The sequence below is a fragment of the Archocentrus centrarchus genome, chromosome 23 (genome assembly GCF_007364275.1).
Source record: "Archocentrus centrarchus isolate MPI-CPG fArcCen1 chromosome 23, fArcCen1, whole genome shotgun sequence".
NCBI classification, from domain to species: Eukaryota; Metazoa; Chordata; class Actinopteri; order Cichliformes; family Cichlidae; genus Archocentrus; species Archocentrus centrarchus.
Genome location: NC_044368.1, coordinates 16,849,163 through 16,921,251, shown reverse-complemented (window position 1 = coordinate 16,921,251; position 72,089 = coordinate 16,849,163).

Here is a 72,089-nt window from a genome sequence, read left to right as displayed (position 1 = left end):
CATATGTATACTGTTAAGGATGAAATGCTCTCAACTATCCTAAATAGCCTTGCTCATTTATGAATGAAGCAAATTTACAGGGAGAATCCATTAGACTTGGTTGAATGGCAACTGAAAAGTCCAGTTAGATATTTCCTCTTAAATGTAATTAGCTCTTGAAATATTATTTGTGTGCTTTGTTCTGTTCCACCGTACCTCCATTCCTTACCACAATTCAATTAATGTTCAATGAAATTACTGACTGAATATATCAAAGTCATGCAAATGGGGGAAAGCATCTCAATGATATAAATATAAAAAGCCATTGCTGCACTAAATATAATTTCTGTATTTTTGATGTCTGTTGATTTCATGTTTTAATGATAGAGAGATGTGAGCATGATATAAAAATCAATTATCCAACAAGAGCAGTAGGTTTTGATCTGGCACGGCTAACCCCCTACGTTTTTCTGCTGTCCTTGGTGCAAACATGTGTGACAAAGCCTTTTCCCCTTCTCCTGTTCTCTCTCTCTTTTTCTCATGTCCATCTCTGGAAGTCTCTCTCCGTGTGTCCCTTGTCAGTCCTTAGGAGCTGTCATGCCTGGGTTGGGGGGAGTTCATGTTGGAAGGTGTGAAAATCCCGAGAGGCTCTGCGTATCGCAGAGTGCAGCACTTCAGCATGTGACTGGGTGACAGTTTCTTAATACATTTATTTATCAGCATGAGTGTCTACATGTGACCCCTGGCATACATGTGCATTATAAACATGTGTTCCAGGGTTCCAACCATTAGCAGATGGCCTGTATCATCCTAGACTGCCTTTCTGCATGTGATGCCGAATGCATGGGTTACACAGAGTGCCAGTTACCAAATATCACTAATGAGTTTGCTTATCAGTTCCCTTTATAGAGAGTGAAACTGTTTCTTTTTTGCTGAAGTTAGGGTGAAGATTGTCCTCTTACCCGAAGCTCCCCTGCCTGCACTTCTAACTGATCTGAACGAAGCATGATAAATGTTGAAATTATCACAATTTTACTGAGTAAGTATTCTGTCTGAAACTCATTACACAGTTTAATAACAGATGGCAATTAGCAATTAATATCAACCTGTCTGTAGGGAGCCTCTTCGAGCCTAAAAGCTGCACTCTGCTCGTTGTAGTCTGTCAGTGCTCCAAAGTTACAGGTTTGTGATAGTGCTGCACAACATATGATTGGCAGGTTTTCCGTTTTCCACTGAGAGCCTGCAGGTTCTCAGTGGAAAACCAGAAGCCTACAAGTTGCACTTTGCTTTTTGTAGTCTGGCAGTGCTCCAAAGTTACGTATTTGGGACAATGCCACACAACATATGATTGGCAAGTTTCCAGTTTTCCACTGAAAACTTGTAAACTTGCCTAAAAAAAAAACCCGTACAGTAGATGTGCAAGTTTTCAGTGGAACATTTCCTTCAACATGAATACTTCCCACACTTAATTCAGGGGTGAAGCCAAAAAACAATGAAATTGACACGAAGTCCTAGAAAATAGGGATACATTTTCCTTTAAGTGAAAAATAGAAACCTTTGCTGCTAAAACCTATAAATTTGTACAAAATGTATTATAGCTTAATCACACTAGAGTAAAAAAAAAGGACAGCAATCTCCTTGCAATTAGGAAAGGTTAGAAGTTACCCAATTTTTTTTTGCTGTCAGAGACCAATGTGGAAGTTGTTGCAACAAATAACTGGTTGCCCAGAGGTTGAGCTTGCAACACCTTCAACCTGCAGCCATCCTGCACCAACTATGTCACTATTTGTGGAGAAATTGTTATTTCTGTTTTAAATATTTGAGGGTCTGGCTGGACTCTTAATGTAAGTAGTTAATGTGGCACCAGATCTGTGATTTTTACTGATTTCTGAAAGTTAATTATGGAATTATCCCAAAGGGATTGTGTGTAATTGCCATCTTGACCTCAGTTTTACTGCCATTTTATTGTCTTGATGCACCAAAGTTGCTTTGAGGACAGCAGCTGATTGCGAGGGGTCACAGACCTGGTCCCCATCTTCAAAGCAACCATTTCATAGGAAGTTCTTTGCACGCAGTCTCATTATTTCTGTTCTTGCTGCAGTCTCTAACCAGTGTTTTGCCTAGCATGACTATAGCATTGGCAAGTGAATGTCTTTTATACATCTAGCAGACATGAAGTAACATAAGCAAGTATTTGGTCCTATTTCTGTCCAGCTGATGAAGCTAAGACCAATGTTCATTTCTTTTAGCCTCGCTTTGGGTCTCCACTAAATGACATTGCTCTTAAGAAGCTAACAGCTCCACTAAGTAGATTCTAGCTTTGTGTGTGTTCTGTTTCACAGTGACCAAAGTGAATTTAAAAGAGGTTTTAAAACAGATTGACAAAAAAAAAAGGATGTTGATTAGAGTGGTGCTACTGGACCACCACATTTAACTGCAGGCTGTGAAATTTAAAACTGTGACATCCATTCATTCTCTTCCGCTTATCCTGTCCAGGGTCGTGGGGGTGGGGGGGTGGAGCCTATCCCAGCTGTCATAGAGGGAGAGGCAGGGTACACCCTGTACAGGTCATGAAAGATGCTAAAAATATTAGCATAGCTGCGGATGAGTTTCTGTGGGCAGATCTTTAGGACTAACTTACACAGTTATTTCATGCATTGATAAAATGACAATATTTATTAACGCAGCTTTAATTTAACCAAACCAATGCTAAATAAGCTTTAATATTTATTTTGTGGTCACAGAGGTGCTAATTAAAGAAAAGGCAGCAGCTGTGACCTCAGTACTGCAGCCATCCTGAAGTCTCTATCTATAGAGACCGCCTACTGTGCATATTAAGTTACTAAACACAAACTGCCTCTCAGTTGTGAACGAACAGGAAACAATGCCATAAATGTAAAACTGTGCTATGGGGAAGATGCTGTACTGCTGTGGCATGCCCGTGCTATCTCATGAACCTCAGGGAAATGCTGTTGGTGTGGCAAAGCACAAAATGTACCAGGAGAGAGACAGAGAGGTGTGACTGAGGTGAAAAGGAAGGGAACCAGAAAAAAATACATGAGTTACAGAGCCTGAGAAGTGACGAGATGCAAAATAGCAATAGAGATCTGAAGCAGATCCAAATTACACTCAGTCCTTCCTCAAGGACAGTCCAGCAGGGCACATGTCTGCTGGTGGACATACTTGGAACCTATCACCTTTTGCTCAGACAACAAGTTTTATGCCACACTGTCTTATGCTATTATGTCAGCTCTTGTCTTTGCCTTCCCAAGAATCGTCCACTGTTGACAAATGCCAACAACAAGCTCTGTTGAATGTCAATATGACACAATCCACTCTGATATGGCAACAAACATGGCAGGGAGTATGTGTAGGTTGCATTAACTGATGCAGACAAAAGAGTCACATGTAAGCTGCAGAGTGGACCCATAATAGTTATTGCTGACAACATTACGCAGAGATGAAAAGAAGGAAAAATATTCCAGTGTAGTAGATTTGCTTTATACTCACTTAGAAAAAGTCCTCAGCTAATCAGCAACACATCACAGCAGTTATTACTGATCAATCCTAAGACTGAACAACTGCCTTCAGTGTCACGGTCAGACAGCTGAGAGGTTAAAGATCATGCAGGATTGGAAGCATGCCAAAACAAACTGTGGACAAGCTGCAAACATGCACAGTGGGGAAGCGAGCACTTACTTCACTTCCATCAGCAGCTGTTCTTAATGCTAACAGGTTATTGAAGGCCTAAATGGAGGAGCAAATGAAGTCGACTAACTGAGGGCTTTTATCTTTTTCACTTCATGAAAGTTAACATCAGTTAACAACAGTTACTCTTGTTGAGAAAACTAGACTAAAAACTATAGGTGTGGTAGCAGCTCTGTGAAACTGTACACCATTTCCATTTGTTTTTCGTGTCAACAGTACTAATAAGCTCACAATGACTTGTTGGCTGGTGTAGGGTTTACGATGTTTACCGTAGATCAGGCCTCAGTCACACAGGCCTAGAGATCTTTGCATGTTAGAGAGGCCCCTTCACTAGCATTAGTACCTTTTTTCCTTGGCTTTCGACCCCAGCGAGACCTCGTTTTAAACTGTATGTTTTTGAACTCGAAAGAGTTCCTTTATTTTTATTTATTTATTTGTATGTTTTAATGTACATGGCTTTTAATGTACTTGGTTCCATTCATTTTCCATTACAATTGAGTACTGCCTCAGCAAGGCGGCCAAAAAATCCAGCGACGTCATTTGTGTGCGACACAAACACAAGGGGTTGCATCCTTCTATGTTCCTCTGGATTGGTTGTTCGACTGACATCCATACACTGTTTACAGTATGCTAAATCATTTATTGCTGTACAGGCCTGAATGACTATTGTCCAGTAGCTCTCACCCCAATAGTCATGAAGTGCTTTGAAAGACTGGTTTTGGCCCACATCAAGGACACGATCGATGTCACTGTGGACCCACACCAGTATGCATACCGGAAGAACAGGTCCACGGAGGACGCCATCTCCTCTGTGGTTCACACTACCTCACCCATCCTGGAGTGTAAGGACTCCTATGTCCACATGCTCTTTGTGGACTTCACATCAGCCTTCAACACCATCATTCCACAGAACCTGGTGCACAAACTGTTCACACTTGGACTGAGCTCCACCCTCTGCAACTGGGATCTGGACTTCCTGATAAACAGGTCTCAATCAGTGAGGATCCACGACATCTCCTCCTCCCCCATCATCCTCAGCACTGCCTCCCCCCAGGGCTGTGTGCTGAGCCCTCTCCTGTTCACCATGCTCACATATGACTGCTCAGCAAAACACCCTGGCTGTCATATTGTGAAGTTTGCAGATGACACAGCAGTGGTTGGATGCATCACTAACAATGATGAGTCTGGCTACAGGCAGGGGGTGGAACACCTGGAGGGTGGGTGCAGAGAGAACAATCTCTGCATCAGTGTGACAAAAACAAATGAGATGATTGTGGACTTCAGAAGAGTCAGACACCCCCTCTTCCTCCTGAACATTGGAGGATCTGTGGTGGAAGTGGTCCCCAGGTACAGGTATTTGGGCATTCACTTAAGTAACGACCTCACCTGGGGCAACAACACTTCCAGTCTGGTCAGTAAGGTATGCCAGTGCCTCTACTTCATCAGGAGACTGAGGTGCGCTGGACTCAGAAGATCAGTCCTCTCCTCATTCACAGATGTGTGGTGGAGAGCGTCCTGGGCTCCTGCATCACTGTGTGGCACAGAAGCTGCTCTGCAACAGAGAAGAAAGCTCTGCAGAGGGTAGTAAAGGCTGCACAGAGGACTGCTAGAGTCAGCTTCTCCACCATCAAAGACATTTACACCTCCAGATGCAGGAAAAGGGCCACCTGCATCCTGAAGGACCACACACACCCAGCACACACACTTTTTGGTCCTCTCCCCTCAGGCAGGAGGCTGAGGAGCATCAAGAGCAGGACCAACACTCCACATCCTAAACTGTTAATTCCATATTTATTTTTAGTACTCATTAGTATTTAATAGTACATATTGTGTGTATGTTTATGTATATATATATATATATATATATATATATATATATATATATATATATATATACTCAATGTGTTGGTAGAATTCTTCCTTTGTTGTGACAATTCTTAATTTGATCTTTCTTTAATACTAGCTTTGATATTAGAATTCTTAGAAGCTTAGAATTCTCAGTGTGTTGGTAGAATTCTTCCTTTGTTGTAACAATTCTTAGAAGCTTAGAATTCTCAGTGTGTTGGTAGAATTCTTCCCTTGTTGTAACAATTCTTAGAAGCTTAGAATTCTCAGTGTGTTGGTAGAATTCTTCCCTTGTTGTAACAATTCTTAGAATTCTTAGAAGCTTAGAATTCTCAGTGTGTTGGTAGAATTCTTCCCTTGTTGTAACAATTCTTAGAATTCTTAGAAGCTTAGAATTCTCAGTGTGTTGGTAGAATTCTTCCCTTGTTGTAACAATTCTTAGAAGCTTAGAATTCTCAGTGTGTTGGTAGAATTCTTCCCTTGTTGTAACAATTCTTAGAATTCTTAGAAGCTTAGAATTCTCAGTGTGTTGGTAGAATTCTTCCCTTGTTGTAACAATTCTTAGAATTCTTAGAAGCTTAGAATTCTCAGTGTGTTGGTAGAATTCTTCCCTTGTTGTGACAATTCCTAGAAGCTTAGAATTCTCAGTGTGTTGGTAGAATTCTTCCTTTGTTGTAACAATTCTTAGAAGCTTAGAATTCTCAGTGTGTTGGTAGAATTCTTCCCTTGTTGTAACAATTCTTAGAAGCTTAGAATTCTCAGTGTGTTGGTAGAATTCTTCCCTTGTTGTAACAATTCTTAGAATTCTTAGAAGCTTAGAATTCTCAGTGTGTTGGTAGAATTCTTCCCTTGTTGTAACAATTCTTAGAATTCTTAGAAGCTTAGAATTCTCAGTGTGTTGGTAGAATTCTTCCCTTGTTGTAACAATTCTTAGAAGCTTAGAATTCTCAGTGTGTTGGTAGAATTCTTCCTTTGTTGTAACAATTCTTAGAATTCTTAGAAGCACACACACACACACACACACACACACACACACACACACACACACACACACACACATATATATATATATATATATATATATATATATATATATATATATATATATATATATATATATATATATATATATATATATATATGGGCAACAGTGGGACCTGGGGACAGAATTTCATTCCACTGCATGGAAATGTGATGCGAATGACAATAAGAATCCTTGAATCTGACCTAAGGTCACAGGGATTTGGTGCTCATTTGCTTGTATTGCTAAGGTTATTTATGGGAATTGGAAAAACTATTGACACCAAGAACAACTTGGCTATTCTGACTTTGCCACATAGCACGAGGTATGGCAAGTGGCTAGTGCTGCATTAAATCAATCTATACCTCACTATAGACACAGGGCTGCTACTGCTTTGCAGTAGCATGTTGCAGCTGGTCTGGATTCTGAACAGTTCTTTTGCTTCTGTCTGACTTTCTTTCATATGGTTTATGGAAATTAGGACAACTGATGTTCTTGTTTACCTTCAGCAGTTACTGTTGCAGATCTACACAAACTACACAAAGTCATCTTGCTCCGGGAACCATGCCTTCAGTCCTCTGCATGAACTTAGTGCCAGCATGAAGGGGACATCGTAAAGCAGTATGGGAGTACATAAGTGCTGCTTACTGGCTAATCTTGCTCTCCAATAGTTTCTCTCATTGACTGCCTGTCCTACACTATGATTGGTGAGAGGTCAGCACCAGAGGCTGCGTAAGAGGTAGTGCTAAATCTTCTTACTTTCATGTTGGACTAAGGGTAGAGTGGACACTACAATGACTCATTATCCCAAGCAAAGGTAAGGCCAAAAGTTGGCAGGCTAGCATGCCATCTTCAGTCGACAAAACAGAGACATGTTTGACATAATGTCATAGCTATGGTCATATTATGTTGGTAATTTTAGTACTCTCTGAATGTTATAAACTAATAATCCCACATATTTGGACCAGAGAGGCCTTGATTGATGGTCTGGTTTCTGTCTAGCTGCACATTCAGTGATCAGTTTAAACCCAAATATTAAACAGAGTGCTATCCACTGACTCCCCACAGTTTCTTTTTGCCTTGACTGGATCATTTCCACAGCTATTTCATGGGTGAAGCTTAACTTCATGCTCGACTGCCTGACATCAAAATTTGCTAAGAACATTCTATCTGGTCGCAAAACAGATAGTACCTATATTAGCAACATTTCTGTTGAGCTAGTGATGAATGTGACACATTGGATTCCCTGATTTGACTGTAATATATTTCTGTTGTATTTTTCTCTTAAACAGAAGATTTCTAAAGCTACATAAATATGAACCTTGTTGTGTACACCAATACAAAAGAACTGAGCCCATTTTTTGATACCCTTTTATTTTGGGATTGTTATGTGGTCCGAGACCACCCTTAAGGGTCTAGTGTTAGAATCTTCCACTCTGTAAAATCACATTTATCCAAAGGTAAAAACTATGAGGACTCGTGTTCTCCACCATCCATGTCCAGACTTCGGAGGATAATCCTATGTTATTACTACCCCCATGAAAAATTATTACCCAATTGCCTTTATATATATCTCTTCAGCTTTTTCTGTAATGCGTAGCCTTTTTCAAATAAAGTCCTCCACTCCTGATAGAACCTTGGCAGACTGTAGCTGCTCCCAGGTGTAAATGTGAGATAACTGTGGGTGTTCAGGGTGCACTCAGTTAATCTTCTTTGGATAAATAAGGATGAAGTAAAGATACTAAAGCCATACTAGTTGGCTCAAGGAGTGTCCTCACTCCCAGGGATATCCCTGTGTAGTATTGGACTAGACTAGGTAAACACACAGCAGCTATGCTATGACTCACATACTGTAACTATGGTTTCTTTACCAACATTGACACACCACTGTATACTTTGCAGAGCTAATGCAAATTATCAGTGATTCATAAACTGAATGGATCAAACTAGTGATATGTCCAAATGTCAATGGGATATTTCGCTGCCATTTAAAGGGATAAAATGCCTTTTATGCTTGAATTTAAAACGCAGCTGAAAGAAGATAAAGACTCACACACTTCAAGGCTTTGAAGGAATTTGAAATGCCAGGCCGTCCTTAAAAGGAGCCCGCACCGACAACAGTAGATTTTCACAGCCACAGCTCAACTCCTTCTGCTTCCATTATTCATGCCCCTCTCAGCCACTTCAATCCGGCACAGACCGCTCACCTTACATGCTACGCATTCATTCACAGTAGAGCTTACTCGAGCACATGTGTCAGGCACACAGAGGATGTCCTGCCCTTGGGTGAACGTGCTAACCTGAATTCTTTTTCAATGCGATGTGACAGTTTCACCAAATATATAAAAGTAAAAAATGTGACAAAGACAAAAAAAATATATTAAAGATTTATGAGAAAGCTGGGAAGCAGGGTGACTATTTAGATTTATAAGCTGTTTTATCAGTCCCTGAGGTGTAGCCCATGACTGAATGAGTGAAAGCAACCTTCAGTGTTTCCAGGCTTATGTCAAGTAGTGCCAAATTTGCTTAACATTAAAGTAACATCAGTTTTTGAACCTTTTTTTTTCCCTTTCTCTAAAGTGTAATACAGACATCCACATGGAGATACGCAGCATGTACTCTGCATGGACACTGGTCTTTCAAACTATCCCCAGGTAACTCTCACAAACTGCTCCTATGAGGTGTCTTTTATGTGTACAAAAACTCCCACACATCCATAACTCATTAATGTCCCCGCTCCTTTTGTTGTAAAATTCACATGTAAAAGTTCCCTCTTTTCTTGTGCCAAGAATGTTGATCTCTGATTGAGTACACAAAAATATACAACCGCCCTTATATAAGCTGTTACCTTGGAGCAGTAGGTGAAACCTGCTTTGTGGTTTCGGGGCGGCAGTTATTTTTTCTTTTTTTTACAGTGAGAACGGCAACTGGTGCGTTTTCCCTCGGCTTCAGGCAGGCCCATACCTGTATGTGTGTGTGAGTAATATACATGCATGCGTTACGCATGCATTTGACCCGGCTGAGTAAGTCTATATCTATTGTGCAACCCATCGAGCTTAAATTAATTCCTTGTCCATTTAGGCTTGGTTTTGTAAGTTTACACACTGCTGGGGCGTCTGATTATCCTGTGCCTGCCAAAATGAATTGACTAGCCAAACTACAGGCTGTTTGAATGTCATGGCTATATTTATCCAGTGCGAGACACACAGTGTGTCTCTGTCTGTCCCCTTTGAGAATGGGGTTTGGAATGCCACCACATAAAACCAAAACTAGGCCAAGCACAGATGGACCGACTACTTCACAGGCGTGTGGACATGTCCAAGGCTCTGATTGTGTAGCATAAAGGACCCCCTGTACGCCACAGCTTGAGTTCACAATGTAAACAGTGCTATCTTTGGCCGGCATAAAAGGCAGGCATTGATTTGAGCTGAACTGAATCGAATCAGATCAAACCAAACAGGACAACACTTTTCAAGAGCAAAAACTGGACTTACTCATGCTGATGTGAACATTTGAAGTACCATTTAGTAAATCAGATCAAATTTAATTTATACTGGATTGGGAGGCAGTATTTATGTTTTTTCTTTTTTCACCAGTGTCCCTTGAATTAAATTTGGTGCTTTCATATAGTATTTCGGTCAGGATCAGTATAGTTAAAGGAAGATCTGCAGCACAGAACAGAGCAGCAACAGTGACAACAAATCTGAAATTAAGTGAGGTGCATCATGAAAGGAGAAGCTGGCCGCTTTCATATGAACAGTTAAAACAGCTTAAGGCTCAGTTACATATACCTAGAGACAGCTCAGTGACCCCTGACAACCACCAGTTAGTAAGGAAATATGGGTTTTCCCTGGCGAGTGGTTGCTTGAGGTTGCTGGTTGCTGGTTTAAAGAGGGTGTTGCACCAAAGACCTCCTTGTGATTGCTTTGGTAGGTAGCAGCTAGCTTTGGTCACCCGTAGTTTGACACTGACTTGTCTGCAGATATTCGCTGGCTACTCACTGAGCCGCAGTGAAACTTGAGACAGTGCAATGCACACCGGAAACTGAGAATGTTTGTCTTCAAAGTAAAAGTTGCCTTACTGCTGCAACCAAAACATTTTAAAAGGTGTAACTTTTACTTTGAAGGAGATTGGTTTCTGGCTTGTGCCCGTTGCACTTTTCACATATTGATTACCACTCAGAGAGTAGTGCTTGCTGACAAATCAGTATCTTCCAGGCAAACTACGGGCAACCGTGGCAATCTGCTAGTGATCAAAGCAATCACAAGGAGGTTTTTGGTGCAGCACGGCAGCTGAGCCTTCGGCCTATGTTGGCTGGCGCTCGGATCATCTGATTTATCATTGTTAGTGGCACATTCCTCCATTCCTTGTAGTCCAGTGTTAATTTTTACATTTTTATCCCATCTAAATCAGTCTGACTGTTTATGCTTTACTCTTGCATAGCTTTTATAAGTTACCTCTGACACAAAGCAATCATTTTCCACTTTTGCTTTTTCAAACAGTAAAATGAGTACAGGAAATGCACTGTATTTGCCAGTGCAGTTAGAAGTGCGTGGAGTCATTTCTCAAATTTGCTACTGATTGGTATACATAACAGGATGCCAATCATTTTTTAGCATTTTTTATTAGTGCAGGAAGAAGGGTGGCCATGGATCACTGCTGCAGTTAATACTGATTGACTTGGTTTCAGTTTTTCATTCTGTTGAAATTCTGAAGAATAGCTGCTTAGGGAGTGTTTGGAGTAACGTCATTAATTAACCAGGAATTAAATTTGACATTTAAAGTAAAATAGATGAGAACAAATCACAACAATAGAAATGTAAGGGAAACAACTATTTGAATCCCCCCCACCTCCAGCATCTGCCAGCATCTGACCTGTCAGATCTCGTTCCTGCTGAGTAGCTCCATCATCCTTTCATCCTTCTGACCCATTTATCTGCAGGACTCTACCCAGGTAAATCTGCACTGATATCATTATTTTCCCATTAAAGTTCCCCCTAGAGTATCCAGGGCAGACAAATCTAGGCCGAGCAACCCTCCTACTTCACTGAATGGGGGGGGGGGGGGGGGGGGGGGGGGGGGGGCAGATTGGGAGGGGGAATGAAAAATCAGAATGAGAGAATTACGAAGCATTACAACGCTAAACAATTTAAATGGGGAGTTTAAGTGTAATGGTTGAATGGTTTTAGGTTATTTGTTTGGATAAGATGACTAAAATTGCTATTTGGAAGGGATTTCTTTGTAGCTGGATGTATATTACACTACAGAGGATGCATGTTCTGTAGCTCTAGATGGCTATTTAGTACCAATGCAAAGCATTTATGCTGCAATTGGATTTATTAGCATGGATGTAAAAGGGGGTAGCCATCTGTCATGTTGCATTTCCTCTGCAATTACAAGCTTGTCTGTAATGCTATTTGGCCAGTGTTTTCTTTATGAAAAGCAACCATGCCACTTGGACATTATTTTTAACTGTAACTGTAAAACATAAGCTGGCAGCGTTTCAGGCTCCTTCAGTATGTGCAGTATGAGTGAATCTGCGGGTTTGTGTTTCTGTGTCTCTGTCACCGCATCTGTCTTTCATATAGCGACTTTCAGTCCTTGCTTTGCAGCCCTCACGCTGCAGGGCACCTGCCTGATGCTGTGTGACATTTACATGTGGTTGGCTATTAGTGTTTAAACCAAATATTACCACAACCAAGATCAACAGTAGACACTGACCAGGCCCAGGCGCCGGCAGCTACCACTCCCCTTCCTTTCTCCCTGTCTTGCTTTTTTGCTCTGCCTATTCTGTCTCTCCCTGTCTTGTGTGTATGTGTAGGTGTGTGTGTGCGTGCGCATCTATGTGTGCATGAAAGCCATGAAGCCAAGCAGCCAATTATGGCTAGAGCAAAGCGGAGCAGGAGTGTCAACATGTAGTAAAGCACATACAGCCCACTGTCTGGAAATACTGAGAGAAAGAGACAGTGAAAGATGAAAAAATTGGGAAAGAGGCTATAAAAAGAGACAGACCAAGACTGACAAATGGAAGAGGACCTATAAAAAAAAGACCAAAATAGACGTTTAGACTGTTGCAAAAGGGACATGATGAAGACAAAGTGCAAAAAGAACCACCATTGAACAGCACGAGACAAAACAGAAGGAGAAACATTTCTGTGCTTCCCTCGCCTCGAGGATTTCTTCGAAAGGACATGGTGACACAGTCATTTCACTCTGTACCCAACACTGACACATATTTACAAAGGAAGCATTGAAAATTTTTTGGAAAGTCACATTTTGCTTTTTTGTTCCAGTCAGAATGAACCAACCCAAGCGACTGGAAAAGATGACCTTTTATTGTCATATTTTTTGCTTATTGGCTATGACAGCATTTTATTGTTTGTTATTAAGATTTCAAGCTGACTTGTAGTAAGCAACACAAGCCTCTAGAAGGTTTCCAAAACACGTGACACTTACAAACAGCTGAGGAACTGAGGCAAACAGTATTTTCCTTAATTATATCACGGCAGTGAATGAACACTGCATGTTACATAGCTGGCATTAAGCACAATTGCCATTTTAGTTTGGTGTATTGTCAAGCTTTAAACCAATGGCACTCTCCAGGATTAAAAAAATTATTCAACACTCAAGTGCCAAAAACTGCAATTCCTCCAGTGGCCACTTGAGGATTGTGCACAAAGTGATTAAATACTGTACCCTCTCTATAGGACCACAGCCTTACAATTACAGTCAAAGATCAGGAGACATAATGGTCCAGAGAACTGGACAAGCTTCTTGGTAAGTGACTGAAGTTTCCTGATACACTGTTTAATAAGTTCACCTGGACAAAACACCAGGGCGTGACATAAGCTTCATTGCTCTTCTTGTCGGGAAAGCTGTGAACCTAGTGTCCTGTAATGGCTCCTTCAGGTTAGAAGTGCTCACTGCTAGGTTGAGCGAATAGGCCAAAATTTGCATTGTGCTGGCCCCTGCCTGTCTGAACTCGTGAAACTGTGTGCATGAATGTGTACTCTCCAGACAGTGTGCTTGAGTAGTGCCGCGTTTTGCCTGATGCACCAGTAAATTGTTCCTGCACAGCACAAGCCGTAGGAAATATTGGGTTCCAGAGCACGTCGGTGCTGTTGACATGTCAAGGTGCCCTTCAGTGTGTGCAAATTGCACACAGAGAATAATTCAACATGATGAAACTTTCAAAAAACACTGTTCAGGATCTCTTTTACTACTAGTGGTGGTAAACACAATTCATTTTATGGTCTCGGGTTAATCTGAGTCAGTCAGTAATGTGATCCGATTCACTTGAGTCCCCCCCCCACTACTAATACTACTAATACTACTAATACTAATAGTAATAATAATAATAATGACAATAACATGTGCATAAAATCAGCCACATAATAAAAAACAATGTATGTAAGTATGCATTTATTGGAATATTTAACTTATTTACTGACTGAAGTTAAATTGCTGACTAATAGTGACCTGGTTCAGCTGAATCCCTTGAGTCAGCACTGTTTCCAGCGTGTCCGTTATTTACCTGGTTCAGCTGAATCACCTGAGTGAGCGGTGTTTCCAGTAAGTCCGCTACTCCTCTATCCGCTCTCACTCATTCGCCTTTTGTGTTTAGCAGCAGCAGCAGCTAGTCAGAGGAGTCATATGCTCCAGGTTAATGGAGACCTCGGACTACTGATTTATGAATCAGCAGAAAGATTTGACTCATTAATCTGGCTGATTCTGAAACCAGCCAGCACTAATTACTACTACTACATCCAACTACTGCAAAGAGCACAGGGGCAGGGGGCCTGATATGAAGTAAAATGGTGCATGTCGAATTTTTTTTTTTTTAATGTTACATTTTGCAAAACACATAACATGCATTAGTTTTTCAAATGTTAATTTCCAAGAAATATATGAATTAGGGAGAAAAAAAAAACCTGCAAGGAGCTTTTTAGTGTTAGCAGTGTTAGCTGACGACTCCCAGCTCTAGCTAAACCTCTCAAATATATGTGTGTGTGTCTGGTTTAAAAGCTCAAGATGGTGATGGCCAAAATGCCAAACTCAGAAGTTGGGATTTCTGACTTTCCACTTCAAATATAAAGCAACATTGCATCATGCATCGTAAGGTTTTGCCAATTAGCATAGTGTGGACCAACTGACCAACAGACTGACAACAGCTAAGCAGCTAGTTTGACTAAAGTCCTTAATATATATTCATTATTTCATTAGAAAGTTCAATGATGTAATTAATACAGGTGTGGCAGCAGCAGCTAAATTATAAGGTTGGCGGTACAATCCCTGGTTGCTGCTGTCCAAGATGGTGAAGCCTTAATACCAATCAATCAGTCAATAATTAAAACTTTTTTTTATAGCACCTTTCATGTGGGTAAGTGCAGTTGAAAGGGGTTCACAGATAACGGACAAATAAGAAGAACACGAAGCAATAAAACAATACAAATAATATGAAACAATACATTTAAAAGTAGAATAAGGGTACATTCAATTGCATTTTAGTTATATAACATCCAAATCACAACAGTCACCTCAAGGCACTTTATCCTGTAAGTTAAAGACACAGAGAAACCCCAACAATCAAACAACCCCCTATGAGCAAGCACTTGGTGACAGTGGGAAGCAGAGCCAGGATCAGGGAGGAGCAGTCATCTGCCCTGACCGGTTGAGGGTGAGGGGAGGAAGACGGGACAAAAGACACACTGTGGGAGAGAGCCAGAGATTATTAAGGTACATCAAATAAAGTTGAGCATAATAAGCACATAGATGAAATAATAACAATATCATCTTATTATAATGATTGTAGTATGTGTATATATATATATATGTTAGTATGTACCCTATCTCCTCATTAACGGGTCGGCCAGTCTCAACAAAACTTTGCATGAATATTGTCACACACAATATTCATGCAAAGTTTTTATCCCTGAGATGTTTATCGTCCACCTGTGAATGCAATGTCACATTCTCCGTTTGTTTCACACGTCACGTTCAACACAACTTAACCGTCACCAAAATTTTCTCCTCAGTGAAATTTTGTTCAACTCGCCGCTGAATACGGAATAAAGAATTTGAAAAAGTGCCGCTAAAACAAAGAGAGTAAATACAGTAAGTTATGTCTGTAAGGCAGACTCAGCCGAAAGCCAGGCTGAAGAGATAAGTTTTAGGTTTGTGTTTTTAGAAATAAGTGTAATAAGCTCTTGATAACCAACCACCAGATTCCTGCTCGGCCACTATTTGAGTGTGAACGCATGGGTAAATGAGAAGCATACTATAAGCCACTAAAATGTTCACTTTAATCTACACAAATCCAGTGACCCAAACCTTCAGCCTGACCCCTGGAACATCAACATCTGTCTTGTATGTATTGGGGGAAACAGTGCAGTGGAGAGAAATCACCTGGAATCTTGTTAGGTTCAGTAGCTTTAGCCTGTGTGTGGATCAGAGTGTGTGCCCCAGATCCCAGGGGAGGTACTGTGGCTCGGATTAGTTAACCCTGTCTCACCCAGGTTGCTGCGCGGCCTTATCCCCGCAGGATAAGCCTTTAATGAGTTCACCGCCGCCTTCTCTCTTTTCTCTCCCTCTCTCCAGGCATTTTCATTTCAGCCCAGGCTTTTGCTTACTGGTCATATTTTTGTTCTTTTTTTCATCTTTTTTCCCCCCTTCATCATTTCTTTGTTTCTCTTGCTCTCCTGTATCTCACAGCTTCACCCCAAGCTGCCATTTGCTTTTTTTTTTTCTCAGTCTCTCTGTTCTTCCTCCTCCACCCAACCCCCAGCTCTCAGCATATGTTCCTCTGGGTCAGGATTAGGGACTTTCTTGTTCATCAGTTAAAAGAGAGAAGGAGTGATAGAGTGCAGCCAAGGAGAAGAGGGAAAATTCTTGCATACTCTCGCGTATTGGGGGATACCTCCATAACCCGCCTCTTGTAGGCCGGGGTTCCATTTTTCATAACGACCTTGTCCTTTGGTATTCATGCTGTTGTACCTCTGATTTATTTATGTGCAGTTCACGCCTCGTTTGTAGCCTGTGTAGCAGGGAAATTTGTATTGGGAGCAATTTGTTTAAGTTGGTGTAGAACAAAAAGCATTGCTCACACCTCCATAAAAGGCAGCAGAAAGGTCTCAGGGGAGAGATGTAAACTGTTGTTACTGTATCTGACCAACAGCCACTAGGTCTGGCAGTGGCCTGCTTGTGAGGGAGGGAGCCAGAGTGTCTGTTTAGGGGAAAGAAATGACCTGTTGCTCCCTTTGGTAAGAAAGAACAGTTACTAAATACATGGCAGGTATTCCTAAAAGATACTCTGAGACCATAATAAAACAGCTACAGGAGACTGCCTTCATTTTTCTCCTAAATATTTCAGTCTATTTCTCCTCCTTCCTTCCTTCACCCACACCACCCCACTCCTCGTGGGGGTCCCCAGTTGGATTAGGCAAATTCTCAGAAGACTGCAAAAGGACCCCCGCTGCCTCACGTGAAGTAAACTTAGAGACGAACCGAGGGGGGGGGGGGGGGGGGGGGGGGGGGGGGGGGGAGACCTTGTGATCCAATTTTCAGCTTTTTCTTTTCACCTGTGTTTTGTTCTATGCTTGTTTAAATGGGTTCCCTGGAGACAATGTAGCACGGGTTTGTAATTGGATCTCTGAGCATGTTTGCGCGTGTGTGTGTGTGCGTGTGTGTGAGATTGTGGGGAGTTCTGCGTAGTGCCTTATTCTACTCTGATGAATGAAAATTTGAGAGAGCTGAGCCATCTTCTACTGAAAGTTGATCTTGAAAAAAAAAAATCTTTAGGTGTTATCTTCTAAATGAGCCACAGCAAACTTAATATGAACCTTTCCAGGGTCATCTCAGGGATAACCTTACTTTGACCCTGGCTTGTTTTAAGTCCCAAAAGTTATGAGCACAGGGAATATAAGCAGATAAAATAGGATTGAAGCACTCTAAGCTCCTCTATTGCAGAGACCCCCACTGTTCAGGCTTAAAGGCCGATTATGGCATATGATATTGAATCCTCTTTGGGCTGTAGCCATTGTGTGAGTGTGTGTCACTTTTTTGTGTGTGTTAAATTCCCTGGCTATATGTTTTTATATGCGCCTGCATTGGGACAATTCATTTGTCTGATGATCCACCGGCCGCTGTTCGACCTTGTGTCGAGGGGCTTTTTACGCCCCCCTCGGGGTGGGGTCAGGAGTTCAGCGCTGTGCTAAGTAATGACCTTCAATCAACATCAATCACTTACCCATGGGATGCATGGCTGCTTCCATCTAGCCCAGGTAGGGGAGAGCTGATTATGCCCTCCTGATTATGCCATTCAGCCTTTTTGGTAACAGCGGCTCTGAGTAATAAGCAAACCTTTACTGTGGGAATTGTTATTAGCATCAGCATTTCAAGGTCAGTGGAACAACACATGACCATAAATGTGTAGTCAATTTGATAACTGCAGTTTGCTCTAATGAATGTTCTTGTTCCCGCTGTTGTCGCTCTGTTTATTTACTTTCCCCTGAACCACAACTGATTTCAACGTAAAACCATTTTTCGTTTCAGTGCAAACAGGCAGGATGCCACTGTTTAGGAGTAAACACATAGTACAGGTCAGCTGGAGGAAATGCTGTCATTTGACAAGTCCAACCCTTTCAGGATGCCTGTTAAAAACTGGTGACTGATGGTCACCCTCATGGCAAAACTGCATCTTTCTGCAGGTATCGGGAGCGGTATGTTCCGGATCTGTTTTGTTTGCTGTTTGTAGTTTCTCTATGGTCTTCCCTCTCTTTCACTATCCTTCTCCCCAGTCAGTCAAGGCAGAGGCCCTGATTCCTGAATGTGGTCCTTCCAGAAGTTTCTTCCTCTTAAAAGAGAGTTTTTTTTCCTCACCACTGACACCATGAGATGATTTTATATATAAAAGGGCTTTTCCTTTTTTTTCTGTCATATACGGTTAGGTCCATAGGTTTTTGGACAGTGATACAGTTTTACCTCTGACCATGACCACAAGATGTGATTGAAGTGCAGAAGTGTTTTTTTTTTAATGGGGCTGGGAAGTTTAGGCCATTCAGCTCCAGCATACATGGCTTTACATTAAATGAAAAGACAAGACTGGTGTTGATGTTCACATTTAAGAGTTTGCATTTACCAAAATCTTAAGCTGCTTCTGAACTGATATCAATGCACCATGCCAAGTTTAACCTTCATTCTTCGCCTATGGTTCGTAACATTGGGTGACAGGGTGTCCTGGGAGGATTGCAGAGCTTTTACATACCCAAAGGTTCAGGTTATACTGGCTGCATTTCAAGATGTACATCAGCACAAGCGCCTGGCTGTAACTTGCCTTCTCAGCTTCTGCAAGATCCGAGCCCGTCATTATCACCTGACAAAATGCTGATGAAATGATGAAGCCAGAGAAGAGTTGCTGAGATCGACCTGGATCCAAAAGGTCAGCGGTTTGATCCTAGCAGCAGCAGAAGGTGTACCCTTCAGCAGCAAAGTGTCTTGGAGAGAGTCACTCAAGATGAGCTGCTTTGTGAATATGTGTGAGTACACTACCTAAAATGACAAATGAAAGTATGATCAAAGCCTGTGTTTATACCCCAGTTGCCTGTATGGTATATTTACAGCAATCATGAAGCCAGATGTTGGTTTTGGTCTTTGTGTTTCTTAAGGAAACTGGTTTTTTTCTTCAGGAGTAATTTTCTCTTCTCTTGATGTGGTGGAGGTTTTCCTCCATGACATGAGAGGTCCCCCTGCCCTCCTGTTTTAAAGCTAATGCATGGGGGGGGGGGGGGGGGGGTGCATACAGCGGTTAAAGAGCAGCCTGGTTTTCCATTTCACACGAGCTCATGCGCGCACGTTTTCGCTCTTAAACAGCTGCACCTGTTGCTGTTTGTTGACCCGTGCTTGTCAATTAGGCCTGTGTGCATATCTCTTTATACTGTTGCTGTACGCACGCACGTGTGCGTGGGTGGGTGGGGGCGGGGGGGGGGACTTCTAATGCATCCCCCTTTTAATGTGCATGTGTGCGTGTGTGCCGGTGACGTTTGCAGTGTTGTATCATATGTCACCAAGACCACAAGCGCTGACCAGCCCCTCATTTGCTAGGTGCCCATTTTACCTCGAAAAAAGAACACGGGGCCAGTCATCCATTATTCAGCGTACCACCACCAACCTCTGTTTAGCCAGTAACAACCTCTGCAAGCCCTGTAATAAGAGAGTCCATCCTAGCCCCATGTCAAGCTATGTCATGGACCTGAGCTGCTTCCAAGTGTCCCAAATAGATCAAAGTCGACTTTCTTTTTTTCCATTTGCAGAAATGAAATCGTATTTTATTCCCACATGGAGTGAGCTTTAATTAGTTGTGATTGGTGGCCCAGTTTAGTTAAAAAAAAAAAAAAAGAAAGAAAAGAAAATGAATCACTATTAAGTGTCATTCCAAAGACTGCACTTTTGATTTTGAGCAGTCGGTGGAGTCATATTTTTAGACACGGTCGGTATTTTGTGATGCTATCTTTGTCACCAAAGCCGCACGGCTTCAAATCAGGTCAAATTATGTTGTCAGATGAATTCCTTTAGGTTTTTGCAATTTTGATCAGCCACATTCATGATGTAAAACTTGGCCGGATTAGCCATATACTGTATATTCTCCATTGTTTTTCCTTTTTAGCTTCAGAAGTGCTCGCGTGTGTTTCCGGGTGGGTAAATATAAGCTCAACATGATGAGTTTGTCAGTTTTAGCCCAACGGTGCAGATTTTTCCGATGCAAAAAAAAAAAAAAGCCAGGTGCAGGCTCCTCTACTCTCTTTTCCAACACAAACACAAACTCAATGACCACCTCGCAAACACACGCCACCACCACCACAATCATCCAAGCCTCCTTGGCTTTCGTTTGTCTCACGTAATTAAAGTGTCCTCTTGTCCTCACTGGCCCCCGAGCCGCTTGACTCTTTATCTCAGGGAAAAGTAGTGAAAGTTGTCACATTCCTCTTCTCCATGGCAGGACCACATCATTATCCACAGTGTGTGTCTCACACTCTTTCTTTATCACTACCCACTCTCTCTCTCTCCCCTCTTTATTTAATGTGATCCCACCCTCCCTTTTCCTCTCCTTCTCCCACTCTCTCTTTATTTTTACCCACAGGCCTTTCACTACGTGGAACAAAGGGAGGAAGTGCCCCTGACATTAGTTGCTATGATTATTTATATCCTGGCTGTGTTGTTTTATATTTAGCACTTTGGTTATATCAGTCGTCGTTCAGCCAGATTTAGAGCTGAAACCACAGCCTGTTACAGTGGATGATTGTCAGAGATTCTGCTGTTTGAGAGAACACCTACAATCACTTGGCTTTGAGTGAACACATAAGTAGCTCTGGTAATTGTATGTTTTTTTCTGTACCAGCCAGCTTGGCAGGTTCTCTCAGCTCTCCTCATGGGACCTTTCTCCCTTTTTTTTTTTTATATTTTTACTCTCCTGTATTTTTTAATAGAGCTATACTCACAGTTGCATAATGGCTGTATTGCATTCTGTGGCAACCACTGTACAACTGTCGTGCTGCTGGGAATGTTTGGGAAGCAACAGGCACATTTCACAATGTTTGTAGTTTTTTAAGTCAGACTTGCGGATATAATTTTGTGTCTGTCAAGTCAAGTCACTGAAAAGAAACTCATCTCTCCCCCTTTTATATCTATCAATCTATAAATATATATATATATATATATATATATATATATATATATATATATATATATATATATATATATATATATATATATATATATATATGTATTTTTTTATTTTTTTTTAACCATTTAGCCCTTGTGAAACCAAAATTCAAAAATAGGCCACCGCATGGTCCAGAGGTGGTATTTAGGTGCAAATTGTAACTTTGCACGAGTGCAAAATGCTTATTATGGATGCACAGCATCTATTTGGAATGATTGCAGATTGCAAATCCAGTGACTGGTCACTGTCGCTGGTGGCTATGGGATGAGCCTCCCTCATTCTCACTCTCTTGCTTTCTCTCTGCACAGCCAACCCACAATCCTCCCACGCTTGCACTCACTAACTCCCCATCCCTGACTCACAACCAAATTCTGTTTTACCCAAACCAACCCACTGACCTTGGCTTTTAAAATATTCTTGTGATCCGCCTGTGATATTCTAGCCAATAACCAGCATTTTGGTTCAGGATATCATGAGCTGCATCAGACCAAATAGGGTAATCGAGCAGAGTCATTATAGTTGAAAATCAGTGGGTTGTGGAGATCAGGATTTTGCTGCAGATGTATCTACTGGAGTTAGCATGCTAATCTACCATCCCTTGGAGTGGAGGCCTGGAACCTGCAGAAAGCCAGGATCATATAGCTTATCCAGCAGGTCGTCATGAAGGTTGGTTGTTGGAAAATTTCTTGAGAGTAGCAGTGTTCGGTGGTGTCTTTTCCACTGAATTAATTAGTTAAAAAGTCTTCCTTTATTGGGCACTGGTATAGCTCATTGGGTCAAGCAGGTAACCCATATAATATGTGGCTGTCGCAGAGACTTGGGTTTGAATCTGCCTCAAGGCCACATGTTGTGTATCTTCTTTTTTGATAGTGATTTATTGTGATGTCTTTCTTGATTGGATACAAATTAAAGGACGGCATTGTGTACCGTTTGGCATGTGTTGTAGGCTCTAAATGTAACTGTATGGATTCACAAGAATCAACAAGGAAAACACTCTCAGGTCACGTAACATGCCCCAGTGAGACACCTCACATCACAATGACTGCCTCGATGTGACTGCAACCAAGGTAACAGGTACGAGATAAGATGCAGTGACTGAGGATAAGACAGACAGAGGAAAAACAGAGACACACACACAGACAAAACTACACTATAAGCCTGATGTAGAGATAAAACGTCCGGACTTACAGAAAGGAAAAAAAAAAAAAACAACAGATCTTAGTCACAAATATAAAAAAATGCATTTTTATATGCTAACACATTTTAACCTTTTTTTGTCTGTCAGTGCTTCTGATACTGTTGATGAATGAAGAAAATAAAGAAAGAGGAGCATGGATGTAGGAAAGATATTTAATCAGGAAGTACAGAGGTTTAGTGAGGAAGACATGAGGGCAGCTATGAAGAGAATGAAGAGTGGAAAGGTGGTTGGTCCAGATGACATACCTGTGGTAGGGAGAGATAAGGAATGAAAGTCAGTAAAAGCAAGACAGAACACAGCTGTGTGAATGAGAGAGAAACGGGTGTAAGATACAAGAAGCAGAGGCAGTGATGTGGATGAGTTTAAATACCTGGGCTCAGCCATCCAAAGCAACGGACAGTGAACAAGAGATGTGAAGAAAAGAGTGCAGGCAGGGTGGACACAAGTGTCAGGAGTGATTTGTGACAGGAGATGTGAAGGTAGTGAGACCTGCTATGATATACGGTTTGGAGACAGTGACAGTAAAAGAAAGATGGGAGGCTGAGATGGAGGTGGCAGAGATGAAGATATTAAGATTTTTTGTTAGAAGTAACCAGGATGGACGGGATTAGAGTTGAGGATATTAGAGGGACAGCTCAGGTTGAGCTTCGTGAAGGTAAAGTTAGAGATGGTCTGGCCATGTGCAAAGGAGGGATAGTGGCTATATTGGACATAGGATATTGCAATGGAGCCCCAGGTTCAGGAATATTGGGAAGGCTTCTGCCTTGACCACCGAGAAACCTGCAGAGATTTGAGGTAATTGTGGTCCCGGCCAAGAAACAGTCTCAGACATACCCGCCTTAAAATGATTGCTGTTTTATAATGATCACTTTTAATGTAAGAATATTTCCCTAAAGGTCAAACTCCTTGTGTCAAGTAATTTCATATTCATCACATTTTGATTGAAAACGCATATACACACACTTTACACACTCACACGAAACCACTTTCCGTCTGGAGTCTTTTGTCTTTCTCCCCGGCAAAGGAAACAATCCAAAACCTAATAAAGGAGTCTGTTCAAAAGACCCCAGCAGAAGTTTATCCAAACATTGCCCCAGCATTCCTTAAGTTCTCTTTCCAGGAATTTCCAGAGGCTTGAGGGCCAACATTGCATACAGCTGCTGGGTGTTAGATGTAGAGAGGCTAAATGTCGTACAGGGGTAGGTGAGGTAGTGGGGTGGAACCATCCCCACACCGGGCCCCTCTCCTCCTGCAGTTCCTCTCCTGTCTGTTATTGTTTTGACTGAGGGGGATGAAGGGGTGAGGGGGTTCACGTTGAATAAGGCCTTGCCTATTATGTCTGGGCGTCTTGGAATCTAGGTCACGATTAGACCTCATCTTCTGCGTCCCTCCCCTCCTCTACACTTCTACAGTGGCCGTTGCCAAAAAACCCTGCTCTTTAATCCCCACTGCCTTTTTCACTCCTCACCGTCTTGATGTAGCCCCCCCCACCCCCACCCCCGACAACCCAACCCCAACCCCCACCCCCACTCCTCCTCACTCCCTCTCTCCCTTCTCTTGCCGTGCCAAATGCCAGGCGTTTATCAGGGATAAGCAGCTGTCCGCTTGGCTCGAGGGAGTTGAAGGAAAAAACAGACAGAGTGGAGGCAAAAGAAAAGAGAAACTGAAGGATAATTGCAAAAAAGGAGAGAAGGGGGGAAAAAATGCAGACAGGGATGGTGGCCACATTTTTAATGATTTTATGATCATACAGAACCGCATTAAAACACAGTATTTACACATAAAACAACATGGTAGAGTGACTTTTTTTTTCATGTCGTCACATGATTTTTGCACTTGTTGTGGCGTCACATCAAGACAGCGTATCTCCCGAATGCCTGAGATGCATTTAGGGAATGTCCCTGCCACTGACAGTTGAAGTCTAAAGGTAACATAGATGCGTCATAGCTCGAGTGTTGAGTGAAAACAAACGCACAACTCGTTAACCTTCACTTGATAGCTTTGGTGTCACCAGCCTTTGGATGGTGGAGACAGTGAGGTGAATATAAACTTTGTACAGTTAGAGGTGATTAAAAAAAAAGGATCACATGAAGGTAATTTAGTAGCTTCCTTAAAGAGTAGCTTGGCTCAACACATGATTGAGATTTTATCTTTATTGGACATGTTCTGATAAGAAACTAAGTGGCAGTTGACCTTTGATATTACCTTGAAACTGACATTTCCGTTGACATTACCTTAGCAGTGTCTGTCAAGGGTGCGTTAAAACTTGCGTCCTATTTTCTTTGTCATCATTTACCTTAATTTTTACAAGTGTGTTCACTAAAGAAGCTCCTGAGCTCAGGGACAGCACAAAGTGTGCGCCGCTTATGCGTGCAGACGTCTTTTTTCTGTGATGAACTACAAACACATTCATTTACAGGAAAATGGGCATGTTCATAAATGGTAAATATGTGCCTAACGATTTCTTCTGCAGGTCTCACATTCCAATGGTGTTAAAACCATCTAAACCAGTTCAAAGTGAGGTAACATTTTGGTAATGTTCCTCATAATAATATCAAAAATTAATCTCTGACTTATTTCCAAAATACCTTTGAGTCATTGCGATGCTTTGTTCAAGTGCAGCCCACCAGTTCCTGCCAAAGAACCTCGGGCATGCAACATTTTTCTGTAAATTTTCAAAGCCAACAGTTTGACAAGCAGGGCCACTTCTGTGGTGACTGGTCACGCAGAGGTGTGAAAATAACCAGGGTGTGAACCGAGCTCCAATTTTCTTCTCACTTCTGTCAGTTGCAGTTTACACAGCCAAGCTCAGCACCATAAATGGTCCCAACACAATAAATGGAAAGGTTTCAAAAAGCAAACTTGTCTCTCTATGGTTACAGTTTTTTGTTTAACCCTGCCTTTGTGATCATTTAGAAGCACAGACTGTATATAAAAGATGTACATGGCCACTGTGACACCACCCACTGCTTAGTGGCGTCCTGTCCTGATTCCAGGAGCTGAGTGTTTTGGCCACCACCATCTTAGTGTTTTGATGTTGCTGAGAAACAATGGATGCTTATCCACTAGCAACATCTCAATCACAAAGTAGGGCCCACCTAAATCAAACCCAAATTCTTTTGGATTCTAAAGGGAACCATATTTTGCAAATTTATATATATTATATTCATTAAGACTTTAAACTAGACACTGAGACCATACGCTCAACAGAAAAGTGCTTCCAGAGGTCGTAGATCAATGGATACACAGGGTCATTTTTCCATAGACTTAACACAATCAGGCTTCTTTTTAAAACCGGAAGAGGCACCCCCTGCTGGCCATTACAAAGAATACCTATTAAACAAAATCCTTTGCTACTAGCTTATACCAGTGTTAACATGAGTTTTTATTACAAACTTATCATGTGACTGCTTGCAGAGTTCTAGGTAAGTATAATGCTATAAAATAATATATATGGGGGGGGGGGGGGGGGGGGGGGGGGGGGGTGCTGATAGACATCCTGTTGAAGGACTCTTAAGTGTGGCTCAATTTGGAAAATAGCCTAGAACATATGTCAATCATTTGACACACTGCATCTTATCTTTATTATGTAATGTTCCTAATAGGCCACTGCTGTCTGATAGGAATTTAACGTGGATATACTGCATGTCAGATCAGAAATGCCACACCTTATCTGCCAGCTTCATGCTCATGCATCTGGTATCAACAGCAGGCTGCCTCCCTGTCTGTCATAGCTGCGTTCTTTGCATGCCGCAGTCTTTTCATGTGTGTGCGTGTCTACACCAGCCAGGTGATGGAGTAGATATTCCTATATAAACTGTTTGGAGTTGTTACAGTTCAGTGAAGGCTCAGCCTGCTATCATCTGTCTGCATCTTCGGGAGACACCCTGCCATTCGGCTGAGGTGAGATGTGATGTTAAGTTTGAGAGAAAGCAACACAAATTGAAATGCATACAATGTATATCAATTGCTGCTTGGCTGCAAGCACAGGCTCACACACAGACGCACACATAATAATAACTGCTGATCCGTGCAGAGGCGTGGATGGTGAGTAGAGAAGGAGTCGGCGCAACCATTTACCCCCCAGCTGTGAAATCCCAAGAGAAGAGGAAAATCAGTCAGTCCACTGACTCCTCTCTGTCCCTCTCCTACTTTTTTTTTCTTCTAACTTTATTCTTTCTTTTTCTTTTTGCCTCTCAGTTTTTCCCGCTATCTCACTCCACGTCTATCATTTCACCTCGGTAGCTGAAGGGCATGGCTCAAGCAGCGGTGGTGGTTCGGCGGTAGTTAGAGGGAAGCACAGAGTCATTGTTATGACCTAGCTATCACAACTTGTCAGACTGAAGGGTGCAATGGTGCAATAACCAGGCTCACTTATTTATTCATGAGTGGTAGGAGGGTTGTCCTATAGTGTCGCTTATATATATATATGTGTGTGTGTGTGTGTGTGTGTGCGTGTGTGTGTTTTTTGTTTTTTGGAGGGCTTGATTCTGATTCGAGGCTGAGCCCATGCTCAATTATTTAAACTTTAATATTTTCACGTAAAGGCAGTTGAATGCTTTCCAGCAATAGCCTTCCAGGATGTAATCCAGCTACAAGCCCTCATCTCAACCTACATTATTAACTTAACCGCCACCAGCCACAACAGCAAAAATCATTTCCCTCTTCTGTCATAATTTAATCCTGAGTAGGATTATATGGAGGCATCCTGAATGTAATTTGATATGTGACGTTATCTGCAGGAGGCTTGGAGGTTTACCTGGGTACCTTGGCCAGTGACAGAAGATCTGCAGTAAGCAAGTAGGGTAATCAGCAATGCTGGACGACTTGACGAAACAGGTATCGCTAAAATATCTTATCTCGATCTAGCGCTAAGTAAACTGGTAGAGGAAATGACACAGGCAATAAAATACAGTGCAGAATCACAGAGGGTAGTAAAACCTGGACACACCCAAGGCAGATGTTTGCTGATAGGCATGACTTCAGCTGCTTTCATAAAGTAAACTACCAGCACCTCCAAACCACAGTAACTTAAAGCTCTCAGGTAGCTGATCGACACTGAGTCTCACTACTGTTGAAAAAGTCAAAAGCAGAAGGTTACATGTTTGAATAAGGTTGGAGTGACTTTATAGAGTGCCGGCTGCAGCCGACTTTGCAGTAACAGCAAGTCAATTGTCAACTCAAGGTCTATCTTCTTCAAATTGAAACCCATTTCCCATAATTGGCTACATTTGGCGAGAAGGTAATACTGACTGGAATGGGACTGGAATATATTAACTTGATACCCAGAAGAAAAGGTTAGAAGTATTAGTAAAATAACACCACTAGAAATGGCAATACGATCACAGATTTAAAACTGTAACTGTAATCTTTTTTCTTTTTTCCTTTACATTAAAGTTATTTTAATTGAGAGGTTAAAAGGCTCATTTATCAAAGTAAACAATGGCCAGTTTGTCTTCCACCAGAATTACGCACACAAATGCACACCCTGTCCCCTGCGCCTGTTTTAATCACTTCAACCGCAGACTAATCATCTAATCGCCATTACTGTGAGTGGACGGGAAAACCTAATAGGAACAATAGTTTGTTTTGTAAGTCAGCAGATGCTTCCCAGTTGTTTTTTCCCCCCATCCTATGTTCATTTCCATAATTTGTCCTTTGACTTATTAAGAAGATAATCCCCTTGTTATACAGTCACCACTGCAGAATTCACATTGGAACTGTGTGCACTGGTGTGTGCGTGAAGAGGGTGTGGTCGCAGTTGAACCCAAATGAACCCTGATACCCCCTTTCTTCTCCGCGGCCTCGCCCTCCTCCTCCTCCTCCTTCTCCTTCTCGCTTCCCTTGCGTCGGCTGCTTGTGGATGCTAATGATTAATTGCTTATTTGCTTGGACGGGGCTTGATTGGCGTGTGTGTGGAGTAGACTTGACGAGCTGTCAAAGCTGTCAGACGGGGCTCGGTGCAGACCAACAGAGAGACAGCAAACGAGAGAGAGAGAGAGACTGATGGTAAAGAGTAGGCAAGATCAGAGCCATCTGAACTCATTAATGCCTGTGCCACACATTTCAAAAGCACACCAGCGTAAACACATATGCACTCAGAAATGCACAAATCTCCTACACACGGCGCATGCACGGACTTTACAGAGCAAATGCGTCCATGCAAACGGTCATTTTTCTCGCGCACTGACACAAAAAGAAAATGCACACACGCACACACTGTCTGAACGACATTGTTCTGTCAATCATCTGAGTGTGCTGCAACTACAGCGCGCTCCACTTTAATCATCGTTAGAGGCAGAAGCGACGTTCATCCGAGATCACTACCTATCAAATTACATGCGGTCTGCAGAATAAATGACCGATTGCATACATCAACACGAATGAAAGGGCACTCCGGGTCTGGATCTGTTTCCCGTCTGAAACTGAATTTGGTTTCCTATGTTCCAGCTCAGCGTATACTCCTTTATACATGCAATTAAGTCCTCTGAATAATCTGCTTTATCCTCTGTGGAGATTATTCAGAAATCCTTTGGTGTTCTAAGAGTAAAAGCATTTTTTTATATTATTTGTCATTGCGTTTCAACAAAAAAAAAAAAAAAAAAAAAAATCCAAAGTTGTCAGTATTGCTTAAAATAAACCTCAGGTTACTGTCTTTGAATGAATATATTTTGTGACTGCTGTTAGCATTCAAGCAGAGTTTTGCCAAGAATAATATTAAATTCACCCAAAGTTCCTAATTTACTCGCCAGTTAGTTGAAGTTTTTATCCAAAGTGTGCTTCTGTGAGCAGAGAGACTGGTCGGTTCTTCCTTTGAGGATACTTAAAGGCTAAATGAAACTAACAGAGAGATGCCCAGCCAAACAAAAGCCTTGGTTTAGTATCGGGCCCATGAAGATGTGGGAATACTGACAGCTCTATAAATCTGTGTTTGACCCCATTCACTGCTGTCAGAGGTTGTCACCAGTGTTGGATGTAACACACATTCATGCTACTTTTTCACTGTAACAAGTGACAGACCTGGTTTTTTTTGTGTTTTTTTTTTCCTTTGTTTTTTTTACTGGTAAATGCACCCACCTGTCACTTTATTTGGTACAACTGCTCATTAATGTAAATATCTAATCAGTCAATCACATGGAAGCAATTTAATGCATTTAGATATGTAGATATGACCTGCTGTAATTCAAACTGAGCATCAGAATAGGGAGGAAAGGTGAAGAAAGTGACAGACTGGCTGGTCTCAGTATTTCAGAAACCATCTCTGGGGTTTACAGAGAATGATCCAAAAGAGAGAAAATATCCAGTGAGGAGCAGTGGGCGAAAGTGCCTTGTTGATGTCAGAGAAGAATGGCCAGTCTGCTTCAACCTCACAGGAAGACAACAGCTACTGTAATGTAACAATTTACTTATCCAGCACTAAGTTGTCACCTATTATACAGCCTTAAATCTCTAACTGTTGTCTCATTCATAACACTGCAAAGCAAAAAATTAAAAGTTTCAGCTCACACAAATAAATTCAAAATTTCATCAATTTTTGTTGACAGTTACACAATAAGACTGATACTCAAAAAAAAACTGAAAATGTATTTGTCCCCTCCCTACTTTCTTAGTTTACAAATGCAGTTTTAAGTGATGGTTTCATTTATTAAGGGGGGGGGGGGGGGGGGGGGGAGAGCTATCTAAACCTACAGTACCTGGCCCTGTGTGAAGAAGTAATTTGCCCCACTTGTTAAATCATGATTTAACTGATTAACCGCATTTTCTGGAAAGCTGAGTTCAATTTCACTATCCGCATCCAGGCCTGATTACCCCCAGGCCTGTTAAATCAACAAATCACTTAAATAGAACCTTTCTGACAAGGTGAAGCAGGCTAAGAGATCTGAAAAACCAACACATCACGCCACAATCTAAAGAAACAGCTGAGAAACAAAGTCATTGGCAACTATCAGTCTGGAAAGGGTTACACAGTCATTTATAAGGCTGTGTGACTCCAGTGAACCACAGGGAGAGCCATTATCCACAAATGGAAAACTTGAAACAGTGGTGAACCTTCCTAGGAGTGGCTGGCCTATCGCCTACCAAAATTATTCAAAGAGCGCATCACCGACTCATCCAGGAGGTCACGAAAGAACCCAGAACAACATCTCAATAACTGCAGGCCTCAGTTCGTGCCCTGAAGCTCAAGAACACTTGGGCAGGAAGATGATCTGAAACACATCAACAAATCCACCTCTGAATGGCTCAAATAGGAAAAGGAAAAAACAAATCTTTTGGAGCATGACCTTAAACATGCCATTGATGCTCAAAAACCCTCCAGTGTGGCTGAACTAAAACAATTCTGCAAAGAAGAGCAGGTCAAAATTCCTCCACAGTGATAGCTGTTCTTATGGAAGCTTGCTTCTGTTACTAAAAACCAAAAAAAAAAATCACCATCAAAATTTTGAGTTATTAACTTGAAATTTCAAGTTATTTTCTCGAAATTTTGAGTTGCTAACTCGAAATTTCGAGTTACGCATCTCAAATTTTCATGTTAATAACTCAATCAGGAAGCTCAGAGGAAGAGGTCATTTCCTTGTTACCCGGAAGCAGACGCCGCCAGCGCATGCACATTCAAAATGGGGTAGGGACAGCATCAGTGAGCTAGCAGTTTCTAGCAAACGTGAACAAATTGTCATCATGTTTTTGACCATCAACAGTCAAAAGGTCTTCTAGCAAAAAAAACAGCTGCAAAAGGTAAGGAATCAGTGTTTTCATGTCAATCTGATCAGCAGGAAATGATGTACGGATCATGGAGCTTCCTGATTGGCAATGCTAAGTTGAAGTTTCAAGTTATTAATGTGAAAATTTGAGATACGTAAGTTGAAATTTTGACTCATTAACTCAAAATTTCGGGTTATTAACTTGGAATTTTGGGTTATTTTCTCGAAATTTCGAGTGTCTATTTCAAGAAAACAACTCGAAATTTTAAGTTGCTAAGTTGAAATTTCGAGTTATTAACTCGTTACGAATGGCGATTTTTTTTTTTTAGTTTTTAGTGGCAGAAACTTCCATATGTTCTAGCTAGCTAGCCAAACACAATTTTCTTTTTAACTCTAGTTTGGTTTCATTTGGAAATAAGACTGTCTTGTCATTTTGGTCAATTCTAACATTTTCATTTTTAAAATAATTTAATTAATTATTTTTAAAGAAATTTAAAACCTGTTTTAGAATTGGTTATGGAGACTAGAGGATATTCTCCTTTCTAAAAAATCTACTCCACCCTACCATCAACTGCAAGCTTTGTATTATATATGAATCTTTCCAGCTGTAGACTCCGCCAGCAGTGCCCTACACCCTCCACCATATCCAAGATAAATGATACCAATTTTATGAACAGCGCCTTTGCCCACTCTCACAAGTGCCGGATACAACCGAACAAACACATTCACCGAATGGACACATGAGTGGAAATGGGAAAAAACATGCATACATAGGAAACACACTGAAGCTATACATACTAAGGTGAGGGTGACAGGTTTTAATCAATAGTCTCATGAGCCATGCAGCTTTTCTCTGCTGTTGCAACCACACATTTGCTGCTCCGGGCTGAGTAATTGGTTCCCACCACTATGATAGCTACCACTGCGAGACACAATATTGATAACGTGCTGCATGTGTGTCTGCATGATTGTGTTACATAAATGGTTCTCCAAGGAATACATTACACCCTGCAGGTTGTTCAGCACAGTGCATCTCCTTCTTTCCATTTGTCTTTTTTACCTGTCTCCTTCTCTGCATCTCCTTTACCCTTCCTTCATTTTCTCTCTTTTTACTCTCAGTGCTTCCACATCCAAATCATACAAATGCAGAAATCCAAACGGCCTCATAATGTGACACTCGTCAGCCCACCTCTGTTCTGCACACACTCCAAATAAATTTTTTAGACCAACTTAAAAGGTAGGTCACGCCTCATGCTTATTTTCTGGAAAAAACAATGTTCTACAGGCAACTGTAGAAATTCAGGCGGTAAATGAACACAAAACCCTTCCAGCACATGCGATTGGGAGGTGTGCTGGTGAATAGTTGGTTATTTAACAACTTGAGTTAACAAAGCTTTGTGTATGTGTGAATTTAGGGAAAGGAGTCAACTCCAACATCTAAGGTGTATTTCATTATCATACATCCAATCTGCAACACCTTAAGCCTATGGCTATTTTTTGTCTCCAGGTCAAAATAAGATCAGTAACAACTGAAAAAGTATGTTTATTGTTTACTAATAGTAAATCTAAAGTAGAACGTCAATACCAGCTTATATCGAGTCAGTAGACATTTATGCTGTTGAAAACAGATCATATACACTCACCCACCACGTCATTTGGTACACTTTGCTAGTGTTTGGCTGGACCCCCTTTTACCTTAAGAATTTCCTTAATTCTTCATAGCATAGATTCAACAAGATGCTGGAAACATTCCTCAGAGATTTTGGTCCATATTGACATGATCGCATCATACACTTGTTTGAAGTGAATCTCCCATTCCACCACATCCCAAAGGTGCTCTGTTGGATTGAGATCTGGCGACTGTGGAGCCCATTTAAGTACAGTGAACTCATTGTTATGTTCACAAAGCCAGTCTGAGATGATTTAAGCTTTGTGACATATTCTCCTGCTGGAAGCAGCCATGCTCGTCCTATACCTTCCATCCGTCTTTCTACAGTGGGGTCGAGGGCGTTTTGTTATACTGCTGCCCATCTCTGGAACTCACTTCCCCTATCCTTGAAGGGCATCAATAACTTATCCCAATTAAAAGCTCACCTATTCAAACAAGCCTTTGGAACCGAACTATGTTGGCTATTGGGATTTCACTCCCTGGTTTAACAGATGTATGTTTTATTTTATTATGTTATATTTGTTTATTGTTGTTTTATTATGTATCTTGTGTTTGATTTTATGCTACTGTTTTATTCTTGTAAGGTGACCTTGAGTGTCGTGAAAGGCACCCACAAATAAAATGTATTATTATTATTATTATTACACTGTGGTCATAAAGGGATGGACATGGTCGGCAACAATACTCGGGGGCCCAAGTGTGCCAAGATAATGTCCACCACACTGTGACACCACCAGCAGCAGTCTGAACAGTTGATGCAAAACAGGATGGATCCATGCTTCCATGTTGTTTACTCCATAATTATGAACCTATCATTTGAAAGTTGCAGCAGAAATCAAGAATCAATCAAGACAGGGCAGCATTTTTCCAATCTTTGATTGTCCAATTTTGGTCATCCCATGTAAAATGTAGCCTCAGTTTCCTGTTCTTAGATGACTGAAGTGGCATCTGGTGTGGTCTTCTGCTGCTGTAGCCCATCTGCATCAAGGTTGGACATGTTGTGCATGTGCATGAATGCTCTTCTGGTTATCATGGTTGTAAGGAGTGGTTATTTGAGTTACTGTTGCCTTATTATGAGTTCAAAGCAGTCTGTCCATTCTCCTCTGGTCTGTGAGGAGAATGGACTGCCTACAGTATTGACCAAGCTCTCGCTGCAGTTGTACAGAGACTGAATGGCCTGCAACAACAGGCCAGACACCCCATACTCCCGCAGCACCCCCTCCACAGGATACCCCGGGGGATGCAGTTGAATGCCTTCTCCAAAGGGGGGCATAACAGAAAATAATTGAGAAGCACTGCACCAAGGAGTTGTTTAACCACCTCAGCGACCTCACCCCTGGTGATGGGCGAGTCATCCCCCTCTTCCCCAGACTCTGCTTCTACTACAGAAGGCGTGCCAGTGGGATTAAGGAGGTCCTCGAAGTATTCCTTCCACCAAGTCAGCAGCACTCCACCTGCACTATAGACCGTGTGAGTAGAGCGCTGCTTTCCCCTCCTGAGTCACCTGACGGTTTGCCAGAATTACTTCAAGGCCATGCGAAAGTCTTTTTCCATGGACTCCATGAACTGCTCCCACACCCGGGTTTGTGGCCACCATCCGAGCCACATTCTGCTTCGCCTGCCGGTACTTGTCAGCTGCCTCTGGAGTCCCACAGACTAACCAAGCCCGGTAGGACTCTTTCTTCAGCTTGATGGCTCCCTTCCCCTCCGATGACCACCATCTGTTTCGGGGATTCCCACAAGGACAGGCATCAACCACCTTGCAGCCACAGCTCTGAGCAGCAGCCTCAACAATGGAGGTGCAGAACATGGTCCATTCAGACGACTTGTCCTCAGCCTCCCTCAGAATACTGTTGAAGTTCTGCCGGAGGTGGGAGTTGAATATCTCACAGACTGGGGCTCTCCCAGGGGGTCCAGGTACACCTCACAATATGTTAAGGTGTGTCGGGTCTGTCTAGCATCCTACCCCACCACCTGATCCAACTCACCACCAGGTGATGATCAGTTGACAGCTCAACTCCTCTCTTCCCCCGAGTATCCAGAACATACAGCCGCAGATCTCATGATGCAATTACAAAATCGATCATCGACCTGCAACCTAGGGTATCCTGGTGCCATGTGCACTTATGGACATCCTTATGTTCAAACATGGTGTTCGTTATGGACAAGTTGTGGTTTGCACAGAAGTCCAATAACAAAACACTATTCGGGTTCAGATCAGGCAAGCACAAACAACAGTCAGGGGCAGGGAAGCAAACCTCTTGTTTACCAGTGAAAACTCCAATGTACAGGCAGCAAGCCGAGGGGATACAAGAGTACCCACCCCAGCTCGCCACCTCTCACCGAGGGCAACTCCAGACTGGGACAGAGTCCAACCCCTCTCCAGGAGACTGGTTCCAGAGCCCAGGCCATGCGTTGAGGTGAGCCTGACTATATCTAGCCAGAATCACTCAACCTCACACACTAGCTTAGGCTCCATCCCCACCAGAGAGGTGACATTCCATGTCCCAATAGCCAGTCTCAATAGCCGGAAATCGGTATGCCAGGGCCTCTGCCCTTGGCCACGGCCCGACACACAACGCACGCCTTCTGCAGGTGGTGGGCCTACAGGCGGGTGGGTCCATGTATCCCCTTCAGGCTTTGCCCAGCCGGGCACCATAGGCTAATGCCCGGCCTGGTTCCAGGGTGGGGCCCTGGTAACCCTATCCCAGGCAGGGTAAACAGTTCCCTTGATGACTCTTCCATAGGGGTCCTTGGAATCGCTCTTGGTCTGGCCTCTCACCCAGGACTAATTTGCCATGGAAAACACTACTAGGTGGACAAGCCTCCAGACAACATAGCTACTGGGATCACTGGGAGACACAAACCCCTCCACCACGATTAGGTGACAGAGTAAATTTAATCCACAAGAAATAAATCAAAGAATGCAACACCCATTTTAATCTGAGTGGATTTAGCCATCTGGCACACCTTGTGAATTATTGGTCCTGATATCTACACTGGAACCTTGGCCACTGGCCCCAGAGGCTAACTTATCAGATGATATCTGATGATGTCTGATCAGCATCTTCTCTGAAATACAAAAGATGGCAGTATTCTTTAAAATGGTACTTTAAGTGTTGATATCTGATCTGTTCTGGTGCAAGTTATACCCACCTATGTCTGGTTTGAGCAGAGCAACACAGCAAAATGTAAATACTTTGCAATAATTGTTAAACAGTCAGCAGAAATATGATATACAGTAAATTATGTTATTTACTTGTTTAGTTCTAAATGATTGTTTATGAAACAAAGTAACCAAAAAAAGTATTTCCTGTGAATCTGAATTTCCTTTTTTTTTTAAAAGTGTGACACTCTGGCTGTCTGTTCGATTCTCCCCGTTACCCCCATCTCTTTTGTGTGTGTCAGCTGACCCCTCTTGCGGGGTTTTCTGTCAGGAAGATGCCAAATACCAGTCCGTTCCAGCACTCCCTTCTAAATATACACCTGTGTGAGAGCAGGTTTATTCCACCCGCTGTACATGCGAGTGTACGCACAAGAAGAATCTCATATGTGTGTGAATCCACACGCACCTGAATATGCATGCACACGGCCTCTTCCCCACAACTGACTCTTTTCTCACTTTTGTGCAAGAGTCTATTTTCTGCTACTTACCATCTCATCCCTTACTGTTGGTGTAATATTCACAAGGAAGAGGAACAGTCCTCTCCTCTCCTTTTTTTTTTCTTTTCTGGAGCCCAGATGTTTGGTCACGGTATGCCAGCTATGCAGAGTAGCTTGGCATTACTATGCTGCAGACACTAAAGAAAGAAAGGAAAACAAGAGGAGGTGAGCAGAAGAGCTAAAATAATAAGACAGGTGAGAAGAGGAGAAGAGAAAGTGAGAGAAGTGGAGGGAGAGGAGGAGGGAGGGAGGATGAGTGGCGAGAGCAGAGACAGGAGGGCACTGGGTACGCCGTGTCCTTAAAAAGCCTCAGAGGAAGTGGAGGCAGAGAGAGTGAGTGAGTGAGAGAGAGAAAGGGGGATAAGAGGAGAGGATGAGCAGTGCGGCGTGGCTGAGAAAGAGGTTAGTAAACCAGTTGAAATTGGATAACAGTCTCCCTACATCACCACAGTTTCACATAACGAGAGCTCGGTGAACGAAAATAGGAGATTAACCGAGATATGACTGCGGACAGATGGTGATGATTTAATCTTGTGTGCGTGTGTGCAAATCCAGTGCATATGATGGTTTTAGAGCAATGTGGAAGAGGCATACATGAAATGTGCTGTTTTGTTCCAACATATGATCATGAGCTCATGAGCCAATTAGGAAATCCTTGATTAGGTTCCTTTTTTTTTTTTTGTGCAGAGAACAGATGCAAAGCGAGCCAATCAAAAGGCAGAACCCTGCAGGAAATGATGCAGGTCTAGGGATGTGATTCAGAAAAGCTTGAAAATTTCTGCAGTTTGGTGCCGCAGTGTCACCCTGCCTCTCTTTTGCCTCTTTGTTGATTTTTCGGAACAATTTGTCCTCACAGGAAAATGTCACGCTACCCTGTCAGCTCTGACTCCATCCCAACTTGCCACCCACTGTCTCTCCCTCTCTCTCCTTTTCTCTTTCCTCTCACTTCATCATTGACATCGAGAGTTTTCTCCCTCCCCTCCTTTTCACAGCTTATCATGTCCTCTTTCCTTCTTCTCCTCCCCTCCTGTCCTCTCCTGCACCACCCTCCCCCTCCCCTGCAAGGCTAAGATTCAGTAGCACTGCGAGCGCCGTGGAACACACTGTTCGACATTTTACGCAGTGAATATATTAATGGATAAAGTATGAACTGCTTCACATGGTCACCCACATGCCACAGGAAGAGAGAAAATGACATAGACTCCAATCTGCTCACTTCCTTGCATTTGTAAATTTAATGGTACTCTCTTCCCTTTCTTATTGCTGTCTCTAACAATCTTTTCTCTCTTTCTTCACCCAGATCTCCATCTACTCATAATGGTGCTTAAAGACAGATGGTGAACAGGCATTGCTTCCTAATCTTTTCATCCTATGAGCCCATATGAGCATTTATTATGAGTAATGTTTCTAATTTTTTTCTTTTATCTTCATTTTTTAACTCCACCAACCCCCTAACTACACCCATTAAATGGCTGTTATCAATTATTATCCCTCCAGTGGATATGGCTAGCACAAGCCCTCTCACTAGAAGGCCAGGAGGCGCGTCATCATCTATTGTTGATTGATAAACTCAGAGGAACCCAGATTATGTTGACGACCTCTTGTCGGGTGAATAAGTGCATGAGATCTGCAATGGACTCATCACAGGGCGTTTATAAAAGACTACCACTAATGTAGTGTGTGTGTGTGTGTGTGTGTGTATGCGCCACTGTGATGACTCCCTTTGGTTTGCGGGATACTGTTTTGTAGACTCAAATTTGTAGTTTTTCCAGATGTGACCACATTTTGAGGTCAGAGGGCAGAGCTGTGGAGAGTGGATGCTTAATTCATGTTGATATTAAATAGAAATTAATTTTGCCAAACACTCCAGGTGATTAGAGTCTTTTAGTGCAACCAAATGTACTTAATTATGTGTAACTAAGTTTTAATGCAACTGAAATGAGTGAGTTGTATGAAATTCTGCCCTACAGTATGTATCTTCTGCTTTCGGCTGCTCCCTTTAGGGGTCGCCACATCTCACCCTGTCCCTAGCATCCTCTTCTGTCACACCAACCTTCGGCTTTCCTTTGCTTCCTCACTACCTCCTCTGAGGTCTTCCTCTTTTCCTCCTTCCTGGCAGCCCTATAGTCAACATCCTGTCCAGTATATCCACTATCCCTCCTCTGCACATGTCCAAAACATCAGCCTTTCCTTTCTAACTTTGCCTTCAAGCAGCTCAACTTGAGCTGTCCCTCTGATACACTCATTTCTAATCCTGTCCATCCTGGTCACTCCCAATGAAAATCTTATGTTATGTTTGCTGTTTTGTGCCTTGTTTTAAGCTAAAGCTTTAACCATTTATCCATTACTTGATGCCAGGGGTTAAAGTGGGATTTGGCAGATGGTGGGGGGACCCTAAGATCAGGAGTACAGTGCAGCATGATGAAAAGAATCACTAAATATAAATCACAATAATTTATATTGTGAGCTCCAGTAGTTTTTTCTTTGTGTACAGGCTATGATCAGCTGACCTGTGCTGCTGCTGCTGCTGCCCTGAGGTTTTCTGCTCTTTATGGATTTAGTCAGCTGAATTCATAAAGATACAGTATAAACAGATGAACTATTTGGCTGATTTTTAACCCCTAGACATTATAAAGTTAATATGCATGGAAGAATCTGATGAGTTAATCTAATCTGCTTCTTCAGCTTAAATTTCATTTGATGTCCTCTTAGATTGGCCATAAACATCACAGCTTACTTTGCATCACGCCAACGTGGTGTAGCACTGTAAACTAGCCAGTTTAGCCAGTAGTAAACTGTACAAAATACCTAGTATTTTTATGCGATCTTTGAATAATAAAATTTGTATACTGTTTCACAGACAACTTCAGTAACATATTATATATAGGTCCAATATTTCTTTCATACACTAACAATTTTTCTCTCCCTGGGAAATACAGCCACTGTACATTAGCTGTGATCCGAACAGCACAGAAACTGTTTGTGTTTGGTGATATTTGTGGGGCTGTTTGACCAGTTGCATTTGAAATTACCTGCTATTTATTACGCTAAATATGACCCCATTTATGCTCACTCCTTTTTTGTAGCTCTAGCTAGATGCTGGAGTGCCACAACAGCAGCTTTATTGACATCTGCACCATGAACACAAATACAGAGGATGTGTTGAGTGTTTGCACTTACCCACACCAGTAATCACTATACACATGTAATGTACTTTTTTTCCCAACCCCCTTGGATACGATGCCTGGTTGGAAGTCAGTGAGGCACTGACAGAATCATAAAGGATACAAAGACAGAGACGTATACTGACAGAGTCAGACAGCTGTGTCAGACATCAAAGCCCAGCTTCGTGAGTCTGCACTGCACATAAATCATCCAGCTAACAACACATAGAGTATAAGGTGACGCCTTTGAAAGTCAAAACCCTGCACGCGCTCCCTCAAACATCATGGATGCTGACCAAATTTGAGACAAGCAAAAACCAAATTCTTCAAGTGTGACATCACAGTGAGACGGTTCATGGGGATATTTGTATTTAGGTTTTTTTCTCCACCTCCCCTCTCCTCCATTTCACCTCCCAGATTACCTCACAGCCTTCAGCCTAAACTCATATATGCCCTACTTTCATAAGATCAAGCTGATTTTCAAAAGGAGCACAAATGGGTCACTTTGCTAAAACTAAAATTGGTGTGTTAGTTTTCTGAAGCTGAATAATATTTCACCAGAGTCCCTGCCTTTTCTCCCATTTCTCTTCGAAATGGACCCCCCAAGCCAACCCCCAAGCCGTCCTTCTGTGCTTCATCTCCTCTCCACTTGACCACCTGTGGCCCCGCTTCTCCTCCTGTCAAATCCCCCTCCATATAAACACACCACCCTCTCCTGTCACCTAACCCATTCCTGCCATTGCGCTTGTGTCTTATGATGCTGTGCGTCATGAGGCTTATTCAACAGCCCCCCCAAGCCAGAAACCACACACAGGCTCTCATCATGCTAATAAATGCAGGTCATGCTGGACCAGGCACGTGAATATCAAAGCAAAGGTCAGAGACAAATGCAATGCACTCTTGCACACTGGCTTTCCACACCATTCATGGAAATGCTACAGTATCAGGCTAGTAAAACATCTATTTATAGTGATGTCGATTATTTCGCTACAAAGCCATTCATGTATCTTTAGAAAATGGCAAATGCACATACAATAAATATTTGTGAGTATGGAGGTCATATTTCTGGATGATTTAAATTGAACGACGACGTACGACCTCATCTGCAAGGGAGTGCACACTGTCTGCAAGAATTACTGTTTATATACACAATCCACGATTTTGCTCTGTAAACACTGTAGCAGGAGCTGTTGGGATAGGTAATGCAACAACACCGGAAGAAAGCAGGAAAAGCCACCGGTTGATCATCAAAAGTAAAGTCTCCTAGCATTGGTATTGTACACTTCTAGTTTTGTACTTTCAGTTTCACAAATATACTAGTTACACCATCGTAGACGTCTGATCGCTGTGTGATTCACAAGAAGAACTCAAAGAGTTGATAACTTTTTGAAGTTTGAGGATAGAGCGACTTCAAACCTTGGTGTTTAACATAAGCAAGTTAGTATCATCAGTTCAAGGATGTTTCATTGCTGACATTGCTGAAGCTCTATGCATCACTGTAACAAAGTACAGTGTTACAAAGTGTAACGTCTTTGAAATTATCTCTTTTCACTAACAACACACGTGTCGCCCACTCCCTAACCACCCACTCTTACATCAGTGTGACTGGCTATCACATGGACTTTGTGCTAGGGAGGTGGCAGGTCAAAGACCATTCAATGTTTCTAGATTTTAGTTTTAGATAAAGTCTAGAAAAGTTCAGTTCTGCATTGTTTTCCAGTGTTGCCAGCCAAATTCAGCAAACCGCAGTAAGTGCACGATCCTGAAAACGTCAAAACATTTAACTGCTTTTTGCTGCTTGAAATTAATTATTAATTAACTAATTATTAGTTACACAAATTTGATAATTTTCCTTGCTGACCTTCACAAATAACCCTGATATTCTACAGCTGACTTTGTGCGATTCCTTTGTGCGATTCTTTCATACTATCACACTTGACTGTAAGAAGAGGATTAGTGGCAGGTCAGTAAAAAACGATTACTATAGTCAAGGGGATTTAAAAATTTTGATGGGAGGGGGGATTTGGTTCAAATGACTCTGCTAAAAAAAAAAAACAAACAAAAAAAAAACTATGTTTGACTGCAGAGGCAAAGCAGGAGACAAACAGGAGAGACATTTTCTTCTAGGTGCAGAAGTGGATCAATGAACACACCACACATTTGGACAGTTGACTGTGAGCGCACAATTTCTCCACCATATTTCCATTTATTTAGCAATTTTAAGTAGGGTCATGCTTTAAAACTAGCTGCGCAAACTGCTGTGAATAATTAAATTGAGCTCGCGCTGCAATAACTTATTGGCAAAATGCGTGTTTAAGTTTTTAATTACTAAATTGTATGGATTAGTCAAACATATAGTTGAAGTATACAGTGGGGGGGGAATAATAATTTGATATCCTGTTGAATTACATTTACAAAGAAATGAACGTTCTCAAAATTTTTTATAGTGGTTTCTTTTTAATGGAGAAAAACAGAAGGTGAACCAAAAATCCAGAAAGAAACACATGACATAAAGGTTATAAATTGATTTCCATGTCACTGAGTGAAATACAGTACCAATCAAAGCTTTGGACACACTCACCCAGTGCACTCACTTTTGGCTAGTACTGTATATTCTCCACAATGTTCTCTTGAATCCCAAACTAACATCCCCCTGCAGCCGATTAAGTGAACTAGCATTTCATTCTGATTTGTATTACGTACGGCTGTTTGCCTTGCTAAATAAAACCTTCAGAAGTGGTTTGCAGGCCTCATGATGTTATACAATACCTAATGCCATGAATGACTCCTTTGCTGTGATGCTCACCATGAAATGTCCTTCTACCCCTACCTTTCAATGAGAGAAATGTACTCTGTAAATACAGCATACCGGATGTAAGGACTGTTTTAAAACACCATGAATGAATGCCATTCATCCACAGCAGTGCCATTCAGCCATTTGAGTTTAATTGTCCTTGAAATGAACACATTTACTTCCAGGTCACATGCTTTTCCTGACAACAACAACAACAAAAAAAGCAGCATTCTTTAATAACGATCTTATTAAATGCTAACTATGATAGGAATGTAAGCCCTCGTGGGCATGTATTAGCACAACTTTGTCATGTGAGTGAGCTTACCACACACGAGCTCACAAGCACATACCCAGAAACACACATACACGCTCATGTGTGCACGTGAACACGGCTAACACAAAGAATGGGATTAGCCATTGTTAAGCAAAGCAGGCAGCACCCAGATAAGACGATACACGCCTAAGCACCTTAAGAATGTAAATATCCTACCTATTTGAAGTCGACACAGGTGAGTAACACTTACCGTGTAACACTGCAAACCCACATCCCACAATGCACTGCGTGAAATTCCTTCAATTGAAGGTGGGCAGAGTGGAGTAGAGTTGAAATTATGTTGGGTTTAAAGCACTAGGCCTATTGCCAGTGTTTATGTTATGCTCAGTAACTACTGGCTGGAGCTCCGTTCTTGCTGCATTTGAAAGTTGTTCGGCTTCTTTAAGGTGGAAATACGCAGTCTCCTTGTTTTATTGTTAATTGCTGTGTTGAGGTGGTCAAAACTGTTTTTTTAATATCAAGATGCAGTTTGGCTCCAATCTTGCTTATCTGTATATAACTAATCTTGTGCTAAATAACCTGCTCATGTCTCTTACTTTGCAATCACATAGAATTGGACCCTGCACTCAAATTAAGGGTAAGTCTTTTTCCCCGGAGCACTTAAGGAATCCCGTATTTTTAGCCTTGCAAAGGATGTCGCTCAGATTTAGCACAACAGTTCTACCCCCTTTCTTAAAGCTCAAAGTTGCTGGGTTCAGGCTACACAGCATCCACTGCATTACGGTCTGAGCTGGATGACCGAAAATGGGAGCAATACTCAACATTTGATTGTTTTGCCTCACATTGTGTACCATTATGGATGAAAACTGACACTGCATCTGGGACACCTCGTGAAGAATAGCATTTTAGATTTTTTTGTGCACAACCGTAAACGTGCCGAATCAAAAGAGGAATGATGCCACCAGTGTAAACAGGTGGAACTGCGAAATGGAGCAGACAGCCAGCATCATGCACATTGCTTTGCACGTTGTAAATAACAGCAAAACTGACTGATTAGGGTGCAATCTGTGCAGTCAGTTATATTACTTAATCATGAAAAGGCAGGATTTTATGACTCTGTAATCACCTAATATGACACTGTAACTATAGTAACAAAAAAAAGTGTAGTCTGGGCAGGCACGTGGCAGCACAGTGGTATAGCGGATGACACTCACAGCAAGAAGGTTCCTGGTTTGAACCTTCTGGTTGGCTGGGGTGGAGTTTGTCTGCAGAGTTTGTGTGTTCTACCTGTGCCTGTGTGGTTTCCTGCTGCAGACACAAAGCCATGTAAGGTTAATTGGTCATTCTAAATTGGCTGTAGGTGTGGATTAAATAGCAGGTGGTTGTCTCTCTACTTCTCTCTCTCACTCTCTATGTTAGCCCTGTGATGGACTGACATCAGCCTCCCAGTCATAGGTGTCTGTAACCTTAAGGCCACTGTGTGTAAGCTAATAAGTGATTAGCGGTGTGTGTCTGATAGTATTTGGAAGTGTACACGTTGTACCATCTTAAGACACACCATGCACTGTATCAAGCCCAGAGGTCACTTCAGGTTTGGAGCCACCATAACACAACAGCTTAATCCATATTAGTGAGAACAGTGACCCCAGTGACAGGAACAGTTATCCTTAACACTTGTTGCACGTGTGTTAGTAAGTTGGTCTGGAAGAAAGACAGGAAGAGGGAAAAATAAAGTGTGTGTGTGCCTGCGCGTGTGTGAAGCATGTGACCATAACGATAGTCACATTTTTCGTACCTTTGCTCAGTGACTCAGCATTTATGCTGCTCTCTCAAGCTCTCCAGCTGTGTGTGTGTGCGCGTGTGTGTGTGTGTGTGTGTGTGTGTGTGTGTGTGTGTGTGTGTGTGTGTGTGTGCGTGTGTGTGTGTGTGTGTGTGTGTGTGTGTGTGTGTGTGTGTGTGTGTTATCTTTAGCCACCTCACTTCAACCGCTGACCTTTCTAAAGGTCTCGCTGTCCAGTTGTCAAAATACAGACACCGAGACTGGCTGACTGACAGACTGAAGAATGTTTTAATTTGGCTGTGTAGCAACCCCCAAAATGAGCTCAGTAAAAGTTAGAAACTACAGCTTAACTATCTAGAAACGTGTGCGTTTTTTTAATTTTTTTGAAGAGCAGTAGAGGACAAGTTCCTCTTATCAGTCTTTGCATGTCAAGGATAAAGATTACCCTTGAAATGAGTGACATGTCTTTGGAAACACAATCCGGCTCCACTGATACCAGTAGCTTTACAGTGCTTTACTCAAGAGACACTTAAGATAAGCATCAAAAGGCTCTCATTTGTGTATAATCAGATTTACCAGTGGCTTTGCTTTAGGTGTTTGAAATTATGCAATCAATGTTGTGGTGGTTGTTATGAACTCTTTCACATGGAAGACAAAAACAAAAAAAAGCTCATGAACTTAAGACACTGATGCCTGAGGTCAGGTTCAGTTGGTCCAATGTGACGTTGTGAATAAGTTATTATGACTTTAAGACTACCTGAAATAAGGATTTACTCTTCCTGGAGAACAGTAAAGCTGATTATTTGCTGATTCTTGCCTGAGATGTTGTTTGAGGTACAGTTACACATTAAAAAAGACTCATTTAAATGCACAAAGAGGTCAGTGATGCATGACATGAATGGCCCTTTTATAAGAGTGCAACAAACAATGCTAAGGGCACAAGAAGAGCTCCGCAAAATGCCAGGAGAAACTTTTGGCATTCTATTTTCTTAGGTTTCCGAGTTTGAAACTGGCTGCAGTGTTACAAAAGTTCACACATGAACTCAAGAAAATGTCAGAAGACTCATGTCGGGGTATTTTTTTCAAGATCACCCTCTCCCACATGTAGCACACAACGAGAGACTGTCCGCATTAGACACGTACTCAAAACTGCGGAACATCGCATGGACTTTATACAAAGGCGCTGGCTGGGTAATGACTATTTAATATCCAGTTTTTACAGGCTCCGCCATCAGGCGGTTTGTAGAAAGTTTTGGGGCTGCAGTGCATGCATTCAAATGGCCAAAGCTAACATTCAGTGTGACATGTCTTCATTTGCTTTTGATACAGAAAAGTGAATTTTTTGTATCAAAGTGCAAGAGCAGTATAGTCTTAAGAAGATGAGTACATAATGCTACAGTCGCACTAGGGGGTAAAAAATTATTGCAACTGTGCCCAATTAATTTGTGATACTGTTGCCTTTGAAATGGTTACTTCAAAGATGGGTACCAGGTATGCAACCCCTGTCAGTCAGTTGCCATCTTCACAGCAAATTTGGTGCATGAAGATGGCAAAAAAATTGCAATAACGTGGAATCAGTCTGCAATCAGTTTGCAATTGAATGGGGTCAAGTTGGTAATTTTATGCAATCTACCATCTACTTGAGTCCCCAACTCCAAAGAGACGTGTCACAGATGAATTGTGCTTATTGGCGCATACTGGCTCAGATTAACTGCAATGTGCAAATCTTCACCAATCTGTCTGAGCGCAATTGCAGTCAGTCTGAGTCAGACTTGTTTGGAGACAGGTTGCTTCTCACCGGGTGACCTGTGCAACTGCCTTGTCAGCCACCAGCTAGTTGCTGCAATTTCAGCACTTGCAATAGGTTGCTGAATGTGAAAATAGATTGCTGGAACCTATCCCAGTTGTCTTAGGGCAAGAAGCAGGGAACACCATAGACTGGTTGTCGATCTGTTGCAGGGCTAACACACAGAGACAGAAAACCATTCATGCTCACATTCACACCAATTAACCCAAGTGTGGGAGGAAGCTGGAGTATCCAGCAAAGGGAGAACGTTTAACTCTGCATAGAAAATTACTTTGTTGCTCTGAGGCGACAGTGCTAACCACCACACTACCATGCTGCCTTAAATAGTAGTTTAGGATACTTTAAACAGAGTTACGACTAGCACTCACTTTACAATAGTCATTTTAAAGTATCTGGTTTAGCATTTGAATGATTATAGCTTCAGAAAATTTACATTTTGTTTGCGTTATCTCCGTTATTATAGACAATTTGAATGTTTTTGCATTTCCTCATCTGAAATCCCAGATAACTGCTGTGTGAGTCCACATACTGTCACTGGATCTACAACCAAGTTTCCCCAACTTGTTTTTATCTGTGAAGCTTAAATGGAAACATTTCCAGTCAATAGCCTTGTGGCTGGCTTTGTGTTTGTGTTGAAGCCTTAGACAAAAATCCTGGAAGGGTGGGGGGTGGGTGTAGTTTATGCCGGTGCAAGATGCCCTAATGACTCAGTTATTCCTGTGACAACAAGCTGTTCTTATCCCAAACATGGAGTATCATTAGCCATTAGCATACAGGAAACTGTGTCTCCTCCACCAACAGAATGAGTGAATGTTTTCCTCTTGCTTTTTCTTCCCTTTATGACTACTTTACTTTCACTGTGAATTTAACATCTGCTGAAAAGTGCTGGCAGCTCATCCAGTTTACAGAAGGAAAAAAAAGTAGAAGATGCAATCAATCCTCGGGTGAGCAGAATCATTTGTCTCTTTTATTTTCTGTTAGCAAGCTGACTCAAACATTTTTAGTCATATATCTGGTGGGACAGTGAGTGTTATGTTGATGGCATAATTACCAAAGTGCATGCATACTGTAGCTATGGCAGTAATGATAATGTTTTGCAAAATGATAATGGTAATTTACTATGTTATGGCTAAGACCAAAAAGCCTTATTTAACAGCCTGAGATGACTCAGAGTAAATTCATATTTACAGTAAGAGCTTGGGTTGTTTGATGCCCCGGAGCGAGAACGGGTTGCAGAGATGAAAGCAAATGGTTAGTGGTCTTGCTCCAAGGCATTTGAATAGAGGCAAGGATTGACTTTTTCAGTCTCTTGACCTTTGTTTCTCTTGCAGCTTTGCATACTTTGCAACCATTTTTAACTCTTTGTCACAGCCTCACTCCAAAGTTTTTGCACAGCCTGTTTATCCTGCAGCAATACCAGAAATTTTGCACCATCCATCATTTAGAATGGGTTATCTGTGTATGTATGGGACAGAAGCATTTAAATTGACCTATCAATAGATGGACCTTTGCAGCAGACTCTGGCACATAACCAACCAGTCAAGGAAGCAAAGGATAAAGCCAATCATCAATCAACTTGCTGCCATCTATCATTTTGCCCTGACTTATTTTTCAGGTCATTCACACACACATATACACTCCTTAAACGCACACTACATACAGTATGTGGGACAACTGGTAAGTATGCATGAAATTCTATTAAATGCACACATACAGAGTTACAGATATACCCTAGGGTAGTTCACACACACACTCAATCTGATCCTAAGCAAGGCTTTTTACATTTTTTTTCTAAACTACCATCCCAGTAATGGATTCCTTACCATGCGACTCTCCTGAACAGCTCACATCCACCTGCACCATCTGCACTGAAATCATTCAAGTGTTTCTGCCTGGCTTGATGTGATAACACATGTCGCTCACTTTGTGGCACTCTGGCTGTAATAGAAATGTTCTGTTTTCGATTTGTCTTGTCAGAAGACCAGAAACGGGTAAAGATACGTGACTATTAAGACGTGCGGCTGAAATGGGAACCCGGTGTGCCCGCTGGCATGCACAGAGCTCGGATGGAAGAGGAAAGTCATGAAGCAGTTCTTCAGATGTGGGTTTAATGTTACTTACTGCTTATTGATTGAAGTTGAGACATGTCATTCAGAGTGAATTGCACCATCAAATCAATAACAAATTAACCTCTTTTTAAAAATTTTCCACTCTCTTTTATCACCCATTTCCTTCCTGAAGTTTATCTTATCGGTGTCTCCGTGGATCATCTTTTATCGTTAGAGCCACTGGATGAGAAGCCATTAGAGAGAAACTAACCCAGCTCCCCGCTGGTCTCAGCAGGCTGTAGCCTCATCAGGCTAGTTCCCTCCCCCCCGCTGTGATGAGGATGGCCAGCCATTACATTTGGAAAGGGATTGACGTGTAAAATATTTATCAGTGCTCCGCTTGTCCCTTGGGAACTGTGTACAAAGATGCTCGTGTCCAGTCAAGCGCATTTACACGCTGGCACCTAAGAGACAAAGACAGTTAAATGTTGATCATTACTGTAGTTGGCTGCAAATGGGCCAATTTCTCATATCAAGTCATTAGATAGTAACAGCGTGCATTTCTGGAAGGTGTGGAGAAAATTAAACACAGAAATGGATTATTTTTAGATTTTTAGTAAAAAAAAAAAAAAGACTAACAGGAAAAAAAAAAAACAGAAATTTTTTTTTTTACTTTCAAAACCACAAACATGTTTAACAATCTTTATAATTTAAAAAGCAAAATATAAATTGCAAATGTCAAAACCTTATGTACAAATTTAGCAAACAGCAGTTTATACAACTATTTACATTGAAGTACAGGCAATGCCTCACGTTTTTGTACAACTATTTGCAGAACAATCAGGTGTCACAATAAGATGCAACACAAATTATTTGCGCCACTCTAAAAAACAGTTCCTGTCCACCACGAGACAGAGGGGCCCATCACAGGCCTGCCCAGGTGTGTCGCTCCTCCTGTTCTACACCTGGAGACAATGTTTACATTTGAGTCTGCCTTTGGTGGCTTTTTGGCACCATCTGTCATGTCCATGACTACACACTACACGCATTACACACTTCACCACACACAAACTACACACTCCCAACACACTAAATGTGACAAATCTCTTAAATTTCAAAACTCGCCTTTCGCCACCGTCACTCCCACGACTTTCACCTGTTCCTCTGCAAACAAATGCCACATGTTGCCATATTTTGACTGGTTAATTTGATGCATTTTTCCACCAATAGGAGAGAGGATGTCATGATTTCTTTTAGTTTTTAATTTCCCATGACTTCTACAATTATCATGTGAGAAAGTGTGATATGAAACTTCAGCTTCATGGAACGTTAAAAAAAAACCAGCTCAAGATGAGTCTACTTTCAAATTGTACCTGTGACCTCTCCCAACAGTTCACTGTTTTTTTTCAAAATTTCCTTTCTCAATTTGAGTACTAAATGTGCTGCGGTTATTCACTGTCACCCACATGTGTGCAAAGAAAGAACGGTGAGCTTGACAAGGATAGCAACATTATCCAAGGGGGTGGGGCTTTACTGTGTGTCACTTGGGATTTATGATCAGTTGCAGGAGTGCATTTAAAAGGAGAGCAGAATGGCATGGGGACACAGTAAAACCATTAGAATTAAAAATTGATTGCTCCTGTTTAACAGTCACCATTAATCCCAGGAGTTGACAAAAGATATGGAGAGTAAGTGAGTGAGAGAGTGGCGTGCAGTGACCATCAGCTTTAAGTGCTCCGAGTGTGGGCAGAAGGCTTCCTTAAGTCCATCACTGGGGATTCATTTATATGTAAACCATAGTCTGTATCATTCAACGCTGTGAACAAGCGCAATTAGTGCTGTCAATAAAATGTGTGTGTGTGTGTGTGCAGTAGATGTGTGGGTAGTTTTTACATAATGCAAGCTGTAAAAAAGTGTTTACATGTGATACAGATCTGTGCAGTACTATCAGTAGTAGTTATTTATTACAGTGGTGAGTTTTGCTGTGTTCTTCTTGGCTGCTCTATGTGTGATTATTGTTAATGTGGAAGCTTTAAAGGATTGTTTACTGGAGTCATTGAGTTACCAAACCCTTGAGGGATAGTTTGCGTGTGTGTGTGTGTGTGTGTGTGTGTGTGTGTGTGTGTGTGTGTGTGTGTGTGTGTGTGTGTGTGTGCGTGCGCTTGTGCGTGCGTGCATGTGTGTGTGAGAGAGAGAAAGAGGATGGGAGGGAGCACTTTACAAGCCCTGCAGACACGTGAATGTGTGACACAAAGATCATTTCATTTGCTTTGATAGAAGGGAGATGGCAGTGATGCAAGATGATGCTGGGTTAAAAGACACACATATTTACATACATTTATGCTCTCCCTCTGTCTCTCTCTCTCTCTCTTTCTCACACACACACACACACACGCACACATACACACACAGTTATCTCTGAATATTCATAACTCTCCTTAGATGCTACAGATTTTGCCTGGAAAGCATGTACATGTCTTCATGTGTGTGTGTGTGTGTGTGTGTGTGTGTGTGTGTGTGTGTGTGTGTGTGTGTGTGTGTGTGGTTGTCAGGGCTCAGAGATCAGGTACCGGACTACCAGCGAGCAAGAGCTCTCTGGGGGCCTGTCCTTGACAGACTTGCCACTTGTTTTTCTCGCCTCTGTGCATGTGCGTGTGTGTGTGTGTGTGTGTGTGTGTGTGTGTATGTGTGTGTCAATGCTTGCAAAAGAATCTGTTTCAAATCCTCGGTGTCTCCTGCTTTTTGTAAAGCTGAGTGCAATGTGATTCGCAGTTTCACAGTTTTCATGTGACTGGCACACTTGATATTGGGATTTTCCAAGAATTCACCCTTCCTCTTGTGAAGATGCAGTATTATGCAAATGCATCTTACTGCAACACTGGTTACTTTTAACTTACAGTTATGCACACACTCCAGTATTATAAGGATAGTGCAATCAGGATTTCAATTTTCTTTTACTCTTAGAATATCTTCTTCTTTCAACTGCTCCCTTTAGGGGCAGTGGATCATCTGCCTCCATCTCACCCTATCCCTTGCATCCACTTCTGTCACACCAACTCTCTGCATGTCCTCCTTCAGTACATCCTCTTTTCCTCCTGCCTGGCAGTTCCATATTTAGCATCCTCTTCTGCATATGTCTAAACTATCTCAGCCTTGCCTCTCTAATTGTGCCACCAAACTTGAGCTATTCTTCTGATCAGTGTTAATTTCATTGACGAAATATTTTCATCATAGGTTTTGTCAACGACCCTTTTTTTCATGATGAAAATGAGACGATAACTAAATTAAAACCACCTAAAAGGATAAAAACGATGACAAAATTAATTGACACTTTCGTAAATGGTTTCATTGTTTTTATCCTTTTAGGTGGTTTTGATTTAGTTATCGTCTCGTTTTTGTCATGAAAAAAAGGGTTGTTGACGAAAGCTATGACGAAAATCTTTCGTCAACGAAATTAACACTGCTTCTGATATACTTATTTCTAATCCTGTCCATCCTGGTCACACCCAGGGAAAATCTTAGCATCTTCAGCTCAGTCTCCTGTCTTTTTGTCAATGCCACTGTCTCCAAACCACACATTATAGCACGTCTCACTACCATCTTGTAAACCTTCCCTTTCACTCTTGCTGCTATCTTTCTGTCCTAGAAGATTACCTTGACACCTTTCTCTTCCTATCTATACCATGGTAGTACAGCTTGAATCCACCTCCAATGCTCCTGGTCCACCTGGTCTCCTACATAAAAATTATATCTACCTTCCTTCTCTCCATCATATCAAGCAACTTGCTCTCTTTACCAGTCATAGTCCCAACATTACTTTCACCTTGACTCTCCTGCCTTTCCTTCTGTCTAGCTGCCTTCTAACATGCCTTCCCCCTCTCCTCTTCCTTTGTCTGTGGCCAACAGTAGCACAGTTTCCACCAGTACTTTGTTGGCCAACAGCACTGGAGGCAGTCGTTGTTGTTAACCCAGGCTCCGACCAATCCGGTATGGGAATCTCACTCTTTATGAAATGTATGTTTGATTTGGCCAAGATTTTAAGCTGGATGCCCTTCCTGACGCAACCCTCCCCATGTACCCAGGCTTGGGACCAGCACTAGGAGTACTTTGGTTTGTGGCCCCCCATGTTGCTGGGTTTACTCTTAGTGTGTTTTCACACCTCCAGTGTTTAGTCAGTTTAACCTGAACTCTGGTTCATTTTCCCCCTTTGTGTGGTTTGTTTGTGCCGATGTGAACACAGTTAAGGCACTCAGGTGCAGACCAAAACAACCGAACCAGCACCCTTTGGAAGAGATGGTCTTGGTCCCGTTCCAAAAGAACTCCAGAGTGGTTTGTTTATGGATCCAACTGAACTACCAGGTGTATATTGCAAGTTTGAGCTAAACACCTTCCTGTAGCCAACAAAGCTTTGCATTCTGTATGCAGCAGGGTACCATAGATGTGTAAAGGTCAGTATGGGCAAGCAGTGAAATTAACATAAATTCTCCATGTTCTCCAATAGTCCAGAATGCAGCACCTTTTTCCTGTATTTACTTTTGTTGCTCCCACCCCAGAAACATCTGGAGAATAAGTGCACTGAACATTCTCATGTGGTTTGTAAAGACACGTTTTGGTTTGCTTGCAGGTCACTTGGATATGTCTCAGTGTGAAAAAAAAAAAACCCAGGAGAAAGCTACAAGTTTACAAATTCATCAGCTGATTTGGCCCATAGTAAATGAACTATAGGTGTAAAAATGCCCTTAGAATAAAAGAACAGTATTGAAACCGTTGCATATCTTCAAATGTTTTGTGATCTAAAATGATCGTCCTCCATCTTCTACTTTATTTTTAAAATTAAATTCAAGTTGCTGAATTCTTGTTAATTAGCCTACCTTTCCTGAGGTACAGGTAGCTTAGTCTCTTGCACCCCATTATTTGCAGGATTGTCTAATAAACAGGTATGACACCTCTGTTACATTCAAAATACAGCTGCTAGAGTTCTAGACAATTGATATTTTTCACCTTCCAAAGGTGTCTGAACCCCCCCCCCCCCCCCCCCCCCAAAAAAAAAATGTAGAGGGAACCTGTCTACATGTGAGCATCATTCATTTGACATCACACTCATTTGGATATCATCTGCAGTCCAGTATGCAGACGAAAAAAAAATTATGCATCTCCCTTAATGTGTTTTAATTTTTTTCTGTTACTCTCCCATTTAAGTCTTTATGCTGTCATATCAGGTTTGTGAATACATCAGTCACTTAAAATAGTCTGTAGTGCAGCATCCTCGCCAAAGAGTGACTGAATAATATAAACTGAGTGTTTGAGTGGCTGCTATTATTGTAGGTGATCTTGCTTTCAATGCACTTTGCTTGTAACTAACACAAAAACAGACATGCCATTGTTTTCTTGGGGGCTAGGCGACATCTTAAAATGATTAGACGTGTAAACATACAGCACGTGGCGTTTCAGCTAATCCGTCTAAGATTACAAAGTCACATGCCTCGATTTATAACATCCCACAGGCAGCTGCCATGGCCTGGCATGTGGGGATCTGGGGTGGGGGTGGGGTTGGGGTATTTATAGTCGTATCTTACACACTCTTTACACACTCCTTCAGCAAGGCCACTCTGAATCACAGCATCAGCTTGAAATGTAAATTTAGCATGACTGCCCCTGCTGCACTGTTCCAAAGCCCTGCTGGACTCTCAGCGTTTCTTTCCACCGCTGTGACCATCATGTTTAGATTATGATGAATGAATATACAAAGGCGACTGCACTGTGTATGTGTGGGGTGATATGTATAGTCTACTTCGATTAAATGTCTTGCAGACCTACGCTGACTGTAACCTCACGCTGTTGCTGTTTCATTTTCTTCTGCAATAGATATTTTAGCAAGGCAAAACATTTCTTTACATTTATTTTAACTGGCAAATGATTCAGTAAGACTGAGTCAGACTCAACACTGAGTCAGTGCAGCCAGCAGACACAGTATTTTTGATCAAGGCCTACTGATGCCTAGAAGAAGATTTCTCCTCATTCTGTGCTGAAACTCTAACAGACTTTTCCCAGTGTTATTGGAGACTTTTGGAAACAAAGCATCCAATTAACACCACCCCACTGGGCTTCCGATCAACCCAGGGAGGACACTAGTCATTCCTTTCTTGTACAGCCTCAATTACAACTACAAATGACATCATCTACCAACTTCTAGTGACTTTTAGGACAGCCAATAGTTACTTTCCTTACTGGGTAGCTGGCAACACTGGTGACCAGCTATGAGCTTTAAAGTGATGCACAAAGAACAAATCACTTCCTGTGGGTGAGGCTTTAAGCTCCACAGGCTACATATTCCTTCAGCAGAGAAGCCATATAAAATATTCTGTAAATAACAGAATTATTGTAAAAGGGGCAGTTGAGCCATTTCTAAACCGTAACTCTGAACATAACCTCCTCTGTACCAGGTGAAGTGTTTAGCACAAGTTACCACGATGGGAAAAAAGCCAACTCTGTGTCACTAAAAACTCACTAACACCTCAGGAAATGGCTGTGCTTGGGATGTAGTTTTTCTTCTCCTCTATAACTCTAACCTGCTGTTACTATCGCTTTGTGGCCACTGCTCACCAGTGAGGATTGGTCATCTCTGCAGGCATCGGGGTGCCAGCTTGGCCCTGCAGAGCCTCTCTCTGAGCTCCTGGAACACTGTAGCAAAGGCCCAGAGGAGGAGGAGGAGAAAGACAAGGGGGGGGGGGGGGGGGTTTCAGTCTTCACAGTGCATCAGTATGAACAGCCGGCCTGTGTGCCCCTTGGCATGGATAACACATGCGTATACAGTTATGTAGTGAGCGAATGAGTCAGTGGGACTATATTAAGAAGAGCTAGCCAAACCTGTGAGAACTAGCCTTACCTGAGCAGGGTGTGTGTGTGTGTGTGTGTGTGTGTGTGTGTGTGTGTGTGTGTGTGTGTGTGTGTGTGTGAGAGAGAGAGAGAGAGAGAAATAAAGAGAGAAGGAGAAGCTAAGAAAGAGTGTCTGGGTTCCTGCCAGTCAGAGATGCTGCTAAATGTGTCCTCTTTGGAGCACCAAGCAGAGCTAAGAGGGGTTATTCGAGGACACACTCTTCCCCTCCTCTGCCGCTCTGTCTCGTCGTTTCTCTCTCCGCTCTCCCTCTGCAGTCTAATATAGAGCTCATTCTGTGTCTGTTTCTAGGTGCCAGGCCAGAGGGGGTTGTGCGTTTGGGCGTGTTTCTGCGTTTGTGTGTGTGTGTGTGCCAGCTGAAGCTGCCGCTGCTGTCTCGACGGCTGCTTTATTTTGGCTCCAGTTGCTATAGCGACCCCATGGGACTGCCTCTGTGTCTGAACCAGTGATCGGATCGATGCTAGCCAACACCAGATGCAGAGGTCTGTGTGTTTAGGTTAGCACTGCGTGAAGTGTGTAAAATATATATAAATGGCTTTTCTGAATGGGTTTTTCACAACACATAACCAAAGATCAAATTTGTGATTAAATATTTATCTTTTTATTCCATGATTTTAAAAAAACAACAACAACAACAGGTGGGGTTTCCGATCAAAGTCCCAAACTTACAACATTTTAAAATTTGTCTCACTTTTCTCGTAAGGTTCTTATCAGTTCCATGCTGTTGACCTCCCACCTTTAGCCCATATGTTTGCCCGGTGAGGAAAATGCGGCCTTATCCCAGTACACGTCAGTAGAGGAAAGGCCAACAGTTACACAAGACCTGTATTCCAGTAAAGCTGCCACCTCCCTGCCAAACATTACTGAGGGCTAAACAGGCCTTGAGGGCAGTCCTGGACAAATCAAAAGAATATTACTCTGCAGTCAGGCAAACACCACCTAAACCCAAAGGTTGGTTAGTTCCATGTTTTCACTATTTATTTATTTTTTATTCACTTCACGTCCACAGAACATTTTTGAATATTAAGCCACAGCCACTTGCAGCTTCACAGGTACAGTATTTTGCACAAGGACACTCCAACAAAAGCAGCAGCTATTTTTAATGTGCTGCCTCCATTCAGCTAGAGCCTCTTGATTAGTAAGCTGGATGTGCAGGGCTGTTATTGTGAAACTCATGTTAGTTCTAAAAGAAGAAATTCTGGTTTTTCATTTTCACCTTTCCTCTTTAATCACAGAGAACTATACGTGTACTATTTGTAGAAGTCAGTGTACTGTAAAGTTTTATTTGCTGTTCCCGCTTCTCTCATGACTCATTTTGATTCTAAGGTAAGTGATGACAACAGACATTTCACGATGTAATATAAACACATTGTATTTGCCTAAGTGTTAAAGCATCTCCTAAATTGAAGCTACCAGCATGGTATAACATACCCTCATCAGCAACAACATTAAAACCACCTTTCTCAGATTATGCAGGTCCAAATCATGCCAGCAAAACAGCTCTGACCCCACAGACACGGCATCTCTGGGGATTTGTGGTGTCTGGCTTTGCAACATTGGCAAAGGATTCTTTGAGACCTAAAGGTGGGGCCCTATGTGGGTGTGGTTTGTTCCTGTGACTCCTGTAGATTCACAGCTGAACTGGGATCTGGGAAGTTTAGCAGCCAGGTCACCATGGCATGTTCATTGGGTCATTCCTTAGCAGTTTTTATGGAGTGGCAGAGTGCATTGGGTGAGTGGGATCATACAGTGTTACTCAAACACAATCATACAGTGTTAAATGACATGGATTTTTTTTAAGTTGTCTTAGATATTATCTGCCTCACATGGTTAAGCTCTGATGGTGTTAGCATCTTTTGTACCTCAACTAGACAGGACGTTTTCCATAGCACTGGTATCTTCTTTCAGAATCAGGTTGTAAATATTACTCAGGATCACAGACAGGACGTTCACAACAGCTATTAAGATATATGACACAAACAAACATGATTTCATCCTCAAGATAAATTCCAGTGAGTTTTCAAAATCTATAAAGTATAATACATGCAAATAACATTTCAGTACCTTTAGTGCTAACTAGTAGATATCCTCCTCCCATGCTAAACGAAGATGTCATCACTGGTAAACATCCAGTCTGTCCAAACATATAGACTATTGCATTTTTATATGTTTGTGCATTTGAGTAAACTCGGTGACTTGGCTACCCAGCAGTTTTTGTACTCACTGTCTCCAGTTGTGAAATGCCAGTGTAGAAATCAGCTGACCTTGTGACTCTTGCATTAGGGAGATTATATTGTAGAGTTATCAGGTGTCAAAAATGTTATCTTCTTTAGAAAAAATGAAAAGAATCCAATGTAAATACAAAATTATTATGATTTATATGGACTTGAATTTGTCTTTGTCTACTGGCTATAGCATAAGTCTACAATAGTGTCTACTTCTTTGCGAAAAGATAGAAATGCTGAAAAAAAAAGTGACAATATGTTTGATAACTTCATTCAGCTGCTAAAGTTAAACCTTCAGGGCCATTCAAAGAAATCTCAGCCACATTTCATTCACTTTTTCCTTGAATAAGTTGTCATGAATGGTGCTGACGGCATGGGCAAAAAGGTCCATGAAAGCAGCAAAACCATTCAAGCTTTTATCCATGGTTACAATCAGTAAGGCGCCTCTCCAAGGCAACCTGAAGACCTTGAAACAAAGTTGTGTGTTTTATCTTCTAAATGTTAGATTTCTGTTAGCAAGTTTGGGATGTGACAACACCAGAAAATACTTTATTGGTGAGCTGTACATCACACCATGTTCCTAGGTTTTAACATTATGAGCTTGTGTTTGTTTAAGTGTTCACAGACCAGTTATATTTATGCAATTGTTAGCCATGCTGTTTAAAGGAGAAGAACTAGAAGCTTAAAATGAGTATGTGTGCATAAAGTGGGTGGGTATGTAGTGAACTCTCAGCTGACCTCGGTGGCCTTCTGACCATCTCTCTCCATGAAAACAATAGCGAGGGCTCCAGAAAGTCCAGTGGAATGTGCACGCTAACAGCAGCCTCTTGCAATGTGATGACATTGAAGCTCAAATACACACTCACAAGCAATGTACACAATACACACAAACACATTCAGGCTGGAAATCATAAGCATTTGAACAGCAGTTATCCCATTAGTTGTTAGTCATTAGAAATATGACTTAGATTAAGGAAGACTTGAAGGAAATTATCCCTGTTCATGTGAACATGTTTTATTTTTTACTATTTTATGGTGCCCTAAATTTAGCCTTCCTTTCATTCTATAACCTCTAAACTCAACTTTATCTATTTATGGTCCGATTCATTGTCAGAGGATGATGATGACCAACAGTCCCTGGGCATGAAATGACAACTGTTCTGCGTTTTTTAAATACTCAAATGAAAAGACCTCTTAATAAACTTTTTCTTGCCAGTGAAAGCTCAAAATCCTTACACCTTACCTTTTCCTCTCCATATTTAAAAAAAAGTGAGAGTCATTTATGAGTGAGACCCGTTTCACGACTTTCAATTCGGATATCAAAAGATGGCCACTGTGCACATCTTTTTTTAGATTCAATTTATTGCCATTGCATATGTCACAAGTACAAGGCAACGAACTGCGGATTGCATCTAACCAAAAGTGCTTAAATGATTAAAAAAAAAAAGAGCATATGATACAGTATGTAGAGAGACCACAATGGCCTTGAAAGAACATCAGTATTTGATAGCCCAGGAAGGAGAGAGTGCATGAAACTAGAGAAAATACATTTTAAATGCATGCATGACTACTATAGATTGCCCACAGTACAGAAACAGGCTCTGGGGCAAACAGGAAATGGAGCATGGTGTGAGGTCAGCACACTACTGACTACCCAACCATGGAGCAGCTAAGCCCAAGTGTACATCATGCTAGTGTTTCCCCCTGAATGGTTACGTGCTACAGCAGCTGTGACGAGCATTCACGCTAGATACTGCCTGCTAGCATTCATTAAAATGCAGAAATGTATGCAGAATAATGAAGAGTTTTAATTTAAATTTAAAGCCATATTAATTTGTATCTAACAGCATGTGAAACATACTTTCTTTCCTAGAGTGAGATGAAAAAAATTGATGCTGCTCTTCATATGACCATAAAGCCAGCAGCCTGTTAGCTTAGCCTAGCATAAAAAGCTGAAGATAGTATTTTTTTAAATGCGTGAAATTGATGTCGAGAATGAGAAATTTGTGATTAAAAAAAAAAAAAAAAAAAAAAAAAAGTAAGTTGTTTCCCTTCTAGTATTTATGCTAAGCTAAGTTAAACCTGGCTCAAATTTACCAGATAAACCTGAGCGTGGGATCAGTCTCATCTAAACTCCAACTCGAAATGTCAGATCTCATATCTAAAGCATCTTTAACCTTGTAGCTGGTTTACATGAGTAAACTGCATGCAAACTGTAATAAGACACGTCATATGGTGACACTTATGGTGACACTCTTCTTTTGGACAAAGTGCCTACTCAGTCCTGTATAAGAGACTGTTTGGGTTTTAGGCTGGAGTGTACCCAGAATTTAATTTGGAAAATTATAGCAAATCTACTTAGTCTTAATGAAGAGGGATGGAGCATTCTGGTGTAGAGCCTCACTTTGTGACAAACAGTAGGCGGCCAAGATGCTGTGTTTTCTTACATAAACTCCTCTATCTATTCAGAGCTCTCAGTGCTAATTAAACACAGTGACTAAGACAAGCTCAGTAGAAAGGGCATCAAACAAACACAGACCATGGCGCTCTGTGAATGAATCATTCTCAACGTTGACTGAATGCTGAGTCATGCTAAAAGACAGAAGGCTTTCTGTGTGTGCATCAGTCATTTTTAATTCACTCTATGCAAACACAGCTACAGCCGCAGGCACGGGAACCAGCATGATTTTAGTTGCGTCTGTTGATGCAGTCAGATAACTTGTTAGCTAATAGTGATTATCCTACTAGTAGCTATTTTAGTTTTAGTGGGCACTGTTGTAACAGCTGCTTGAAGAGTAATAGTAGCAGCCATGCAAGCAGTACGAGCTGCCTCGTGGCCAGTTTTGAACTGGACTAAACAATTTGCTATGTGAGACAGAAATGAGGATTTAAACTGATATTTTCAAATAATTTCAAGATTCTCCCAGTAAATGTAAAGTATATAAAAGGTAGTGAGACAGTGACTCATTTTACAATGATACTGGTGTGCATATAGATGCTTTTAAAACTAGGAAGACACTATCACCAATGAGAAAAAAAACTTTTTCCTGATTTTGGTGGAATGGTACAAGAGTTACCTTTTGCCTGGATTGTGGGGGCATGTTGCCTCAGTTACCGGTGACACAGCAGGTCGGTGCGTCACGTGTTATGTATTCTGCAATATGTAACACATGTACCACTTTAGTCCAGTGCGATGCTGGTGTCAGTGTTGATACTGAGCTGGTTCTCCCTCTGTTTTTGCAGGTTTGTGACAGGCTTGTGCAGCTGTAGTTGGGGGTCATTTCCAAAAGAATCTGTGAGCTGTATCTGCAAGTCACTGGTGAATTTGTTGCAGCAGCTCTACCGAAAGCCACTGGTGTCACAGACTCCGACTGTGGGCCCAGCAGTTTTGTGGTGCAGTATTGATTCTGGTTTTTTGGCCACAGCCCCAGTTTTCTTTGGGAGGAGATGCATGGAAATATTTCAAAACTGGACAATGGCACCAGCACTGCATTGGTGTAGAATAAGACACAGTGATGGAAAGTGAGTTATGCTGATTGTGTGTGTGTGTGTGTGTGTGTGTGTGTGTGTGTGTGTGTGTGTGTGTGTGTGTGTGTGTGTGTGTGTGTGTGTGTGTGTGTGTGTGTGTGTGTGTGCACTGAGCCCCATGTGGCACAAGTTCCAAATATGGTCTTGTTGATATTATGACAGACAGGAATTTTCCTCTGAATTTCCCCCGTCCTCCGTACAGAAACTCAAACACACACACACACACACACACACACACACACACACACACACACACACACACACACACACACACACACACACACACACAGAGGCAACTCCTTCCTGTGCAATACGGATCCGGCACATGACCAAAATAAACTCCGGCTAGAAAACAGGATGGCAGGAACACACGCCGGCTTGTCATCCTCGCATTGTCTGTGTGTATATGTGCATGCGTCAGGGAGAAAGTAGAAGTGTTAGGGGGCCTGCCACGCTGCAGAGGAAGCCAGTAGGAAGTCAGAGCCGATTGTTTTTCTGGTTCAGTGAGTTCGCCACAGCTTGTGTCTTCATAACAATGACCCACGACTGCTCTGGACTCATGTGTTGTTGGAAAACATGGTTTGGTGGTTGTGTGTGCATGGATGCAGCTGTTACTCAAGCGTAGTCATGAAACATATTACATATAATTGTTTACGCAGAACAGATGCTGTGAAAAGTGAAGTAGGAGATATTAAAAGTGGTGACTGTAAAAGGTGTGTGTGTGTGTGTGTGTGTGTGTGTGTGTGTGTGTGTGTGTGTGTGTGTGTGTGTGTGTGTGTGTGTGTGTGTGTGTGTGTGTGTGTGTGTGTGTACAGAGCCTGATGAGGTCAGTCCATCAGAGCCTGCCAGAGCCTGAATAAACATTTTTGGCCAAAAATATTTGTGTCTGCCTGTGAGTTCGAACTCTCAGTTCAGTTCTGTTTGTCTTATATTTCTTCTGTGTTTGGTGGTGGTTGGAGATGAAAGAAAGAAAGGGTAAAGTTTATCAGAGAAATGAACTGCAGCCATGCTAAGTGGAGAGATGGAGAAAAGGGATGAAGTCAAGAAGAGGGAGTAAATAGAAGAGATGAAAGAAGGGAAAGAAAATGAACTGAACTTCAAATATTTAAAAAAGAAAAGTGGGTAAAAAAAAGGAAAGGCAATAAGAAGATATAAAGGGGGCAGAGCAGCAGGGGTGTGTGACAAGGTGTGGATGGAAGAGATGACAGAGGTGAGGGAGGTGAGGGTCACCCTAACATCAACAGTGGGTGACCCCAGAGGGAAGGATAGGAACTCCCGACTGGGACATCAATGCGGTGTCACTGTGGCCTAGACCCAGTCACCTACAGGTCAGTGAAACAGCATGCAAACAAAAACACAGTGAGACACAGTCACCTCAACACACACACACACACACACACACACACACACACACACACACACACACACACACACACACACACACACACACACACACACACACACACACACACAGTGTTTGTGGATTGCCACATGTTGTACTTACAGAAGGACACACTACGGCAAACACCACCATCAAAAGCAGGCAAACAGTTCCTGTAAGTACACACAAAGTAAAAATAAATAAAATTGACTATATATGTATGAACTAAAATATATATATATATATATATACACACATATATTCTTTTTAACCCTTTCAGTTCCAGGGGACATTTCTATTTCACTCTGTTCTGTTAAGATTGAATAAACACTAACATTTTGAGCTCACCTTTAACACAGGTATCGTTTCAAGCGGTCACAACTACTTTGAAAAAGTGAAGCCTCCATTGGAAATATACGGAAATTTCAATACAATCAATACAATTGTTCTCATTATTCTCTAAAATATATACTTGGGCTGGGCACAAATGATTTTCCAGAGCAGAGTACTTTGATATATTTTACAGCGTCTCAGTGTGGGGAGCTTTTAAAGCATAAGACCAGACAAATAAAATGATGTATTACTGTGGTATTTGTTCGCTGCATTTGGACAGATGGACAGAGGTTCACAAATCTGCAAATAAAATAAATAAATAAATAATGCATCTACAAACTGTGGAACAATTTCAAAATAATCTTTCTCAACATAAAATTGTGAAAACTTTCAATATCTCATCATCTACAGCTCATAATGTCATCAATAGATTCAGAGAATCTGGAGAAATCTTTGTTCATATGGGACAAGGCTGAAAATCAGTAGACCTCAGGTGCCACTGCACTTTTAGTTTTATTAATTTCATACCAGAATTGTTTTAATTTGAAGGCTTTCCTAATTATTCAAGTGAATAGTTCATCAGGAAAAGTCCCCCCACATAGCAGCCGCCCTTGATAACGATCAGTGTTCACTGACCATATAATAGATGTGTTTGCCATGTGTGAATATATGCGTGTATGGATAATTGCACACCTTTCCTCTCTCCTGTGTTTGAACTTGTGTGTAGTTAAACAATCAGGACCTCTTAGCATTTGAACTTGATTTAATCTGCAGTGGAAATCAAACAAACAAGCCCCACGTAGCAGGAACCTGAACGCTCTACCAGGCACCGGGCGGAGGGATACGTGTGCATTAATGACTTTTATGCATGTTTAAGATGCCCATATTTATTTAAGCTTCCCAGCTCGCTTCTGAGATGCTTCTGTATGTCTGTCTTTAGGAGTGAGGTAATAATCACAGAGAGTAAATACAACTGCACACGCTCAGTAACATTTTCCGCCCCTCCCTCATCACCGGGAAGCCACACAGTGCGGCAGAGCACAAACACTTGGAAAGTGGAAATGTAAACACACTCAAATACTTGTGTGTTTGCCAGTACGTGTGTGTACAAGGATATCCCTTCTCCAAGTGTCGGAACAACCAGGAGGAGCATGAAGAAAATGCTGATCCTCCCTTTGGATGCCCTATGAGTCATATCTGTAGTATCTCAATAGCAGTTTATATAACAACTGTGGGTGTGTCTTTACTGTACAAGCATTTAATATTTATTTTGGTCCCAAATGTGTGAGATCCAAAATAGAAAAGGCATACCTGATGGTTTTCACTTATTTACGTCGTATGGCACAACATTAATATACAAATATCCTATGAACAAAAGATTTATATGACGTATATACATCACATAGCACAAATGTGCAGGAAGTGTTGGGTGTACACCCAGCTCTGCGTGTAGAGTCCTGTCAAGAACAAGGTCTAAATGCCCCATAAACACAAGCTACACATGTGACAGTCCTCCTATTTCAAGTGCAAACAGGTATAACTGAAAATGATGGGAATGTTATCACTGCTGCAGGCATTTGTTATAGATAATTTGAATTTTGGCTCATGGTGGCAAAAAATGAAAAGTAAAAGGATGGCCAAACTTATTAAATTCACCCTGAGGGAAACGTCAGTGACATTTTATTCAGATTATTTCAGTAACCATTGAGAAATCTCCAAACCACAGAAAGGGAGCCTAGAGCCTAGTGGTGTAAAGGAAGAAGCAAGGGGGGGGGGGGGTCACCATCCTCTGGGGAACATGAAAATCCGATCACACATGAGACTAATATGTAAAACTAAAGCTCCATTTCCTATAGGCATAAATTGAGTTCATACTCAACTGAATACATTCCTACATCTCATGTCTCTCAAACCCTTACAAGTGCCCCACGGAGCCTCCTGGTTTTGTTTGTTTGCATTGTTTCTTTCACGGAAATCAATGTGACAAGACGTATGAATTTTGAAAATTTAAAAATCCCCCCAACTCTTTTTTTTTTTTTTTTTTTTAATTGCTGCTTGCATATTTACTCATCAGAAGACCTGGGATGTATTTGTGGAATTTTGTTTTCATTCTTGGGTGAATCAATACCCATAAAACATTAGAAGGGTTAAAGATTTCTTCCATAAGGAGTTAATGGTTTATCCAAGCAAACTTGATGCAAAGTTTAGTTTTAAAGAGTTTTAAAAGTTTTGTTATTCTTACATTATTTGTTCTTTGGTCTTGAACAGGTCCCCTGTGTGTTTTCAGTGGAAAATATTACATCTTTTTCTCCAGGATCCACCCCCAGCATCATCTCTGAAGTTCATTAACAAACAAACGTCTTGTGGGTTTCCTCTTCTCCATCAATCATTGTAACCAAACTGTTCCTGTTGTTGCAAAGATTTTCCACTTAGCACTTTGTGTTTACTAATTAATCCCACATACTGCTGCAGCAGCACTTTGGCAAGGCAGAATAGGAGGAACAGGAGAAGAGAGGGCAGAAAAACAGAGAGGTAATGATTTGCAGTCGCTGCCTGGAAGACGCTGACGAGGGAAAGGAGGCATTAGGAGAAGTCAAGGCTTTTGATTTGTCTGTGTCAACAGAGTCTCGACCTGCAGCAGACTCACAAAACCACAGATATGCAGCGATATCCAAGCACACCCATAAATTTACAGACCAGAGACACAAGTGTAGACACACAAACACAAATGATGGGGCAAATAAATATTCACGCATTTTGGAGTGCAAACATGGGGGTGGGAGGGGGGTCTCCCATTGGCCTGATGTATTGATCCCAAAGCGCTGCTGCTACACTCCCAGCAGCCATTAATTCACTGAGGCAAAGGGAGGACCAGACTGTATACGGATCTCTGCGGATGATGACTAAGCGTCATTCATCAGCCAGAGAATGAAAAACAGAGACATACTGAGAATGTAGATGACACATAATTTACCCAATTATCACATGACTAGACAGATATTATATTTGTGCGTGTATGACTAAATTTTTTTAATGCTTTTTAATCACAGAACTTTTTGGGTGCGTGAAGCCAAAATGACTGCAAAGAGCAACTTCAATTTTATTTCTGGCAATGTCCAAGATGAATTATTTCATTATAAATAATAAGAAATAACATGGCTTAAGTAATAGGAGACATATTTGGTAGGAATAAAATGCATTGTTCCAGTATGATACCTCAATGAGAAGCCTTTCCCATAGCAGACGCTTTGATTTGGTGCGACTAATAGCCTCCCTAACGACCACTTTCTGTTTAGTTGTTCCAGGACCTGACCCACTGATGTGGATGACTGGAGCACAATCACACACAATATTAATCGCATCAGTTCCACTGTGTCTTCCCTGCCACAAAAGAATCACAAAATTATTACTATTATTAAATGTTTTAAATATGTCGGCTGACTCAAACCAGGACTTTTCTTTCATATATAGTTTAAACAGGCACACAAGTCATGCACAGGGAGCTTAAATTAAAACCTTTTACATTTTTACATAGAGATGAGAATTTTCTTGTAGGTTGCATTTCAGTTTAGATTCACAACCCTGGATCTCTTACGTGCACCTTTGGCACTGTCTTACAGTCACCACTACAACAGCATGCTGATAAATGAATGTACTCACTATTCCCCATCCAGGAGTTATGTATTCAGCCTCCATCAAAGATGTTTAACATACAATAGAATAGAAAACATGCACATATTTCATAAGGTTTTCAATTTTTTGTAAGCTGTGAACCTCTATCGTATACACTATATGAGGCAACTGGATAACATTTTATATGGATGAATGGGTTTTTTAAATGGAGGGGTGTTTAGAGATATCATTTCTCAGCTTGAGATAGCTACGAGCGAGCATTATTGTAAATTGGCTACATTTTAATTTACGCACAAAGCTATAATGAACATAAAATTATCACATAGCACATTAGGCGTTCCTTTGATGGGCTTAGAAAGGATGTAGGCTAATTGTGGGTTTTTTTGGTATTATCTTTGTAATATATTCTTTTTAATGTAAGACATACATTTCCATTGTGCTCTCTTGAAGTGAAAACAGCTACTGGGAGAAGTTTTGGAGAAGATTTGGGGATTTCCTGACAAAAATATTTCTATTTATTATTTTTAGTTATTATTTGTAGTTTTGTTATAGGAAAAGATGATGGCTTGTGCTAAAAGAGCAGCCCAAGGCTGCATAATGTCATAAAAGCATGAAAATTTCCTTCACATGTTGGATGAGTTAAGTCTCTGGATCTAGAACAATATCTGAGTTTGAACATAATCTGCAATAGTGAAAATGCAGGTTTCATACAAGCTGGGTCAATCCACAGTTCCTTCATGCAAAGAGTCTCTCCAAGACAGCGAAGCCTCTCCTTCTCCGAACCTCCAGAATATTGTGGTTAGTTCAACGATCCGGCGATGACTATTCTGATGAATAGTGGCATCAGATGAGGCAATCGGGAACAGGTGACTGCATAACTTCCAGGTGTGTGGAGCCAAAGGGCGAAGACCCAAGAAGGGTCTCGCCCCTGAAAAACAAGGCCGAGGTTAGCACATACACAACACAGAGTAAAAAGAGAGAAATATGGCAAAAGTGCACAGGAGGACAGAAGGACCATGACATTTAAGAAATCTGCTAATATTCCAACAAGCACATAGAAAAACAAAACCCAATAACATAATCTTGTCAGAGATGGAAAAAAAGAGATTTACCTTTTCTTTAACAGCCTTTAAGGCTGAAAAAGTTAAAGGGAAACTTCACCCTTTTGTGACAATAAGCCTTTAGAAACTGAAATTACACAGTATGAAGGTCTGTATAAAACCATAACTCACACATTTACATTTCTTACTATAATGATTATATATGTATGTATACCCTAACCCTGTGTCCTATCTCTTCTTTAACAGGTGGGTCATTCTCAACTAAACTTTGTACCAACATCGTCGCACATACAGTGATTATTAACATATATGTGCTTTTAAAAATGACTTATTATAAATCCCAATTCTTTGGATCTCCATATATATTACATTCATTTCATCATAACCCCAGCCAATAAAATGTTACGTTCTCCTTTTGTTTCACATGTCACGTTCACGTGTAACATTACGACCACTGACTGGTGACATGAACAATACTGATTATCTCTCCATCATGGCAGCTGTTAGTGGGTGGGATATATTAGGGAGCTAGTGAACATTTTGTCCTCAAGGTTGGATTTGAGGGAGTTTGACAAGGGCCAAATTGTAATGGCTAGATGACAGCATTTCCAAAACTGCGGCTCCTGTGGGGTATCCTGGTCTGCAGAAGTCCAAGGAAGGAACAGAGTTGAACCAGCAACATGGGTGGCCAAGGCTCATTGATGCACGTGGGGAGCAAAAGCTGGCCTGTGTGGTCTGATCCAATAGATGAGCTACTGTAGCTCAAATTGCCGAAAGGTTCATGCTGGTTCTTATAGAAAGGTGCATCGTATAGGGTTGCATAGCCGCAGACCAGTCAGGGTGCCCATGCTGACCCTGTCACCTGCCGAAAGTGCCAACAATGAGCATGTAAGCATGAGAACTGGACCACAGTCCAATGGAAGAAGGTGGCCTTGGTATGATGAATAATGTTTTCTTGTACTTCACATGGATGGCCAGGTGCATGTGCATCGCTTACCTGAGGAGCACCTGGCACCAGGATGCGCTATGGTAAGAACGCAAAACGTCAGCAGAGGCAGTGTGATGCTTTGGGCAAAGTTCTCCTGGGAAATTTTGGGTCCTGTCATCCATGTGGATGTCACTCTGACAGGTAACACCGACCTAAGCATTGTTGCAGACCATGTGCACCCTTTCATGGAAACAGTATTAGATGATGGCTGTGTGGATAATGGCAGGTGGTCATAATGTTACACTTGATCGGTGTACAGACATAACAGTGACATTGCTCTCTGTGTCTTGCTAGGAGAGTGACTGAGCTCCTAAATAAGGAAACCTGCACTATGACAAGTGTTATCCAATGTCTTTGCTGTCATGGAATGGAAAAGGAGGAATAAAAGTAAATCAAAATTAAATTTAAAGCTGGAAAAATATAAAATCAAAGTTAGCATTAGCAAATTTAAAAAAAAGAAGTCAGAGAGAATTGTACGTAGTAAGTCGATAGAAAATAAAGTCTCAGTGAAACAGCTGGTTTTATCTGGAGAAAAAAAACATCAGAAAGTACCAAAAGTATATTATACTGTAGATAAAATCCAAATCAATGCCACCATTAATTTGGTCTTAAATCCATAATGCACTGATGTTGCTACGCTGCTACACGGCTTGATGCTTTTGCCTGTCACTTCTCTCCTGACTATAAACAGAGAGTAGAAATAAATGAAATGGTACAGAGTAAAGGGAAGCCAATACTTGTCTTCACACATCTGATGTTTCTCATTTTCTCCAAGAAGCTTTGTGACCTGTGTGTGTGTGTGTGTGTGTGTGTGTGTGTCTGTGTGTGTGTGTGTGCGCGCGCGCGTGCGTGTGTGTGTGTGTGTGTGTGCGCTAATGTACTTTAAAGAGCAATGCAGTCCAGATATTATTGCAGTGACTCGTCAGAGCACTTGTGAGAGTCAAGTGCTTTGGCATGTCTTCTGTGTGTATGTAGCTTTGATATCCTAACCCTGTATGCACATGATTATTCACATCCATTTAGGTACACATAGTATTAAGAGTAATTTCTATGGATGTGTGTTTGTGTGTGGGCGTGCCACTTGTGCATCAGCAGGTATATTCTAAAGGATGACAGGGATCAATAGTGCATTAAGCCCCATCACAGCTGCTTGCCCTGGAGACAGACGAGAGGAACAGAGGGCTGATAATGCTCTCTAAACCTTTCTTCCACACTGGCAGAGATACGGGGAGGAGACAGAAAAACAGACAGACAGGTGGGGAAAGAGAGAGTGATGGATATATTGATTAAGAAGGGGAGAGACAGAGAAAGGGGCAGGGAAATAATGGAAAATTCTGTAAATTGGAGAAAGGCAAGAGAAGAAAAAAATAATGTAGAAAAAACTGGAGATAAAAAAATAGGCAATCACAGAAAAAGGAGCAGATGGGTCAGGTTGTGGGAGGGTGGGGCTCCGAAGGAAAATATGGGGCAATGAAACAAGGGAGAGAGAGACTGCTGAGCTCTCAAGCAGAGAACTGGAGCAGAAGAGGAATTTCATATCTGACAGAGCAGACAAGCGTACATCAGCCCTTCATTGTCTCATCAAAACACTTAATGTTTCATTCCTGACAGACAGGCCAAAAAAAAGATGGATCTATAATGCAGTCATGAAACATGTGGTGCCTCCACTCACTTCAACAAACCTGCCCTACAGTCTACAGTGTGAAGGTTCTCACACATCTCTGCAAAGTCGCCCTCCTGGCATTGATTAATCCCCCAAAACAAATCTCTCCTCATCAAAATTATGTAATTAAAATGTTTTATAATAGAAAATAATCTCTATTTGCCCTGACGTGGCTTAGGCATTACCCCACACCTTTGCCTCATTTAGCTTGAAATCTATGAATATGCAAAATTGTCCTGCTTCGCCCTTTATGTGGAAATCATGACTGTTTGCATAGTTATTTGGCTACAGTGAAACATTATGGGCGTGCATTCTACACAGACACGCTTGCGTGCAGTCCTCCAAAAAGCCAACAACGACTGACAGGGATGACGGTCAAATGTTGAAAACTAGGCTTGAACAAGAGCAATAGCAGAAGCTGGAACAAAAAATATCAAAGATTAAAAAAAAAAAAAAAACAGGAGGAAAATTAGAAACAATTGCAGTGACAGGCAGTCGACACTTTTCATTCAGCACTAAGTTTCACTTAAGATCATTATATGATTTTGGTCTTTTCTGCAGTTGACTGTAGGATCAACAAACGCATAAGCAAGCATGGCCCAGGGACCAATTCTTCCACATATTTTTGACACTGCCCCCTGGTGACAATAAACAGCTATATTACGTAGATAATGGTCTGCAAAGGTGTGTGTAGGCTCTGTGTAGAACCAACACACAACCATGCCAGTCCCAACCATCCCTTTCCTCCACTTCCCCCCTCTGTCTGCACGCCCTACTCAGTCACAGGTTCTCTGGATCCATGGATGAAGGAGAGGAAACCCTAGTGGCTAAATTGTAAAGAGAGGGTTTTGTTCCTGTGTGTCAGAGGAGAGAACAACTCAAGGAAAGCATCAAAAATCTGCATCAGATTGGACAGCAGCTAAGTCCTGTCATCACAGTCAAAGCACATTAATGGAATAACACTTATTGTGAAGCTTTTATTGCACTTACAGCAATGCAATGACTCGATGTCCCATCAGGTAACATTATTTTCACTTCACCTTTCTCCCCTCTGCACAGTGGGACTGTTTTATGGAAGCTTGTTTCCGCCACTAAAAAAAAAAAAAAAAATTGCCATCTGTAACTCGAAATTTCAAGTTGTTTTTTTGAAATTTCGAGTTATTAATGCGAAAATTTGAGATCCACAAATCAAAATTCTGACTTATTAACTCAAAATTTTGGATTATTTTCTTAAAATTTTAACTTATTAACTTAAAATTTTGAGAAAAGAACTCGAAATTTCGAGTTACGGATGGCGATTTTTTATTTTTTTTATTTTTTTGTGGCAGAAACACACTTCCATGCTGTTTCACTTTAGCACAAAGGTGCAGAGGTGGAGCAAAAGAAGAGTAGCAGCATGCCGTAGAAACTCGAGACACTGAGCTGAAATGAAACAAGCCTGACAACACAAGCCTTCGATTTGAATACATCATCAACAAGTAACAATCTGTCCCCATTAGATAAACCTTGTTAAAACTGCCAGCGCAAACATGTTGGCCCCACCCCACAATTTGTCGGGATTTGTTGTTTAGGTTTGTCACTCTTGTTTTGAGATTTTATTGATGCACTACAGTTCTGAGGTGGCATGGCAATTACATTTCTTCTAGCATTTTAAAAAATTCCATGTCTACATATTAATAAAGCTGTAAACTTCATTGTAAGAATGGGTTTTTAACTGCACAGAATCATACAAACACATACAATGTAAACAAAGTACAAACCCTGCAACAATACATAAAGTCTGCAGAGCAGCCACTGACATAAATGAGAGCATATGTCCATTCTAGTGGAATCTGCCAGCAGACCGGGTGCCAGCTGTTTGGCTCTAGAATAATCTAGGTTAAGATGTTTAGTCCCATTTTCTCCTCTAAGCTCTGCTCTGAAGAGACCCTTGACAGCTCTTTTCTTTTTTCCCTTCTGTCAAAGTCATTCCAGCACCACATTTCTACTCACAAGGATTAACATGTAAGTTGACCTG